Source organism: Schistocerca gregaria, chromosome 10 (assembly GCF_023897955.1).
Source record: "Schistocerca gregaria isolate iqSchGreg1 chromosome 10, iqSchGreg1.2, whole genome shotgun sequence".
Taxonomy (NCBI): Eukaryota; Metazoa; Arthropoda; class Insecta; order Orthoptera; family Acrididae; genus Schistocerca; species Schistocerca gregaria.
In genome coordinates this window covers 184,577,704-184,649,792 of record NC_064929.1, presented here as the reverse complement: position 1 = coordinate 184,649,792, position 72,089 = coordinate 184,577,704, and the positions used below count along the sequence as shown (strand labels likewise).

Below are 72,089 nucleotides of genomic sequence, written 5' to 3'. Positions count from 1 at the left end.
CGACGGTGCTCATACAGGCTTACTCGAGTAACTGTTTTGTTGTTTAACTATTGCGGCTTGGTCAAAGTTCCGTCTTGCGTAGTGGTACTAAGTTGTGTTCGAATTGGAACAATTTTCAGAATTAATATCTTTGTTGTGGGCCTCAGAAGTGGCTAGTAGAACGATTACTTTGCGTGTCGAAAGAAGCTTTCTAGTTGGCAGTTAGACTTGTTATAAACTTCTTATAAGTGACTTGAATCTTTCTTTTTCTGTCCACAGCCAGTGGACGTTGCGGTAGCTATCTGCTGAGTTATAGACCGGTATCACTGACGGCCCTTTGCAGTAGGACTTTTGAATACATTACAGTGTGTTCGAAAATTATAAATTATATCGAAAAGAAATTACTTATTGATACATAGTCATTACAGATTCAGAAAATACACAACTGTCCCTTTATTCACGAGAGGTAGCAAGTGCTGTCGATAGGCGATCCCAAATTTATTCCATCTTTTCCGATTTCCTCGACATTATTCTTCACGGGTGGATTTTAACCAAACTGCGTGCCACTGGAGTATCGCTTCAGTTGTGCGACTAGATTCGTCATTTTCTGTTAGAAAGGTCACATACAGTTCGCAGCAACTGTCGCGAAGCCAACGAGTAAAACAAAAGTAATATCTGCCGTTCGCTAAACAAGTGTTATAAGCCCTCTGTTATTCCTAACGCACGTAATAGATTTAGGAGACAATCTGAGCAGGCCAATCACATTGTTTGGGGATCAGGCTAATAAGATCTTCAAAACCAATTGCAAAATGACATAGGCACGATATCTGTGTGGTGCGAAAAGTGACAGTTGTCACTAAACAAAGAAAAATGTGAAGTCATCCACGTGAGTGCTGAAAGGAAACAGTCAAATTTCGGTTACACGGCAAATCACACAAATTTAAAAGTTCGCAATTCAACTAAATACCGAGGCACTATATGTGCTAGCCACTTAGAATATGCAACATTTTTGTTAAAGAGACGGCCTACACTACCGTTGTCGGTCTTTTGGAAATTGCTGAGCGATATCAGATTGACGGTGGATATCAGAAAAAGTTCGAAGAAGGGCGGCGCCTTTTGCATAACCGCAAAATGGGAGAGGCATTGTTACAAATATGATAAGCGAGTTGAGGTGGCAACCATTAAAACAAAGGCTTTCTTCGTTGCAGCGAGCCCTTCTCACGCAATATTAGTCACCAACATTAGCCTCTGAATGTGAAAACATTTCTCTGACGCCAGTCTGCATAGGGAGAAGCGATCATCGTAATAAAATCAGAGAAATTAGAGTCAGCACGTTCAGATTCAAGTGATGGTTTTTCCTCCGAGCTGTTCAGGAGGGAAACGGTAATGAAAGTGACTCGAAGAACTCTCTAAAAGGCACTTAAGTGTAAATTGCTGAGTGGACATGCAGATGCAAATGCAGATGTGGATGCAGATGAAGATGCAGAGCGTTATGTATAATAACGCTTAATTTCCAGCAATTTCATCTAATGACTGAAAATATCTGTTGTGTTAGATCGGAAACAACTTTATTACGTAAATGGATGGCTTACACTTTTAAAGTAGCTGTCATCTGAAGCAGTGCATTACATGTAACTCGCATTCGATCTCGTATTTATGAAAATACCTGTGAGTTTAATACAATTATCTAACAAGCCTGACACGAACTGTAATATTAGATTACCGCAAAAACTGGATTACCTTATATAGGGAAACAGGTTCGAATTCTCGGCCACTGTAATAGGATAAAAGAACGTCCTTTTCCACATGAAAATTGAAACAGAAATAAACTTTCTTGAACCCGTTTAAAATCTGTACATTTCATGCAAATAAACAAGAGTTTCCCATCTCACAAACTGTTCGTGATCTTCTTCCTCTCTGACAGCGGTTTATTACTTTGGAAAATGATAGAAGATACTACAGGCTAGCATCTGTGCAGTTTTTCTACGTGTAATGCTGCAAGCCGCTTCCTTTCTTCTGGATTCCACTTCCTAAAATGCGTCAAAGCGTCATTCATCTTCTAGGAAGTCTCCGCCGGCTATATCTTCTTTCGTGTTTGTAATTAAGAACATGACGGAAACTAAATACTGCTTTAGGCGTAGGCTTACTAAAGGACCAACAAAGGAGTCCTTCACAGAAACAAGATCTTTGGGACTACAAGAGTCCAACGCAATTACTTCCACGTCACAACACGTCCCCTTTCATCCCTACCGCTTATGCTCCACATTTTCACACTAGTGACGTTTAGTGCACCAAACCTGCACGTTAGTGTCTTCCGAGCCGTTTTCTATACGTTTCGCTAGGGTACACAGTCATCATCAGTTCCTTGAATAATATCAATTTGGGACATGGACTTGTGACAAGAAATGCCCGAATTTATGTAATACATTGTCATATGCCTTTTATTATTTATTTTTCCTTTTTTATCTGGTAACGGTCGGTTATTCATGTTATCCATTAGAAATGGTTGGTGAATGCCTGCTACTGTAAAAGCGACGGGTATACAAAAATAACTTTTTTGTGCTACTAAACACGATATGCAAGAAGCACTTAGGGAAATGACTCCCACTGCCAAATGCGCTTTCCCTGAGCTATGTTGTTTATTCGTGACGTTTTCGATGTGTGAGAACTGCATTGTTCTGTTGCCTAATACTTAAACAATTTAGTAAATAATGATCGATATAAAACTTCCTGAGAGATTAAAACTGTGTGCCGGATCGAGACTCGAACCCGGGAACTTTGCCTTTCACGGGCAAGTGCTCTACCAACTGAGCTACCTAAGGATGACTCACGACCCGTCCTCACAGCTTCAATTCTGCTAGTACCTCGTCTCCTACCTTCCAAACTTCGCAGAAGCTCTTCAGTTGGTAGAACACTCGACCGCGAAAGGCAAAGGTCCCGAGTTCAAGTCTCGGACCGGCACACAGTTTTAATATGTCAGGAAGTTTTATATCAGCGGACACTCCGCTGCAGAGTGAAAATCTAATTAAATGATCGGTATAGTTATGGAATTAAACGAGAGTTTGATACTTCGAGGGCAAACTAACTGAAAAATTCGCAACATCAAAAATGATTAATGTACAGTAATGAAATTTCAGGAATACTTCGTCTAGGTACGATATTTAAAGTGATCAACATTGCAAAATCACAGGTTAATGTAAGAGCGAGATAAGCCATTGCAAATGTGTAACCCTGGTACATTAATAACCAGTGTAAGAGCGAGAATGTTGAATACTTGAATGCATTCTGTTGTACAGGTGCCGGACGTCAGTTTGTGGGATGAAGTTCCGTGCCTGTTGCACTTTGTCGGTCAATACAGCGATGGTTAATGTTACCCGCAAAGGTAGCCGAGAGCGCTAACGCGTTGCTTCCTGGACACGGGTGGTCGCGCCGGCCCCGGATCGAGTCCGCCCGGTGGATTGACGACGAGAGCCGATGTGCCGGCGAGCCTGGTTGTGGTTTTTAGGCAGTTTTCCACATCCCACTAGGTGAATGCCGGGCTGGTCCCCATGTTCCGCCTCAGTTACACGGCTCGCAGACTTCTGAACACATTCGCACTATTCCATGGATTACACTCGACGCAGACAGTTGGTGTACACTAATTCCCTCCCGAGGGGTACGATGTGGCGGCAGGAATGGAATCCGGCCACCCCTTCAACATTTAAATGCCAAATCCGATTACCGATGGCTGACCCTGCGTAACTGCGGGACGAGGCTCAAGCGATAGAACAGCGATGGTTAATGTTGGTTGTGGATGACAATGGAATTGTCGTCCGATGATGTCGCTTATGTGTGGAACGATTTTAAGTGGAATGATCATATAAAATTAATTGTTGGTAAGGCGGGTGCCAGGTTGAGGTTCATTGGGAGAGTCCTTAGAAAATGTTGTCCATCAACAAAGGAGGTGGATTACAGAACACTCGTTCGACCTATACTTGAGTATTGATCATCAGTGTGGGATCCGTACCAGGTCGGGTTGACGGAGGGGATAGAGAAGATCCAAAGAAGAGCGGCGCGTTTCGTCCCTGGGTTATTTGGTAAGCGGGATAGCGTTACGGTGATGTTTAGCAAACTCAAGTGGCAGACTCTGCAAGAGAGGCGCTCTGCATAGCTGTGTAGCTTGCTATCCAGGTTTCGAGAGGGTGCGTTTTTGGATGAGGTATCGAATATATTGCTTCCCCCTACTTATACCTCCCGAGGATATCACGAATGTCAAATTAGAGAGATTCGAGCACGCACAGAGGCTTTCCGGCAGTTGTTCTTCCCGCGAACCATACGCGACTGGAACAGAAAAGGGAGGTAATGACAGTGGCATGTAAAGTGCCCTCTGCCACACACCGTTGGGTGGCTTGCGGAGTACAAATGTAGATGTAGGTGTGCTCGATCGAAGACAGATCTGGTGATCGAGCAGTCCAAGGCAGCATGTCGACACTCTGTAGAGCATGTTGTGTTACAACAGTGGTATATGGGAGAGCGTTATCTTGTTGGAAAACACTCCCTGGAATGCAGCTCATGAATGCCAGTGCAACAGGTTGCATCACCAGGTGACATACGCTTTAGGAGTAAGAGTGCTTGGGAAAACCACGAGAGTGCTCCTCTCGGATACGGAATCGTGCTGCGGACCATAGCTTCTGGTGCAGGCACAGTGTTTCTGAGAGGAAGGCAGGCAGGTTGGTTGCAGTCTCTCAACTGTCCTCCATCTCACCATTACTGGCGCCGGGGCACGACCAGCTTTCATGATATAACCTAACCTGCCCTCCAATGACCTCTCGGTCATCACCACGCACATGGCTTTGGATTGGGGCCAGTGACACGCACACTACAGGGCGAATCTGACCTGCTCTTTAGGTAAACGATTTGTAACAGTTCGTTGTGCCACTGCGGTGCCAACTGCTGCTCAGATTGTTGCTGCAGGTGCAGTACGATGCGAGAGAGCCGTTCGCGGAACACAATTGTCTTCCCTCTTGGTAGTGGCCCATACCCGTCCGAGGACTGGTGTTTTTGCGACCGTATATTCTCGTCACCACCACAGCCAACAGTCATGTACAGTGGCTGCATTTCTGCCAAGTCTTTCTGAAGCATCACAGAAGGAACACCCACCTCATCGAAGCTCTATTACACTACATCTTTGAGACCGACTGAGGTGTTAATATTGGCGGCTTTGTCGCCTTAAAGGCATTCTTGACTCACACTAACTCACCACGTTCAGTCTCAAAGCTAACTAACGCTTATGACCACTACAACGCCCATTTAAAGCAGACCTGATTCGAGTGCTTATAGCAGCGCTACTGGCACCACTGTTCTGCAATTGGCACGAAATCTGAACAGGTACTATCTTTAAGCTGTAGAAACACGCCACCCAACTTCCGTTTATGTCTCACAACTCCTCCTTGCTCTTTTTTTCCGTCATAGTATCATTAAATCAGAAGAAATAATAAAACCTTAACAAAGTATATATATAGTTAAGGCTCGCCGACCATTTGACCATCTTCTTCTGTGCGGATCCACAATCCACAAACAATGGCCGAACTCTTACGAGATTCGGCGAGTAATGAGTAAAATGGGAAGGGGTACTACGAATATAGTGCAGGACAATAAGTTGCGAATGTGGGTCTCACGGGAGGCGTGCCAGAGATAAGTCTCTGCAGTCGCACCATCCTTTGTGTATTCGGTGGCTGAGATGGAGAGAGGGTCTGCCATGTAAGCAGGAGATCCAGGCTTCGAGTTCCGGTCGGGGCACACATTTTCAACTGTCCCCGTTGACTTATATCAACGCCTGTATGCAGCTAAGGGTATTCATTTCAATGTAACTTGACATAAGTACCATTGTAAATACGCTGATCAGCCAGAACATAATGACTACCGACCTGCTATCGATAGAAACCCGTCCAGGTGATAGTAGCATCTCCTGGCGAAACATGACTGCTGGTCAGACTCACGCGTGGTGGTTGTCGTATCAGAAAGCGTACTGTCCGTGTCCAGACTGGGGAAGGCACGCGATCTATCGCAGTTTGAACGAGGGCAGAATGTGATGGCCCGGAGGCTCGGCATGAGCATTTTGGAAACTGCACTACTTGTCGGGTGTTTGAGAAGTCCCGCGGTGTGTTCAACACGTGACGAAACCAACGAGAAACCACATCCAGACTTCGTGGCGTTGGGCAGTCACCCCTCATTACAGATGTCTGATTTCGTAGGCTGTGTATCCTGGTAAAACAGGGCAGGCGGCGAATCGTGGCGAAAGTAACATCAGGCTTTAACGCTGGGCGGAGTACAAGTGTGTCTGATCACACAGTGCACCGAACATTCCCAACGAATGGGCCTCCGCGGCCGACGACCCGTGCATGAGCCAATGTTAACACCACGACAATGGCAACTAAGACTCAAATGGGCACATGAACAACGGAACTGAAGGTCGGCGCAGTGTCACAGCGTTGCATGCTCTGATGCCGACACTTTCTTCATCGTGCAGGTAGCAGGGCGCAAATCCGTTGTCTGCATGGGGAACAGCTACTTGACACTTGTACTGCGGGGCGGAGACAGTCTGGCGGCTGATCCATTATGCCCTGTGGAACATTCACGTGGGCATCCATTGGTCCAGTGGAGCTCGTGCAACGAACCATGATGGCCAATGAGTATCGTACACTGGTTTCAGACCACGTACACGCTTTCATGACATCATGTTTCCCGATGGCAGTGGCATTTTTGCAACAAGGCCAGGAGTGTGATGCAGTGATTCCAAGAACACAGTGACGATTTCCAAATAATGTGCTGGACCAGCAACTCGCCAGATCTGAACGTGAATGAACACGTATGGGAGGTGACTGAAACTGGCGTAATAACAGCCTTGATACGCCTGGGCATAGAGTCAAACAGAGCTTGGATGGCGTGTACAGGTACAGTTGCCCATGTAGCTTCAACACGATACCACAGTTCATCAAGAGTAGTGACTGGCGTATTGTGACGAACCAGTTGCTCGTCCACCATTGACCAGACGTTTTAAGTTGGTGAGAGATCTGGAGAATGTGCTGGCCAGTGCAGCAGTCAAACATTCTCTGTATCCAGAAAGACCCGTATAGGGCCTGCAACACGCGGTCGTGCATTATCCTGCTTAACTGTACAGGACCTGCAAGATGCGGTCGTCCGTTATCCTGCTGAAATGTAGGGTTTCGCAGGGATCAAATGAAGGGTAGAGCGACGGGTCATAACACATCTGAAATGTAACGTCCACTGTTCAAAGTGCTGTCAGTGCGAACGAGAGGTGACCGAGATGTGTAACTAATGGCACCCCATACTATCACGCCGGGTGATACGCCAGTATGGCGATGACAAATACACGCTTCCAATGTGCGGTCACCACGATGTCACCAAACACGGGTGCGACCATCATGATGCTGTAAACAGAACCTAGATTCATTTGGCAGTCTCACTAATGATGAGCTGGAAGAGTATCTGCTCAGGTAGTTTCGGGAACAGCTCGAGTGGTGTTCAGCGGAACTAGCAGTAGGCCTACCTCTGAAGATGTCGAACGCAGCTCCGTCCGAAACGGCAGGAGCGGAAAAGTTCCGCGGACCACGAGCGTAAAGCCAGGAGGACCCACCAGCAACTAAGTGATCTGTTGTTTATTTCTCTCTTTACTAGTCATACAAGGTGTGGGTCTCGAGCTTTTCCCTCGTTAACTAGGTCGCTTGGCCTAGCGGCAGCTCAGATTTCTGTCAGTCGGTTCGCCGGAAGTGAGGCAGCCCCTGCAGCATTAAACAAGAGCAAGCAGGCCCGCGCTCTGTGCCTACCCCTAGCTGCAGCCACCCGCCTATTGCCGCCGCACACGCGGTTCGCGCATTTGCATGTAATTGCGCCCGGAGCCACGCCCCCGCGCACCTAATTGCACTCGCAGCTTTTGTGGCGCGCCTGTGGACACGCCGCCCGCATCGCTCCGGTGTACAGCAGGCAGCCTTCTCTGTGCTGCGAGGGGCCAGAGTACGTTCAGTTATCACGTACCGCTCGAGTCACTTGCATCCGCACCCCCTTAATACTCCGATGAGAAATACACTGCGGTGCAAAATTCATTGGATAGCGGTACGCACTTATACACTGGCTATGGTATCGCGTACACAATGGTATGAGGCTGGCAGTGCATTGGCCGATTTGAGATTTACACTCAGATGCTTCACGTGAAAAGGTGTCCGACATGATCATAGCCGCACGACGGGAATTAACAATTACTAAACGTGGAATGGTAGATGGAGCTAGCCGCATAGGAAATTCCATTTCGTAAATCGTTACGTACTTCAATATTCCGAGATCCACAGTGTCAAGGGCTGCAAGAACACCAAATTTCAGGCATTACTTCTCACCACGGACAACGCAGTGACCGATGGGCTTAACGACCGAGAGCAGCGACGTTCGCATAGACAAGCAACACTGCGTGAAATAACCAGATAAAACAATGTGGGACGTACAACGAACGTAGTGGTTACGACAATGCGCCGAAATTTGTCGTTAATAGAGTATGGCAACAGACGACCCAAAGGAGTGCCTTTGCTAACAGCACGACATCGCCTGCAGCGCCTCTCCTAGGCTCGTTACCATATGACTTTCGACGACTGAAAAAAGCGTCGCCCGCTCAGATGAGTCCCTATTTTACACAACTAGCCATTAAAATTGCTTCACCACGAAGATGACGTGCTACAGACGCAAAATTTAACCGACAGGAAGAAGATGCTGTGAAAAGCAAATGATTAGCTTTTCAGAGCATTCACGTAAGGTTGGCGCCGGTGGCGACACCTACAAATGTGCTGACATGAAAGTTTCCAACCGATTTCTCATACACAAACATCAGTTGACCGGCGTTGCCTGGTGAAACGTTGTTTGATGCCTCATGTAAGTCCGAGAAATGCGTACCATCACGTTTCCGACTTTGATAAAGGTCGGATTGTAGCCTATGGCGATTGCGGTTTATCGTATCGCGACATTGCTGCTCGCGTTTGGTCCAGATCCAATGACTGTTAGCAGAATATGGAATCGGTGGGTTCAGGAGGGTAACACGGAACGCCGTGCTGGATCCCAACGGCCTCAAATCACTACCAGTCGAGATGACAGGGATCTTTTCCGCACGGCTGTATTGTATCGTGCAGCCACGTCTCGATCCCTGAGTCAACAGAGGGGGACGTTTGAAAGGCAAAAACCATCTACACGAACAGTTCGATGACGTTTGCAGCAGCATGGATTATCAGCTCGGAGACCATGGCTGCGGTTACCCTTCACGCTGCATCACAAACAGGATTGCTGCGATGGTGTGCTCAAGGACGAACCTGGGTGCACGAATGGCAAAATGTCATTTTTTCGGATGAATCTAGGTTCTGTTTACAGCATCATGATGGTCGCATCCGTGTTTGGTGACATCGTGGTGAACGCACATTGGATGCGTGTATTTGTCATCGCCATACTGGCGTATCACCCGGCATGATGGTATGGGGTGCCATTGGTTACACGTCTCGGTCACCTCTTGTTCTCATTGACGGCACTTTGAACAGTGAACGTTACATTTCAGATGTGTTACGACCCGTCGCTCTACCCTTCATTCGACTCCTGTGAAACCCTACATTTCAGCCGGATAATGCACGATCGCATGTTGCAGGTCCTGTACGGGCCTTTCTGGATTCAGAAAATGTTCGACTGCTGCCCTGGCCAGCACATTATCCAGATCTCTCACCAATTGAAAACGTCAATGGTGGCCGAGCAACTGGCTCGTCACAATACGCCAGTCACTACTCTTGATGAACTGTGGTATCGTGTTAAAGCTGCATGGGCAGCTGTACCTGTACACGCCATCCAAGCTCTGTTTGACTCAATGCCCATTACGGCCAGAGGTGGTTATTCTCGGTACTGATTTCTCAGAATCTATGCACCCAAATTGAATGAAAATGTAATCAATCATATGTCAGTTCTAGTATAATATACACTCCTGGAAATTGAAATAAGAACACCGTGAATTCATTGTCCCAGGAAGGGGAAACTTTATTGACACATTCCTGGGGTCAGATACATCACATGATCACACTGACAGAACCACAGGCACATAGACACAGGCAACAGAGCATGCACAATGTCGGCACTAGTACAGTGTATATCCACCTTTCGCAGCAATGCAAGCTGCTATTCTCCCATGGAGACGATCGTAGAGATGCTGGATGTAGTCCTGTGGAACGGCTTGCCATGCCATTTCCACCTGGCGCCTCAGTTGGACCAGCGTTCGTGCTGGACGTGCAGACCGCGTGAGACGACGCTTCATCCAGTCCCAAACATGCTCAATGGGGGACAGATCCGGAGATCTTGCTGGCCAGGGTAGTTGACTTACACCTTCTAGAGCACGTTGGGTGGCACGGGATACATGCGGACGTGCATTGTCCTGTTGGAACAGCAAGTTCCCTTGCCGGTCTAGGAATGGTAGAACGATGGGTTCGATGACGGTTTGGATGTACCGTGCACTATTCAGTGTCCCCTCGACGATCACCAGAGGTGTACGGCCAGTGTAGGAGATCGCTCCCCACACCATGATGCCGGGTGTTGGCCCTGTGTGCCTCGATCGTATGCAGTCCTGATTGTGGCGCTCACCTGCACGGCGCCAATCACGCATACGACCATCATTGGCACCAAGGCAGAAGCGACTCTCATCGCTGAACACGACACGTCTCCATTCGTCTCTCCATTCGCGCCTGTCGCGACACCACTGGAGGCGGGCTGCACGATGTTGGGGCGTGAGCGGAAGACGGCCTAACGGTGTGCGGGACCGTAGCCCAGCTACATGGAGACGGTTGCGAATGGTCCTCGCCGATAGCCCAGGAGCAACAGTGTCCCTAATTTGCTGGGAAGTGGCGGTGCGGTCCCCTACGGCACTGCGTAGGATCCTACGGTCTTGGCGTGCATCCGTACGTCGCTGCGGTCCGGTCCCAGGTCGACGGGCACGTGCACCTTCCGCCGACCACTGGCGACAACATCGATGTACTGTGGAGACCTCACGCCCCACGTGTTGAGCAATTCGGCGGTACGTCCACCCGGCCTCCCGCATGCCCACTATACGCCCTCGCTCAAAGTCCGTCAACTGCACATACGGTTCACGTCTACGCTATCGCGGCATGCTACCAGTGTTAAAGACTGCGATGGAGCTCCGTATGCCAAGGCAAACTGGCTGACACTGACGGCGGCGGTGCACAAATGCTGCGCAGCTAGCGCCATTCGACGGCCGACACCGCGGTCCCTGGTGTGTCCGCTGTGCCGTGCGTGTGATCATTGCTTGTACAGCCCTCTCGCAGTGTCCGGAGAAAGTATGGTGGGTCTGACACACCGGTGTCAATGTGTTCTTTTTTCCATTTCCAGGAGTGTATTTGTCCAATGAATACTCGTTTATCATCTGCAATTTGTCTTGGTGTAGTATTTTAAATGGCCAGTAGTGTATATACTAGGACTGTATTGCGCTGTGAGGGACATTAATGTGGACTTCCATGGATCCTATGACAGTAATCGAACTTACCACGGTAGTTGTTACCTACGACTACATTATTTCGTAACACCTCCGTCTTCTCATGCTTGCCTTCTTCAGCGATGGTGACGGTATATTCCAGCAGGATAAATGTCTCTGTCACAAGACCATAATTATGCTCCAGTCGTTTGAGTAGTATGATAGAGGAGTCAAGCTGATGTCTTGCCCACAAAAGTCGCCTGATCTAAAACTGCTGTGACACCTGTTTGGCGCTACTGAGGGCCAGTTTGCTGCCCACAAACCACCAGCTCGTAAGCCAGTGGAACTGCGTGACCTGTGTACAGGCTTCTGGTGCGACATGCCTCCAGAAACCCGCCAATTACTTGAATCCGTGCCACGTAGAATCGCTGCTGTAAAAGACCCAAGATAGACCAACACGCTGTTAACCACATGGTCACAATATTTTGAATCGTCAGTAAACACCATCTAATCAAAGTCATCCAGGCATAGCTACATAGATCGGTATTGTGCACCAGATGTCATGAGGGTCGTGCCAGCCAGTATAAAATCAGTCAGGGAATACTGTGATATCGGGAGAGAAACAGTCCCATTAGAGTGCGCCCTGCTAAGCACAACAGCGCAGGCGCAGCGCACGTCTGCCTCCGCACTATGAGATGGCTCTGCCTTAGAGACGGACCAAATTCTTCTTGATACATGAACGAACGAGGTATTATAACGAATGTACGGACCTCCGATTAGTCATCTGCATTAGTCTGCATTAGTCTGCATTTATCTGCAGCTGCCTGTACCAGAGTGCATTTGTCTGTACAACTCTATATTGTCAAGTTTCAATCTGCGCCTAATAAGATTACCATATTCCTGTACATAGCCATGAAGATAAATGAATAGACACTTTGTCAAGTATCAGAGATATATGAGAATAAGACTAACGTACCAAGACCAAAGGAACTTCAGATTGTCAATTGTAAACAGCATCCAGAATCAAGTTACGTAATGTCTATGCTTTTTCATATTTTAACAAATGTGTGTGAAAATTAATCAAGTTCTGTTGAAAGTTGGTCACAGTCAATCTGCTACTCTAAGCGTGCAAGTGGCATTTCTATCGTCTGACCTAGCGGCAGAAGATAAACAAGCCACTATAAGACCACGAGACATATTGCTGACACTCGCCTACTTCGTTAGAGCGACAAGTCTAATTATCTGATGGTGTGTGTACCGAAGGTCTTACAGTACTCACACCACACTTAGCCACAGCCCTTGCGATATCAGCACACACTCCACTGCAAAGTGAAAATCTCATTCTGGAAACATCCCTCAGACTGTCGCTAAGCCATGTCTCCGCAATATCCTTTCTTTCAGGGGTGCTAGTTCTGCAACGTTCGCAGGAGAGCATCTGCGAAGTTTGGAAAGTAGGAGACGAGGCACTGGCGGAAGTGAAGCTGTGAGGACGGAGCGTGAGTCGTGCTTGGGTAGCTCAGACGGTAGAGCACTTGCCCGCGAAAGGCAAAGGTCCCGAGTTCGAGTCTCGGTCTGACACACAGTTTTAATCTGCCAGGAAGTTTCATAAATAGCGTTCCGCTCCATTACAAGCCTCACGCGTGAAGTGAGCCTTGGTGGGAGTGGGACAAATCTTCCGAGTGATGCTCGATTTTGATTTTTTTTTTCCAAAGCAGTGGCAGCCCTGGGGTGGGGCGGACCGCCGCCGCTGCCTCGTCGGCGCGGCTCCCCGCGGCGACGTATCGGGCGCGCCTCGGCAATCAGCGAGCACAATGGCGCCGCCAGATGAGCGCGTGCCACGGCGCCACATCGACCGGCGCGGGGTCCATTGGCGTCGCGGCGCCCGGCGTCGGCACGGGGGCGGCCGACCTCTACAGGTAGCAGCCGGCGCGGCCTAGCGTAGCCTCCGGCGGTGCAGCGCCTTGCAACACGGTCACACTAACGACACATGGAAACGGCGTGCCAGCCCGGGAGTCGAAGAGACCTAAAACCGTCCTTACCCGGAACACGTTGCTCATCTACACTCCTGGAAATGGAAAAAAGAACACATTGACACCGGTGTGTCAGACCCACCATACTTTCTCCGGACACTGCGAGAGGGCTGTACAAGCAATGATCACACGCACGGCACAGCGGACACACCAGGGACCGCGGTGTTCGCCGTCGAATGGCGCTAGCTGCGCAGCATTTGTGAACCGCCGCCGTCAGTGTCAGCCAGTTTGCCGTGGCATACGGAGCTCCATCGCAGTCTTTAACACTGGTAGCATGCCGCGATAGCGTAGACGTGAACCGTATGTGCAGTTGACGGACTTTGAGCGAGGGCGTATAGTGGGCATGCGGGAGGCCGGGTGGACGTACCGCCGAATTGCTCAACACGTGGGGCGTGAGGTCTCCACAGTACATCGATGTTGTCGCCAGTGGTCGGCGGAAGGTGCACCTGCCCGTCGACCTGGGACCGGACCGCAGCGACGCAGGGATGCACGCCAAGACCGTAGGATCCTACGCAGTGCCGTAGGGGACCGCACCGCCACTTCCCAGCAAATTAGGGACACTGTTGCTCCTGGGGTATCGGCGAGGACCATTCGCAACCGTCTCCATGAAGCTGGGCTACGGTCCCGCACACCGTTAGGCTGTCTTCCGCTCACGCCCCAACATCATGCAGCCCGCCTCCAGTGGTGTCGCGACAGGCGTGAATGGAGGGACGAATGGAGACGTGTCGTCTTCAGTGATGAGAGTCACTTCATCCTTGGTGCCAATGATGGTCGTATGCGTGTTTGGCGCCGTGCAGGTGAGCGCCACAATCAGGACTGCATACGACCGAGGCACACAGGGCCAACACCCGGCATCATGGAGTGGGGAGCGATCTCCTACACTGGCCGTACACCTCTGGTGATCGTCGAGGGGACACTGAATAGTGCACGGTACATCCAAACCGTCATCGAACCCATCGTTCTACCATTCCTAGACCGGCAAGGGAACTTGCTGTTCCAACAGGACAATCGATTCCTCCACAGGAAAACAGGTCTGATATATTGTATACGACACTGGTGACGGCATGTGCGTCACATGACAGGAATATGTTGTCGACCCACTTAACTTGTACACTTGGCGAATGGGTAAAAAGATTTTTATGCCTTGCCCGACTTAGGTTTTGTTGTGGATGTAATAATAACTCCCAAAAAAGTGATGAAAACATAAGAGTTTGTCACATAAACTGCAACAAATGAATGCAACAATTTCACAGTCGCACAGTTTTCCCTGTGCGCTGTGAAAACATATGTTTTTAACGTTTTCAAATTTTTTCGTGTGTAGACTGTCAAATCCTGCATATGTCTAAGCAAATCTGAACATGTCCTGGAATTCTGGAGAGCGAAGTTGATTATGTGTGAGTGCCTGAACTTTGATAATTGTCTGAAAATAAAAAATTAAACTTTTCGCCCGAGGGAAGACATGAACCAAGGACCTCTCCGTCCGCAGCTGCTCACGCTAACCACGGGACCACGGCGTTCCCGAGCTCACGCTGTTCTTTATGTTGCCTATCTTGCACATCGAGCACTCAGTTTGTATATTTTGCTTATTTTTTTCATAGTTCCACACAACTTCTTCCTGTTCAGTTTTTCAAGACCTATCCGCTGTGCCAACTTATAACTAAATCTGAGGGGGGTGCAATAGGGAGGTTCCCTTGTCAGAGCCATTTGAACCATTTGAGTACCTGTATCGGTTCTCCCTCCTATTCCAGTCTCGTATTGTTTGTGGAAAGAAAGATTGTCGGTATACCTCTCTGTGGGCTCTAATTTGTCTGATTTTATACTCATGGTCTCTTCGCGAGATATACGTAGGAGGGAGCAATATACTGCTTGACTCCACGGTGAAGGTATGTTCTAGAAACTTCAACAAAAGCCCGTACCGAGCTACTGAGCGTCTCTCCTGCAAAGTCTTCCACTGGAGTTTATCTCTCGTCTCCGTAACGCTTTCGCGATTACTATATGATCCTGTAACGAAGAATGCTGCTCTCCGTTGGATCTTCTCTATCTCTTCTATCAACCCTAACTGGTACGGATTCCACACTGGCGAGAAATATTCAACAGTGGACGAACAAGTCTACTGTAGCCTACTACCTTTGTTTTCGGACTGCATTTCCTTAGGATTCTTTCAATGAATCTCAGTTTGGCATCTACTTTACCGACGATCAGCTTTATATGACCATTCCATTATAAATCATCCCTAATGCGTACTCTCAGATAATTTATGGAATTAACTACTTCCATTTGCTGGCGACGTGGATGGTCACCCATCCAAATGCCGACCTCGCCCGCCAGCGCGTAACTTCGGTGATCTCACGGGAACAGGTGTATTCACTGTGGCAAGGCCGTTGCCCATTGCTACAACCTCTCGATATACTACAACATCATCCGCAAAAAGCCTCAGTGAACTTCCGATGTTATCCACAAGGTCAAAAAAAAAATGGTTTAAATGGCTCTGAGCACTATGGGGCTCAACTTCTGAGGTCATTAGTCCCCTAGAACCTAGAACTAGTTAAATCTAACTAACCGAAGGACATCACACACATCCATGCCCCAGGCAGGATTCGAACCTGCGACCGTAGTGGTCTCGCGGTTCCAGACTGCAGCGCCTCGAACAGCACGGCCACTTCGGCCGGCCCACAAGGTCATTTATGTATATTGTGAATAGTAACAGTCCTACCACACTCCCCTGCGGCACACCTGAAATCACTCTTACTTCGGAAGACTTCACTCCATTGAGAATGACATGCTGCGTTCTGTTAACTAGGAACTCTTCAATCCAATCACACAATTGGTCTGATGGTCCATATGCTCTTACTTTGTTCATTAAACGACTGTGTGGAACTGTATCGAACGCCTTGCGGAAGTCAAGAAACACGGCATCTACCTAGGAACCCGCGTCTATGGCCCTCTGAGTCTCGTGGACATGTGGTGTCCGTCATGGTTGCTGCACACTCTGAAACGACCACATCCTCAGCTTCCTCCAGCGGCAGTTTTCGGCTGCATCTGGCGCCCAAAACACACATTTGTTTACGAAAATGAACACTCGTAAAATATCTGCGCGATTGTCGAAGAAAGGCAGAAAAAAGCAAATAACATCCTGTACTCTGTTATGTTGCCATTTGTTATATATATATATACAGGGTGAACACCTAACATTACCGCTGGATATATTTCGTAAACCACATCAAATACTGACGAATCGATTCCACAGACCGAACGTGAGGAGAGGGGCTAGTTAATTGGTTAATACAAATCATAAAATAATGCACGGAAGTATGTTTTTTAACACAAACCTACGTTTCTTTAAATGGAACCCCGTTAGTTTTGTTAGCACATCTGAACATATAAACAAATACGTAATCAGTGCCGTTTGTTGCAATGTAAAATGTTATTTACATCCAGAGATATTGTAACCTAAACTTCACGCTTGAGTACCATTCCTACGCTGTTCGATCGTGTGTATCGGAGAGCACCGAATTAGGTAGGGATCCAAAAGGAACGGTGATGGACCTTAGGTTCAGAAGAGACTGGAACAGCAAATTACGTCCACATGCTAACTTATTTTTATTGGTCTTTTTCACTGACGCACTTGTACATTACCATGAGGGGTGAGGTACACGTTCGACGGGCATTTCATAGGACGTGGAGGACGCAAAAATTGTTCCGCATATCTTTCTAAAGAGTTCCACATATAAGTTCGAAGAAATATATGACATGTTACTTGGTCTTAAGTGCGACAAAGTGCAGTGCCACGTCTCTTCACACAGCATTCTTCTATCGCATGTCACTTCATTTCGCTCTGTGGAATTCAAGCGTGTGTATTTCGCAATGGAGGCCATCAACCCTATATTCAAAACAGTGGAAACTAAAATGTCCTGCGGTTGCTTTCCTACTCCCAGCCGGCTGGTTTGACACCCCCACCCCCGTTTAAAAAAACTCACAATTAATACTGAGTGGGATTATTTGCGACTGAGAGAATACGAACTCTTCAGAAAATTTGCATTCTTTATTACCCATTAGCCAATAAATTCCTTTTTTGTGTAACATGTAATTAGATATACAAACATAAAACCAGTAAGGTCAATACATAAGCAAGATAGTATACATTTCTTCAATCTTTGTCCCAGCATTTTTTCCTCTCTAATATTGCTGTAGTCTGCAGCTTGTGGTCTTGCGGTACCGTGCTCGCTTCCCGAGCATGGGGTCCTGGGTTCAATTCCCATCGGAATTTTCACCTGCCCCGAGATGACTAGGTGTTGTTGTATCGCCTTCATCATCATCGTAATCATCATCATTCATCCCCATTGCTGTCGGAGGAAGGCAACGGCAAACCAACTCCATTAGGACCTTGTCTAGTACAGCGGTGCACGTCTCCCGCATCGTTCCCTCACGTTCTGTCCCATAGCATGGTACTTCATTTCCAATATTGCTACAGCTTTACATGGTGTGCTTTTCTTTCTGCGAAAGAATCTATTGCCTGATCAAAGTTCTTCAAACGTGCTGCTACGTGAAAAATCAAAAGTCAAAGTCTAGTACTGAAAAAACTGTTAATACAAATGGTACCCTAGACTGATGTGGTTTCTCGATTTGAATACGTCTATTTTGTAACTGTCTGCTAGATGAAATGAAATGGGCCTTCTAATATTGCAGCAATAGTAACACACGCCAAACAAGTGAGACTGTTGTGGCACAAATGGTCATTTTTATCTGCCTCATTTAGATGAATAACACGACAGAATATAATTCAACAAGTACCAATATCAAATTCTTATTAGGTCTCCTATGTTAGGAAACAGTTCCACATTTCATTCATATGCTCCATTTTCTCAAGCATGAGATGGAAATGTAATAGCAGTGCAAAGTTTTTATATAAATTTGGAATCATAGTATTCTTCCATATAATTTGTGTAATGCCCCCATTCCGATGGGGATTCCTTTGGCAGGGACATAACGTACACTATGCTCGAATTCAAAAATCAACTTGTAATTCGTTCAGAAACCAACTTAGAATGTGTTCAGATGTGTTTAAAAACCAACAGGGATGCGTTTCACATTCATATGAATAATCAATAGACCAACGTATGCTGGATGCTACGTGCTTTGTGAAACAAGGCTTTTTCTTCAAGAATACGAATTTGATTCCCCTGAAATTAACACCCGGATTAGATTAGATTAGATTTACTTTCATTCCAATTGATCCATAGTGAGGAGGTCCTCCAGGATGTATATAACATGTCAGAAAAACAACAATACATGACAAATATTTACAACTAAAACAAATAAGCTAATGTACCATTCCACAGGTCCCAAGTGGAATGATCGTCATTTTCTAATGAACTCTATATGAAAGAGTCATTTTACAAATACTAATGCACTGAATTTAAAATAAAAAAGTTTTATTTATTTATAAGGTAATAAATGTGTAATACAACTACTACAATATTTATTTACAATGAACACATTACTGCACTGAAATTGTGCAGAAGTTATATATATATATATATATATATATATATATTAAAAACAAAGAGTCCATGACTTACCAAGCGGGAAAATGCTGATAGATAGGCACAATAAAAAAAACACACACAAAATTTCGAGCTTTCGCAACCCACAGTTTCTTCGTCAGGAAAGAGGTAAGGAGAGGGAAAGATGAAAGTATGTGGATTTTAAGGGAGAGGGTAAGTAGTCATTCCAATCCCGGGAGCGGAAAGACTTACGTTAGGGGGGAAAAAGTATAGGTATACACTCACGCACACACACACATATCCATCCACACATACAGACACAAGCAGACCTGCTTGTGTCTCCTTCCCTCTTTCCTGACGAAGCAACCGTGGGTTGCGAAAGCTCGAAATTTTGTGTGTGTGTGTTTGTGTGTTTTTTTATTGTGCCTATCTACCAGCGCTTTCCCGCTTCGTAAGTCATGGGATCTTTGTTTTTAATATATTTTTCCCATGTGGAATGTTTCTTTTATATAACAACAAAGATAATGTGACTTACCAAACAAAAGCGCTGGCAGGTCAATAGACACACAAACATACACACAAAATTCAAGCTTTCGCAACCAACAGTTTTTTCTTCAGGAAAGAGGGAAGGAGAGGGAAAGAAGAAAGGATGTGGGTTTTAAGGGAGAGGGTAAGGAGTCATTCACACACAAACAAGCGAGGGATATGTGTGTGTGCGAGTGTACATCTGCCATTTTTCCCCCTTAAGGTAAGTCTTTCCGCTCCCGGGATTGGAATGACTCCTTACCCTCTCCCTTAAAACCTTAAAACCCACATCCTTTCGTCTTTCCCTCTCCTTCCTTCTTTCCTGAAGAAGCAACCGTTGGTTGTGAAAGTTAGAATTTTGTGTGTATGTTTGTGTGTCTATCGACCTGCCAGCACTTTTGATTGGTAAGTCTCATCATCTTTGTTATATAAATGTCTGCAAAACAAGTAACTAAGGTGGGGTATAACCTCAATATTCACATCGTAGGATGTGGGAAGCTGCATAGAATCCACATCCAGCACTATGGCCCACATTACTAATTGAGCAGGTGGATTTGATCAGGGGCTGGCCCGCATCTTCATCCCAGAAGCAACACTTCAACACACATGGGTGACTTCCATGAATTTTAACATCCAGACGGAGGGGAGGAAATGGAATGAAACTCCTCAGGTTGAGAGGGTATCTGATGTGATAAGAATGATTTACAAAACAGAGTTAAATTAACAAAAAAAACTCACCCTATGAGCCCACTTACTATTATAACAGTGCATGTGTGTAATGTGTGGAGAGTATGATGGTCTGGCACATTTAGATAAATAAAAAAATTATAAAACATATAATAATTCAACAAATAAAAATCAATAAATAAAATATATACCGATGTGTGGCATTTAGTATAATAGCTGGAGTCCTCCACTATCATTTAATACCTTGTCTGTCTAGATTGCGTGAAGCATTCAACTATTATTATTCATTTGCTGTTACTACATAACTTCTGTAGTTTTTGTGACATGAAATCAGTGTCTCAAAACAGTGCTGTGATTACTCCAATGTGGGATGTTGAAATTGTGAGTTATTGTTTAACTATAAAGTATTTGTAAGTATTCTAGTCTGTCATACTGTGACAGTGCCCATTCAGTGCCAACACTTCCTGCACATGCTGGTACTCAATCCAGCACGTACCTCTCACTCTTCAGGCTCTGATAAAACTCACTTATGTTCCCCCAACATGCTCACCACAGTTGATGGACCCCTGGCCCCAGTTACCGTGGTGCAGCCAAGCCCAACTCAGCACTGCCGCATTTTGGCAAGCTCACCTCAACCGAACCAGTGTGTAAGATTACCAGCATATGTTTTAAGTTACAATCTGGAGATGTCCCCAGCTCAATATCACTTACACAGTTAACAGAGATTAGTACTAGATGTGGAGGAGCGTTGTCTAGTTGAAAAAGTCACTGTGCTGCTGTCTCATGACACATAACACTTTAGGACCAGGATATCTGTGACATACCTTTGTGCCATTAGAATTGGGTGGTTGATTTGTGGGAGGGGACCAAACAGTGAGATCATTAGAGTCCTCTCAATCACTACCAACTGTGATCCGAAGTCATACCCTATGGCTCCCCACACCATAATCCCAAGAGTGATACCACTGTGCCTCTCCAAATCGTTAGAAGAATGAGGCATCTCCCAATATAACTGCCATTATTACTGATGGTGGGCATCCAGTTTAACACAGAACCACAATTCACTAATAAATTTAATGTAATATGATTCATTAGCATTCCATACTTTTGGGTCAAGACACCACTCCAAAAGCAGCAGTTATGTTGTGGTGCTCATCTTCGGCCAATGATGTGGGATGATACAGAAAGTTGCGGGGAGTCCATTATGTGTGGCAGGTGCAGATGTGAAGGGGTTTCAATGTGCTCAGTGCACAATACAACGATTGTCCCATGTGATGGTCGGACGTGGTCGACTGAAAGCTTGATGTTGAGTATGCTTGCCCTTATGTTTCTATGCAGTCCCGCAACATATCAGTGTCACATACAGATTCCCAAGAGTTCTGAATATTGCATAATTTGACCAGTTATGTATATGAAGACCCTCAATGAGGTCCCTTTCGAACTCTGTCAGGTGCTGATAACACTGTCTCACATGTGTATGTAGCATATCAGTGTCTTTCACAGCAGTTACCCAAGATCTGACACTGTTCATGAACTTTTTATACCCTACGAGGTCTTGTAACAACACCTAACATGAACAACATTAATGCACTCTGGTGGCTGTTCTACCTGTTGCAGAGAACACTGGAACTGTAATTATTTATGTTTCAGCCAATGGTGTGTCATATATGAATTTACATTGACATCTAACTGTGTCTTATGGATGCATCACTCTTTCTTTCAGGCATCCTATTTGCTCTACAGAAAAAGAAGCCATTCCTACAGGTGACAAAAAAAATGAAATGATCGTTGGCATTGTTAGCCAGGAGGCCCCCATCCGGAGAAGTTCGACCACCGAGTGCAAGTCTTATTTCAGTTGATGCCACATTGAGCGACTTGCATGCCAGTGATGAGGATGAAATAATGATGAGGACAACACAACCCCAGTCCACAAACAGAGAAAATCTCCAACCCGGCCGGGAATCGAACCCGGGCCCATTGCGTCAGAGGCGACTACATTAGTACTCAGCTAAGTAGGTGGACACAGGTGACAAATAGAGGAAGTAAATGATGATCTTTGAGTGCGTCTAATTTTAATGCCTAGATATGTGTGAGAAATACCACACAATCAGCTTAGTGGGTCAAGCACCCAAGTTGCTGTCTAAAATAACATGCAGAAGAATGAAAAAGAAGACTGAAGATCTCTTTGAGGATGATTAGTTTGTCATTTGGAAAGGTAAAGCCACAAGCCACAATAGAGGCAGATCTGACATTGTGACTGATAATAGAAATAAAACTTCAGAAAAATCAAGACATATTTATAGGGTTTGTCCACCTAGAAAAAGCATTCGAGAATGTAAAAAGCTGCAAGATACTAGAAATTCTGAGAAAGGAGTAAGCAACATATACAAGAACAAAGAGGAAACAATGTGATTGCAAGACCAAATAAGAAGCGCTCAGGTTAAATAGGGTGTAAGACAAGGATGTTGTCTTTTGACCCTATTGTTCAGTCTATGCAATGATGAAGCAGTGACTGAAATAAAAGAAATGGTCAAGGACAGTGAAAGGATAACAATAAGAGTCACTGATGACTTTATTATCATTAGCATAAATTAAGAAGAATTGCAGGATATGTTGAATGGAATGAAATCTAATGAGCACACACTATGAATCGAGAGAAAACATAAGGAAGATGAAAGTAATGAGGAGTAGCAGAAAAAAGATTATTGTTAAAATTTAGGATCATAAAGTAGATGATGAAATTCTGCTACCTTGGAAGAAAAGTAATATATGATGGACAAAGCAAGGAAGATGTAAAAAGCATGCAAAACACAGGTGAAGACAGCAGTTTCAGAAACTGTCTGCAGTTGAATTTTATGTGTCTGCATACACAGACTCAATTTTCAGGAAAAATAAACACAATATCCACAATAATCATACCAAACCACATACCGCTTTGAAGATTTAGCATAAGACCTCTTTCACTTTTGCATGGGAGTCCATGCATAGAATTCCATTCCAAATATCACAAAACTATCATTACAGCCTTCCTCCTCAAAAATTTGGTTTTTATCTTTATTTTTCATGAGGACAGTTAAAATCAAGAGTATATGTATAGCCAAAATTGCCTCATTCGATGATGCTTTTGGATGTGTTCAGCAGGGCAGAGCCAAGAATGTGACTGCATTTTCCCACTGAGCAATTGTTAAGGAGTGCACTGTGCAGTAACTGTATGTTTCACTCCAATTGAGTCAGCAAACCTATGTAGATCTTTATTATTGAACTCCTCATCAACATCTGTAAGTAATACTTACACAGTAATTTCAACCTGAGTCATCATCATTCTAATAAACACAAGTAACTTTTCTTTAATTTCATTTTTGTGTTGCAAAAGGTATATTACCCTGAAACTGGAAAAATCATCCTTAAAAACAGCAGTATATTGAAGACCCTTTCTTCCATTGGTCTGCAAAGATCTGCCTAAACTTAATGTCTAGGTTTAGTGAAACTCGGTACTGCTGATGATGCTTACCTCTCACAACAGCTATTACTGATCATCTCTATACCACAATTGTTCAAGAACAAGTGCACACGGTTTTTATTTTGATGAACCATTTTTTTCATGCCATCTGTGTAAAGTACCATCAGTTTTAGCAACAATACAACCTTTCGTGACTAACACCCTTCATAGCCAAACAGTAGAGCTCATTTCCACCACTGGATGCAGCAACAGTAATTGTAATATCCAAGACTTGCCATCATTTTGACTATTTGATATGTTCTTTTTTGTGCATCTTTCACAACAGAAAATTAGTTAAAAGATACCACTGCAAAAAGAAAAACAAATATCATCAAATATCTCAGTTCATTTCTGTCCATTGAATACTTGTACATCAATTTGACCTGTACCAAATGCTTTAATTTTTACACCGTTTTTGGCTGTACCCACCTTTCTTGGAATTTCAAATGACTCTACATGGTGTATCAATTACATTGATTTGTTATAAGATGTGTTGCACCATTGTCAATGTACTATTCATCGCATTACAGTTTGTTTATACCTACAGCAAAATGTTGCAATTTCACCTTTAAAACTTTCTCAGTTTCTGAAGTTTCTATGTAGCTAAAATTTATTGAATTTCCCACTGACGTTACACAAACAGACAACATAACACATTCCTTTCTTTTGTCTTTACTAGTACATTCACTTGATTGATGGTGCTTTTTCTCCCGTCTAAAATAAATTGAACCTTGTTACATTGTTTTGATAAGTGACCCATTTTGCCATATGAAAAACATTTATCTTCATTCCTTTCATAATATCTGCTTCAGATGCAGCTTGATTGTCCCTTCAATGCTATTTGTTAACCTTATTATTCAACATCATGGATGTAGCAACACTTTCATCATCACGCTGCATTATTCTCAACCCATAATTAAAACACAGTCTTTATAACTTATTCCATGGTTTCCCCTCAGCAGATAATTCATTCCATTTAATACAAATATAATTGAACTGTTTGTGCAGAATTTGAAAAAAATCATGCACAAAGACCTCCAATGTCAAGCGGCTTTGTAACAAAGAAAGTTGAGTTTTTATTTCATAAAATTGGGCTACATGGCTTTATTACCAACAAATGCTTCCTACATGACATTAGGAAATTTGTATCCAGGCAGATCAATGTTTCTGGCTGCATGAATATCATAAATCTTACCCAATTTACCCCAAATCTCTTTGGAAGTCTCACATTCTCTGACAGAAAAGAAGAACTTGGTTTCAAGCAATGTAATTAGACATTTCATTGCCTTTCCATTGGCCTTGGTTCATTTAGAAAAATCAGTTATATAATTTTGAGCAATTTCTTCTGGTTTAATCCGTTTACCATTAATGACATCAAAAACATCACACACCTACTAAATGTCCAAAGCAAAAATAAGCACAACTAGCTAGGAGTTCCTATAATGCCAAGTTAAAAATGTATATATGTATATAATGACATTAACAACACAAATACTTTCACACAAACTCTGCTGCTTGCCATGTAGATAAGAGAAATTTTAAATCCCCAAGTCTGGATATTTAGATAATTTGAAGAAAGATTTGCTAATGAGTTCTGTCTTTAATTTTCTTTTGAATTGATGGGGGTTTCCTAATTGCTTGCTGTGTGTTAGATGGGAGCTTGTTGAATATATTTCCATTAAACTACATAACTCCATATCCAACAGAACAGACATCACTCAAATATATACATTTCTAATATAGTGGAGATTCTGAGTCACAATAGGCACAAAAAAAAAAGATTCACACAATTATCAATTTAGTTGCCTGGGACTGCAGATGTGTGTGTGTGTGTGTGTGTGTGTGTGTGTGTGTGTGTGTGTGTGTGTGTGTGTGTGTGTGTGTGTTTTTGACAAATGTCTTAATGGCTGAAAGCTATAATTGTGTGAATCTTTTTGTTGTGCCTATCATGACTCAGTATCTCCCCTATTTGGTGAGTAGCAACTTTCCTTCTCTAATATTGTTACATTCCATCCTGGATTTTCCATTGTTTGATACATACATTTATGTAAGAGTGGGATGGCTTACTGATGTTGGTTTCAGTGTGGATGCTCTAATACTGCCCAGACTCCTATGGGAATCAGTACTTAGTGAGTATGGAGTTAATGAATGAGGGACACTGCATTGCAACATGTGATAAGTTAGAAATTTGAGTCAATCAGGGAGTGTTGCAGCAACTGCTCCTGACAAGCAGTAAATCTGGTTTGAGTCCTGATAAAGCGCAAATTTTCCATTTTTGTCGTTGTGGTAATGTAATGCCCAACGCAGCTGGAAGTCACAAATTCCCAACCATCCCTTCCCTTTCTTTCCCCATTCTCTGTTTCACGAAAATCTAATCAAAATTATTTTTGTGTTTTGTGTTGTGACTGTGTATATCACAGTCCAGCTGAATTTTTTTTATTATCAGCAGCATAAATGATGAAGGAGTAAATGTATTGGGAAGTGAATGTAAGAATGCCAACATCCTTAACAAGGCTTCTGCAAGATGTATGATTATCTACTTTAAACAGTATTCTTCCTACTTACTTCTGCTGAAGGGACACTTTATTTACTTTAGGTGCACTGTCCCAGAAGGCAATTCCATTGAACAGCAGGGAGTTAAAATATCCAAAAATTGGCAAACAATCTTTACTTTAGGTGAACAGAATAAGAAATTCTGCTAAGGGTATAACAGGCTAAACTGAGTTTTTCAGTTAGTACATCTGCATTTTGACACCATTTAACTTATCATCTAGTTGGACCTATGATCTGCCCAGATAGCCAGGGGAATTAACACACTGCTTCCAGGATTCAGAGAGGTGCACTGGGACCAGCATATTAGTGAAGAGGGCTGATGTTCTGGCTAGCCCAGGTGTCATTCTTATGCAGTCTGATTAGAGTAGGCTGGTACCCAGTTCCCACCTCAGTTAGACAATTTGCAAACATTATGAAAATGTTCTCACACTTTCACCCGGATAATGCTTGATGCAGCCAGCTGAAGTAACATTGGCTCTTTGCAGGTAACGTTGGCTCAGAGGAAAAGCCAGGTTCTGTGCCATGCAGCTCATACATATGTCAGTGAATATCCATGTTCCTTGTTTTAACAATAAGCAGCAGAAATAGTTATATGGCTTCTGCACTGTTTCTGAGGTTCTCAAATCTGCTGCTGCAACAACATTTTTTATGTGAAAAGTCTGTTAGTTGAGGCATAACAGTGGTGTTCCAACTTTCACTTGTTTGTCTGTTACGGAAGTTGTTTTAATGCTGGTAAGCAGTTTTTGTTATTGCTTCATTCTTGTAGATTCAGTATTCTTCATTTTGGTATGAAATGTTTTGGGGGCACTTTGGCCTGACAATTTTAGGCTGAATTTTTTGTTTATTTCACTAACTAGTAGTGTGTATTTTCAAAATGTCTTACACTCTTAAACAGAATTCTTTCACAGCAGTCTGACAAGTGTTTCCTCTAATTCTAAATGAAATTCTGAAGAGCCTACAAGGGAGCAAATCTCCTAGTCTGAAAAGTGTGGAAATGTCTCACTAACCAGGCAAAAGCTGGTTCAGTGCTTGCCAATGAATAAAACTGAATTTGATGTGGTAGGAGAGACAAACTTATAACAGCTAGAGTAAAAAAGAAGTGACTATTTAACATCTTCAAATGATGCTAAGAAGATGGGTTACTGGGAAGGTGTTAAGGAAAAAAAACCTGCTATTTTCTGTTCCTAACCTTCTGTTCCAAACCTGAACAGCTTAGTGTAATTAGCTATACTAACATTTATACATTATGTTGTTTTTTGAAATGACTGATCTAAAGAAAATAAATTAGTATTTTCCTTGTTCATTTTATCTCTTTAAATTTTTGTTATTTTACCCACTTTTTGGGAATCTATGTACTGAAATTTATTCCTGAAATTCACCTTAACTGTAATAGGTATAGATGTATTACCTAAAGTAACTCATGAAAATTTGTGCCAGTCCAGGACTTGAACCCAAATTTCTTGCTTATCACAAGTAGTTGCCTTAACCATCTCAGCCATCGGACCACACTTTTCAGAACCAACCCAAACTTCTATACATCAACACCTATCTATTTCTTCTCATACATTATTAATTTATTTACTCACACTCATACATCTCATGATTCCCATGCAAGTTTTTTAGAATCAAGACAACAAGAAGTCATAGACTATTTTTTTGCCATTTTTATCACAAGCACTTCTTAACTTCATGTAAATTTATATCTGATAACAAACTACAGTTTCAAATACTGTAATATATTCCTGAAATTTAACTTAACTGTAATAGGTATAGATGTACTTACTAAAGTGACATATGAAAATTTGTGCCAGACTGGAACTGAAACTGATTTCCCACTTATTGTGACCAGTCACCTCGGCACTAAACCAAAGATACATATGTCATAGATATAAATATGTGCAAAGTATAAGGCAAAGATGGGCCTGTGACAAAATTGTTAATGGCTCTTCAGGTAGTTTCTACTGGGATGAGTGAGCCTTGGATTACCTGTATACCCATCTTTCATCACCTGTTATTATCTCCTTTAGAAATTCTGGATCATTTCGACTTAATTCTGCAGTTCCTGAGTGACATCTACACGACATTTTGTGTCAAAATTCCACAATTTTGGAACAAACTTTGCTGCTACACGTCTTATGCCCAAAACATCCCAAAAAATGCTTGGCATGAACCAAAGAATATGTCAACATTGGTATTTGATGTTGATTCGGGGATTTACCAGAATAATTTTCTCTACTTCTTCCACATTGTCATTATTGATGTTTTAGCATATCAGGAGTGGTTGTCTTCAGCATCTTCTCAGCCCTCTCTGAAATGTTTATCTTACTCATAGTAGATTGGCTAAAAGCCTCACTCAACAGTCTGAATGAGGTACTGCAGCTTATTCCATTTTCCAGAAAAATATAATGCAAATTCTTTGATCCATCTTTTTTTAATTCTAGAAATGTGTCAGGAACCCAAAACACATATAACCATTTCAACTGTCAACAATAAACTAAATATTGAATGCAGCTGAAAGTGCATCGGAAACATGTGTAACAACAAAATAAATTTTTTTCTTAAAAACTGGATGTATAAAGCCCATGAAATTAAAAAGTAAAATTCCATTATTTTTTGATCACACCTCATATGTATCCCCATTTCTGAGATTATTTTGGTGCTTTCTGTTATGAAGGTATGTTTCCATCCATGCAACATGAAGGCCATTAATGCCATAAAATTTTAGTTTGCTTGAATAAAATTTGTGGTCCACACAGTAAAAGGCTCAGGCAAGATCACAAAATATACCAACAATGCAATTTTTGTGTAGTTCTGTTAATGCTTCATTTGTGAGATCTGTTATTGCTTTCTTTGTGGAAAATACTTTACAGAACCCCTCCCGAGAGGAGGGTAACAAGTTCTATTCGTTTAAATGAGTAAGCATTCTGCCATAGGCCACTTCCTTAAACACTTCTCAAAAGATTGGATGAAGTGGTGTCTGTAATCACAGGTGGTATGCTTCTCTCCAGTTTTAAGATGGACATTACTAGTACAGTAACTTTAAGTCTGTCAAGAATAAGCCCCACATTCTTGATTAATCTTCTTACAATGTAGCCTTCATTCCCAGAACCCCCTTACCTAAACCTTCATTAGTCCATTCTATTCCCTTCTTTGCTCCCAATCCACTACTACACACATCACCTAACCTGCCATTGCACTTACAAGTCCTTTTCCCTTCTCTCCTCTTTCCTCCCTGCTTTGCCTTCTGCCCTGCCCCCCACCCCCATCCCCCCACATTTCATCCCCACCACCACCACCACCACCACCACCACCTCCACTGCCCCCTCCCAAAATCTTTAATATTTGATCAGTCTTTCTCATAGTGCCTGTCTGAAACTCAACACCTGCTCTATATGGTGAGAAGCAATCTATCCTTTCATTATTGTTGTTATTTCATCCTGGACTTTCTGTCATATGATTAACTACAAATATATTTTTACTGGTAGTCCTATAGAGTCTGTACAAGATTTGAACAGTTTGGTAGAAACAAGATCATAGCCAGCAGAATTACTACTTTCTACTGACCTTTCCCTCAACTAGTTCCACATACCCTGAAGGTTCTACTTCTTGGTGAGATCTGTGGAACATGAGGAATTAATTAAAGGCAGTGAAAGTAAGTAAAATTCTCTAGCACTCTATTTCCCAAATCACTAAGTAATGACATAATAAATATACAGGCTTTTGCCATAACTTTAATCTATTTAATAGCCAGTCCATGAAAATTCTCTTTTCTTGATAACTGTTTTCATATTACAGGATTGCTGGCTATCTTACAACTCCTGCAATAACTGTTACATATATGACAGTAGTCAGAACTCTTTGAAGAGAAAAAGTGGATCACACATGTGTAAACTGAATTTAGTTACTTGTGAACAAGTGAAGACTTTATCATGTTAACTCTTTAAATAGCTCTTTATACTTACTAGCTTTGGTTTTTTTGGATGCCACAACAGTTCTGCTTCTGAATTCATCTCCAACAAGCTCTCCTCAAACTGCTTTTAACAAGACAAACTAACTGCATGCAACATGTGAGACTTCGGATGATTCAGAACTCTTTCTTCTTCTCTGGCCCTCTAAATACTGCTAATGACTCACTCAGCCACTGCTGAACAATTAAAGAGCTTGTGTAGTTACATGTATATATCATAAAGTGCCAGAACCAGTTCACAAAGAACAGGCTGCAACAGTCACTTCTGTTGCTGGGCAACATTCAGTGTAGATCTGCGTAGTGCTGCATAATGTCCTCCTCAACATCTGACATATCTGTAAGTTTTTCAAAAAGCATTATTCAGTTCAGGATTATTTTCTCATGATTCAGATCAACTTTAACAATACCATTACCATCTAGCATCACTAATTTTTTTCTCATAACAGTGCTCTGTTTCAACAGATGTTAAAATTTAGTTTCAATTCTTGCTTTTTCATCTGACCCTGTTGCTAAATTTATTCATTGCTCACAGCATAGCTTTATCCCAATACATCTTAAGTCCTCTCAAAGCATTTGGAAAAATTATATGTAAATAGGATAGATGATTATCCTCCTAAGCAATAGTGTTCTGAAATATGATATGTATAATGTATGTTGTAGTCTGTGTAAAGAACAAAATACCATCATGTCTTAGAACTCCACTCAAAGAATTTGGATAACAAGAGATGAGTATAGGGTGTTTGTTTTAGCTTGAGACAACTGAATATCCTGAAAATGACACATCATATGAAAGGTGAGGAATTAATATTAGTAAAGGAGACACCTGTCAGTGCTGTAACTGGCCCCCTCCTGACCACCTCTCCTGCATTAGCAGGATGAGCTTTGTAATTTCAAATGGGACACCTAGTTTTATTCCATATTTGGATTCTATGCCAGAAAATGTGTATGCTTTACTCAAATCATTGTGTCATTCATCAGAGATCATTCTACTTGACAACTATCATGTGCTCCTGTTTTTGCTATTAAGAACTGACACATTGGTTTTTACATTTTATTTACAATGTTGTAATGGTTGACATTTATGTTTGAAATTTACTTTTAGTGTTGCAAATTTGATTGTACAGTTAAATATGGTTAGCTTTCTCAGTGTCTGGTTAAAAAATATTCTTAGTGTGATCCATGAATGACAATGTGGATGTAACAATTTTCTGTCCCCATCAACAAGCTTGATTTCTGTGAGTTCCATTTCCTCCCACCATTGGGGCACTTGATTTCAGTGAGTCCCTTCTCTTTCACAATTGAAGATCTTGATTTCAATGAGTCATCTTCCATTCACCATTGGGGTGCTTGATTTTAGTGGCTCCCCTTGCCTCCCACCATAGTATGCTTGATTTTGGTGAGTCCCATTGCCTCTAACCATTGAGGCACTTGAGTTCAGTGAGCCTGGTTGCCTCAAACCATTGGGATGCTTAATTTTGATGAGTGTCTATGACAGTGTCACTGTTACTTCATGGGTATTTTACCTTGTTAAATTTGTTGTGGTTTTTATTCTGCTAGTAGGTGCATAGCAGCCAGTGAGAGAGTTGTGGCAGTTGGATAAAAACACACATCAAAAGCAGTGACCCTGATGGAGGGGTTCGATGGTGGCCATCCAAATCAAACTTTCTGAGAGTTTGGGGACTCACCACACTCAACCCCATAAGGAACAGAAAACTATGTTACCACACAAGTAGCTTATCTGCCAGAAATGTAGATGACAAACCATATTATTTGTGCCATACAGTCACATTTGCAACATTAAAGTAACGTTTTAATATCAATATCAACTGTCATAACACAAAGCTTTACTTTTACATCATAAATGAAATGTCTTAACTGGAGAAATATTCATACATGATAACTGTTAATTACAGTGCTATGTACCACAAATGGGAAACAAATGTTTGAGTAAACCATACATATTTTTGGTGTGGAACCCAAATATGCAATAAAAATAGGAGTTTGGAAATACAAAGTTGACTCTGTCCATGCCAGAGTGATTACGAGGTGGTCTGTTGTAGCACAGATGGATGTTCCCTTTACTGATGTTAACTTTTCACCTAGAATATTATTTTTGTATGCTTTGTTGTTTTAGAGATATCTAGGTATCCCAAGTTAAATCAGATAGCCTGTACTGTATAGATGATTATCCTCATAAGCACAGAAATGCTCTTATGTGTCACATAAGATCACAGGTTGTGTAATCTGTTTTGCGCTCTTTACTACTTGTTAGGTAAGGTAAAGCTGTGCTTGGCCTAATGGTTTGTTTGAGCCAAGTGCAGCTCTAGTGTTCAGTTTGTGGGAGGAGGGGATGGAGTCACACTTACTTACTGCTGTCCCCCTTAACCATCCCCCCCCCCTTTCCTCCCCAAACTATAACTTGTCATCATCACCATCATTTTCACAAGTGGTAGTCAGAAGCAATGATGTCTGGTGAACATGCAGGATGGGGATGGGGTAAGACATAAAGTTCCTTCAAAGTTTCCTTAATTTGGTTTGCAACATGCAGTTTGGCATTGCCATGAAGAAGAATGATTTTGTCATGTGTCAAAGCACACTGCTGGCATTTGTCTGTACGTACATGGTTCAGATTGAGTAATTGCACTTTGTAATGTCAGGATTCACCATATGTCCTGGTTGCAGCAGCTCATGGTACAACACATTGAGCATGACACTTTTCTTCACTCATCTTAAAATTGTTGTTTTTAAATAATCAAAAGCAATATCTGTGCATTTATTCTGGAAGAACAGGTTCTCTTTGCGCTCCCACTGGCAAATGATGACTTTCTGCAGCAGAAATCTCATGCTGAGAGCAGAAAAGTAAAACTTCTCTGTTTTCTGTGTGCCATTTGACCATTTTATTGTTTATTTAAGTACAACCCAGGTTTTGGCCTTTTGTGCATTTACAAGTATTTGAATTCATATCTTTAACATATATTGCAGGACACTCAACATTTCCTGCAATATATGTTAAAGATATACAATCAAGTACTTGAAAACAGCATGAGGTGAGGAGGAGGTAGCAGGATAGTGTGGGGCAGATCTATCGACAGATGACTCAGTGGGTCCACAACAAGATGAAAGACATAACAGGTAGTGAATATACATGATCTAGTGACATTAATGTAAACATCACTTACGTTCAACATCAGCATGCAGTAAGCTCTCACAGATGTCAGGTGACAGCACCAGAACTGGAGGGTATTTAAAGTGTAATAGAACTGGAGGGTATTTAAAGCATGATGGGAGGACAAATGAGACAATTCAGTCGTCATCATAATGTGGAAAAGGGATGATTTATAAGATGTCCAAAAAAAGCATGATCTTTGCCTTTTCAGTCAACGGTGGAAGAATTTCCAAAATGGGTATGTTTGTTAACTGTTTGCATGCTGCTGCTGTAGTTAAAGTGTATTGTGCATGGCAAAATGGTGCTAAGCAAATAATATGGCTAGATATGGATATTGCTGGCAAATAAACTACTTATGTGGGAAAACAGTTTTCTGGTCTCTGTAGGGTTGACTCGAGACCCCGAACCCTCAGAAGGCTTGATTTGGATGGCCACTCCCGAACCCCTCCCTCAGGGCCACTGGTTTTGGTGTCTGTTTTTATCCAACTGCCCCAACTCTCAACCCTGGCTGCTAATCACCTACTAGCAGAATACAAACCACAACCATGTAATAAGGTTGCCGAGGCAACTGCGGTGCACCATATGCCATAGATGACAGGGGTGAATGATGGTGTCCCACAGGGTTCAGTCTTTGGTCCCTTGTTGACCTCAATATATATTAATAACTTGGCACTTTATAATCATGAAGATGCAATACCAGTTCATTTTTCTGATGATCCAAATATAGTAATCAGACCAAAAAAACAGGAATTAGCTGAGGAAACTGTAAACAATATCTTTCAGGAAATTACACTACTGGACATTAAAATTGCTACACCATGAATATGATGTGCTACAGATGCAAAATTTAACCAACAGGAAGAAGATGCTCTGATTTGCAAATGATTAACTTTTCGGAGCATTCATACAAGGTTGGCGGCAGTGGCAACACATACAACGTGTTGGCCGTGATCCAATGACTGTTAGCAGAATATGGAATCGGTGGTTTCAGGAGGGTAACATGGAACGCCGTGCTGGATTCCAACAGCCTCGTATCACTAGCAGTCGAGATGACAGGCATCTTATCCAAATGGCTGTAACGGATCGTGCTGCCACATCTCAATCCCTGAGTCAACAGATGGGGATGTTTGCAAGACAACAACCATCTGTACAAACAGTTTGACAACGATTGCAGCAGCATGGACTATCAGCTCGGAGACCGTGGCTGCAGTTACCCTCAACGCTGCATCACAGACAGGAGTGCCTGCGATGGTGTACTCAACGACGAACCTGTGTGCACAAATGGCAAAACGTCATTTTTTCAGATGAATTTAGGTTCTGTTTGCAGCATCATGATGGTCACATATCTGCTTGGTGACATAGCTCTGAACACACATTGGAAGTGTGTATTCTTCATTGCCATACTGGCACATCACCTGACGTTATAGTATGGGGTGGCATTGGTTACACGTCTCAGTCACCTCTTGTTCGCATTGAAGGCACTTTGAACAGTGGATATTACATTTCAGATGTGTTAGGTAATTCATCATTAAGAGAAAAAGTATTCATTTCATAAAAGCTTGTAATCAGAAAATGGCTGGAATCCAACCGAGATTGCTTTGCAGACGTTCATATAAGGAACTGCATTCACAGTACCTTAACAATTCATATATTCACTTATGAAATTCGTTATTAATAATCCATCCCAACCCAAAAATAATAGCAAAGTGCATAACTACAACACAAGAACGAAGGATGCTCTTCACTATTCTGGCTTTTTTGGCATAGAAAGGGATGAACTATGCTGCATAAAAGTGTTTAGTCATTTGCCAAATACCATTAAAAATATGACAGATAGCCTACCAACAAAAGAATTTCTGAATGACAACTCCTTCTACTCGATAGATGCATTTTTAAGTATGAAGTAGTAGCTGTAAAAAAAATTATATCATGTAAAGAAACCTTAGATCAAACTGACACTTTCCACTTCATTATGAAATGTTGTATTTGTGATCTATAGAACAAGTATTAAATGAGCTATCCATCTAGTGACAAGGGAACTACAGTCTAACATAGGTTCCAAACCACAGTGGAGACTGTCATATAGCACATATATAAATCATTGACAGAAGAGCAACAAGCAATAAGTGAAAAAAATTTTCAGATGGACTAAGAGCTGAACCTCACCTATTTGAGTCTTGCACTTAACAGACAACACAGTCTCTGAATCTTAATAAAAAGTATATTATGTTCTCAACAAAGCTTCTAATGTTAGAAGACCATACAAAACTGTTACTTGTCACAGTCAGAACCCATTTATATAAAGTAAGCCTTTTAAGTACACAGGGCAGTTTACGGTTAGCTGAACAAAATTACAATTTCCAGCAGACAACAAGAAACTCAAAGTTCCCCCAATATATAAAATGTTCAAGCAACTTAGTAGAATTTTTTAAAAAAGAAAGGTATCTAAGATTTTCATTTGACATAGGTTGCATGAATGTGTTGTAAGCAATCTTGTTTTTTGCAGCTTGACTGCATTTTTAAAGTATCCTACCAATTAACTGAATTCTGCCACTTCTCTCACCTGACTGAGCCTGTGTGATCATTCAACTTTGTTCTCCACCCAGCTATCTGTAAGAGTTGACTTAATCTAACTGTGTTATCACTAATAATGAAACTGAAACTTCCTGGCAGTTTAAAACTGTGTGCCGCACCAAGGCTTAAACTCAGGATCTTTGTCTTTTGTAGGCAAGTGCTCTACCAACTGAGCTACCAAAGCATGACTCATGTCCTATCCTCACAGCTTCACTTCAATCAGTATCTTGTCTCCTACATTCCAAACTTCACAGAAACTCTTCTGTGAACCTTGCAGAACTAGCACTCCTAGAAGAAACAATATTGTGGAGATAAGAAACAAGACACTGGTGGAAGTTAAGCTGTGAGGACAGGTGTGAGTCATGCTTGGGTAGCTCAGTCGGTGCAGCACTTGTCTGTGAAAGACAATGGTCCTGAGTTAGTCTCAGTCCAGTACGCAGATTTAATCAACGAGGAAGTTTTGTATCGGCACACACTCCTCAGCACAGTGAAAATTTCATCCTGCCATCTTCAAATTTCCTGTCAGATTAAAACAGTGCTGGATGGGGACTCAAAGCCAGGACCTTTGCCCATAGTTTTAATCTGTCAGGGAGTGCCATATCAGTGCCTTCTTCACTCCCAAGTGAAAATTTCATCCAGGAAACAATTCCCAGGCTGTGCTTAACCCATGTCTCCACAATACTGTGAATTTTCAAAGGTAGGAAAGGAGATACCACTTGTGAAGATGGATCACAGGTAATGCTCGCTTAGCTCATTCAGTAGAGCACTTGCTCACAAAAGGCAAAGACTCCCGGTTTGAGTCCAGTCTGGGACATAGTTTAGGTCCACCAGGAGGTTTCATATCGGTGCATGCTCCACTGCAGCATCAAAATTTCTTTCAGAAAACAGAATATTTTTTATTTTGTTAAGTACAAAGTTTTACATTTTTGACCATTTGAAGAAAGTTGCTAATCTCTGGGCCACTTTGAAACCTTAAAATTGTGCATGTTTCACTTCAGAACCCAGAGGAGGGATCAAGTAGCAACAGCACTGTAGAAGACACAGTAAACAACATCCAGCCAGAGGATGGCTGCGACACAAAGGACCCTGAGAAAAAGACCAAGAAGAACGTTAACCGCTGCGCAGTCTGTAACAGGAAGGTTGGTCTCACAGGTAATCTCCAGAAAATATCAACTCTGGTTTGTCACTTTTCCAAGTATATTCAGCCAAAAGTGAAGATAACCTATAAAGGTTTGTAACTTGAACTATTGCACAGCAGTGCAACCTCAAACAACAATAACTCAGTGGGAACTGCTTAATCGAAATGGGTAGCCTGAGATGTCACATCTTTGTATAACTGAAAGTGGCAGCAGAAGAAAGTATTAACCCCCAGTTTAATGAGGATCAATCTGTCTGTTGTACTTATGAGTAAACAATTCTATAACTAGAAAGAGCTGTTTATCATGTAATTTGTTTTGTGTTGTTGTATTTATGTTCTTGTCTTTGAAATTAACCAACCATATAACATGCAGCAATCCAAAATACACTTTTGTAGATTAGTGCTTTTTTCTGCAGACCTCTTCACTTGAGATTTCAATGGAATCACTCAGCCTCAACAGACACTTAATGTCCTCAAACAGAAAGCTGTGCCCATAATTAGAAGAAAGAGTAGTTCACACCCATCTACAAGAAAGGCAGTAGAAGTGATCCACAAAATTAGTGTCCAATATTCTTAACGTAGATTTGCTGTAGAATCACAGAACACATTCTGAGCTCAAACATAATGAGGTACCTCAAAACAAATGACCTCCCTCATGGCTACCAGCATGAACTCCGAAAACACCCATCATGTGAAACCCGACTCGTACTTTCCATACAGGACCTATTGAAAGCTTTGTATCAAGTCAGTGAGGTATATGCAGTATTTCTTGATTTCTAAACATGATTTCACTCAGTAATACATCTACGCTTATCATCAAAATTACTGGATTGAGGATTTTTTGGTAGGGAAGATGCAGCAAGTTATCATGAATGGACAGCCACTGAAAGATCTAGAAGCAGTTTCAGGTGTGCCCCGATGCCCTTGCTGTTCATTTTGTATATTAATGATCTTGCAGACAATATTTATAGTACCATGAGACTTTTTTGCAGATGATGCAGTTACCTATAATAAACTACTGTCTGAAAGAAACTTTATAAATATTCAGTCAGATCTCAATAAGATTTCAAAGTGGTGCAGAAACTGGCAACTTGCTTTAAATGTTAAGAAAAACAAAACTGTGCCCTTCATAAAAGGGAAAAGATGTAATATTCTGTGATTATAGTATTGAAGCATCACAGTTGGAATAAGTGACTCATACAAATTTGTACACTTTGTATGTGGAATGATCACGTAGGCTCAGTTGGTAGAATGCTGGGGAAATACAACCTGTCTAGAAAGGACTAGCAGGACTAACAAGGGATGTTAACTGCATGCAGAGATGGGTTGCACAAATGGTCACAGGCAGTGCATTGCTCTAATAGGGATCATGTGGGCAAGATTAAATTAATTACAACACACACAAAGGCATTTAATAATCATTTTCTTGCACTCCATACATGAATCGAAAAAGCCCTTTAGTGACTGGTACAGTGTGGCATAACCCTCTGCTATTCACTTCACAGTGCTTTGCAGAGTGCAGATGTAGATGTAGATCCTGGTGTAATGTTATTCCCTAAGAGATTATTTCTAAATCTACATCTACATCTTAATCCATACTCTGCAAGCCACTGTGAACTGCATGGTAGAGGGTATTCAGCATGGTATCACATGTTAGGATTTCTTCCTGGTCCATTTGCATATGGAGCATGAGAGGAAGGATTGTTTAATTGCCTGTATGTCTACTAAATTAGTCCAATTTTGTCTTTACATTCCCTGAAGAATCAATATATATGACATTTTTGTATACTGATAGATTTCTCACTTAATACCAGTTCTTGAAATTTTGTGGGATAAACTCGGTCTATCTTCAAGAGCCTGTCAAATCAGGTTTTTCAGTATTTAAATGATGCACTCTCAAGAGTCAATCAAATCTATAATCATTCATCATGTGCCTCTCTTTATATGTTTAATATCCCCTGTCAGCAATGTTTGGTACAAGTCCTATACACTTGAGCAATATTATACAATGGGTTACACAAATTATTTGTAAGCAATCTCCATTGCACACTTATGATTAACTCCATTTTAAAATGTTCTTTACAAACAAAAACCCAGGAGAACTGCCCCACTTTGGTCCACGTCCCACTGAAAAGATGAATGGAATAAGTGTTTTCACTAGAGCTGTTGAGAAACAGCTGTGATTATTAAAATAGAACAAAACTGCAGGCTCTGATGGAATTCCTGTCAATCTATACTGAATTTTTGGCTGAATTAGTCCCTCTTTTCACTATAATCTATTGGAGATCCCTCAAATAAAAAACTGTGCCCAGTTCTTAAAAGAAAGCACAGGCACACTCATCCACAAGAAGGGCAATAGAAGTGATCCAGAAAACTGCAGTCCAATATCCTTGACATCAATTTGTTGTAGAATCTATGAATATATTCTAAGTTCAAACATAATGAAGTATCTTGAACAGAATGACCTCCTCAATGCCAATCAGCATGGCTTTCAAAAACATCGATCAGGTGAAACCCAACATACACTTTTCTTACATCACATACTGATAGCTTTGGATCAAGTTAACAAGGTAGATGTAGTGTTCCTTGATTTCTGAAAGGCATTTAACTCAGTACTTCACCTGCATTTATTATCAAAAGTAAGGTCATATGGGCTGTCAAAGTGAAATTGAGGACTTTTTCAGCTGGAGGACACAGCATGTTACTTATGAAGGAGAGTCATAGTCAGATGTAGAAGTAACTTCAGTTGTGCCCCAGAGAAGTGTCTTGGGACCCTTGCTGTTCATGTTGTATTTTAATGACCTTGCAGACAATAGTAATGTCAGGCTTTTGCAGATGAAGAAGTTGTCTATAATGAAGTACTATACAACAGAAACTGCATAAATATTCAGTCAGATCTTGATAAGATTTCAATTTGGTTCAGAGATTGACACTTGCCCTAAATGTTCAGAAATGTAAAACTTTGCACTTCACAAAATGAAAAAACATAGTATTCTATGACTATAATATCAATGAGTCACTGCTGGAATTGGCCAACACATACAAAACAAATTTCTTTGTATTAAACTTTGCAGGAACATGAAATGATCACATAGGTTCAGTCATAGGTAAAGCATGTGGTAGATTTTGGTTTATTGGTAGAGTACTTGGGAAGTGCAATCAGTCTGCAAGAGAGACTGCCTACAAATCACTAGTGCAACCAGTTATAGAATATTGCAGAAGTGTGTGGGACCCACACCATATAGGACTAACAGGGGATATTGAACGTATACAGAGAAGGACAGCACAAATTATCACAGATTTGTTCAATCCATGTGAGTGTGTCACAAAGATACTGAAGGAACTGAAATGAGAGACTTAAACTATACCAAGAAAGTTGATTTACAAAGTTTCAAGAACCAGCTTTAAATGATTACTCTAGGTATATACTACAACCCCCCATGCATTGCCCACACAGGTACCAAGAGAATAAGATTAGAATAATTACTGCATGCCCAGAGGCATTCAAACAATCATTCTCCCCATGCCCTATTCATCAATGCAACAGGAAAAAACCTAATAACTAATATAATGGGACATATCCTCTGCCATGCACCTCATAGTGGTTTGCAGAGTATAGATGTAGATGTAGATTGCATTTCCCTAGTATTCTTTTTATAAACTGAAGTCTGCTACTGGCTTTACCCATGACTGAGTCTATGTGATCATTCTATTTCATACCCCTACAAAGTGGTACACCCAAGTATTCCTAAGAGTTGATAATACCAACTGTGCTCAATGATATTATAGTCACAGGATATCATGGTTATTTTTAGTGAAGTGCATAGTTTTACATTTGTCAGGGATTTTCTCCATCCGGTTACTGGGTGTTTGTGTTGTGTTCACCATCTCATCATCATTCAGGAAGTTGTGAGACTGGAACTGGAGACTGAGAACTTATACAGGTGCTGATGACCATGATGTTGAGTGCCCCACAAACCAACATCATCATCATTATCATCATCATCACTTTCTGTAACTTCAGAGCACAGTTATTGATTTGAGTGATCTGCAGTATATTATGATTAAAAGAGGGGCTAACTTAGCCACAAATATTGTATAAAATATGATAGGATTTCCACTGGGCCGTAGAGCTTTGGTCATATTTTCCAGTATTAATTGTTACTCTTAGATCACTCAACTTTACTGTGGTGTCAGAATTAAAGTGCTTCAGTGAAGTGCACTTCTGAATTTGCTTTCCTGCTTTCAGCTTTGGTTCTTGTTTATACATGAATTTGTCAGAACTAGCTTTGGTACCACTAACAGCCTTTTCATAAACTGGTATTGTGAAATGTGTTTTTATAACATTCTTCTATGGCAATCATTGAAAGCCACACATATAATCCTTCTAATGACCAACATGTTTCATACAGCTTCTATCTGTATATACTACAGAGTTTGTTTGAGACGTATTGTTCAGTAGTTGATGTTTCCTTGTATACAATGGAGGGTTCCTCCCATTATGAAATGTTCCATTAGATTCATCTATCCAGTGCTTGTATCCTACTAAACTTGAGTCACAATCTGTGCCTCTATCCAAAGCTAAATATTTCAAGTTCCTCACGGAGATATGACACTACTGCCACTTTATTTATTTTCTCCTTGTTTTAGTTGCCCTTTGTTCATTGCTAATCATTGTTGCCACAAATAGTTCATGGTCACTGATACCATTTTCAGTGTGGACATCTTCATAGAGGTCTAGTCTATATCTAATTTATTTCCATCATGAGTGGGCTTCTGATCATTCTGTTGTGTGTAGTTCTCAGATAAGATGTTTAGGAATATTTTGCAGCACTTCTTGTCACATCCACTACTTAAATCTGTTACTTTCCCAGTTGATTATTGGACTATTAAAGTCTCCTTTAATGATACAGGATGACTGGAGAATTTATGTACTAGCAAACTGAGATTTCCTTCAAGTTTAGTGTTACATTTGGGGGAGTCTGGTGGTCGATAGAATGAGCCAATTATATATTTATGCCCAACTTCAATACTAATTCTTGCCAAACTATCCTGCATGGTGGTTCAGTTTCTGTTGTGGTGTATGTGACTTTTGGATCTACTGTGACAGATATATCACTTCCATTTCCCATTTGCTTCTTCTTTTGATATACACTACAAAACTCTAATTGTCATCAATTGTGGTTTTTAGCCGCCTTTTGGTACCTAGTATTAAGTGAGCTCCATTGAATTTTAGGAGGATGTTATACTTTGTGACTTTGTAGTGAATGCTCTGGCAGTTGATCACTAGAGTATTTGACAGATTATTGCCTGGTGAACATTTGTCTCAGATGAAGGTAAAATTTTGAAAAATAGTGGTAATCAGAGATACACTAAAATTAATTAATAATTAACATACAGTGTGGGGATGACTACCACAGTCTATTCCATAGACAAATATTTAATTAAACACAGTGAAGGAGAAAAATATGTTTGCTTTGTCATTAAAAGTGTATGGCACCTGCTGCATGAGTAATGACAAATATTAAAGTATTTACTATTGTTCAGTTTAAGCTGCTGCACTATTTAATATTATATGTGAAGTTTCTAGGCATCTGGATGGACAATGAACTGAGGTGGCATGGCGAAACATTAACCAAATAATCAATTCTGCCTGCTCTGCAATATTCAGATGAGAATGCTAACATAGTTTCACTCATCTGTGTCATGTGGCTTAATCTTCTGAGGCAAGGTAGCAAATGTCAAAAAGTAAACTAAAAAAGTGTGCAATAAGGATATTGCATAAAGCCAGTAACTGAACACCTTGCAGAGTCTATCAAGAGGCCCAATGATTCTTATACTTACATGAGTCAGGAACAGAGGCTTACTGTCTCACATCATAAAAGTTAACTCATTGATTTATTATACAGGAGACTTGTCAAACATAATACTGTATTAAATTACAGTTTTATGGTGTTTTGGTGTTCCACAATCTAACTGTAATACATAATTTAATTTCAAATAATGGGCAGTATGTGTTGGAATATCAGAAATAGATTGCTAATCACCATACAGATGACATGTTGAGAGTTGCCGACAGTCACAATGAAAATGCTGTTGCACACTGAGCTTTCAGCAAAATCCATCTTCCGAAAATAAAAGAAAACGCACATACCCACACAATCACCATCTTGTTGAAAGTAAAACCTGTCACTCCCTTACAATTCATGAATGTTAGGTAAAACAGATGTATCTAGTTCTCTAGGTACACCTCACCAGTAACTGTGCTGTCAAACAACAGCAGCCCAATCAAATCCCAATAAGATTGTCCACAATGAACATTCACTCCTCATAAATTCACAATTTTATCCACAATGGCATACAGATTTGCAGCAGTGCAGAAAATGCATTTAGGTGGTTCAATGTATCACTCAGTTTAAATTGCACCTCATCTGACCACACAATCATCTCTGCAAACATTTCACTGTTGCACACCATGCCATAAACCACCTGCTATGCTCAATTCTACAATCTGCATCATCCTCATTCATTACATCTAGCAATCTTTGTACACTACTGGTCATTAAAATTACTACATCAAGAAGAAATGCGGATGATAAACAGGTATTAAATGGACAAATATATTATACTAGAACTGACAAGTGATTGCATTTTCACACAATCTGGGTGCATAGATCCTGAGAAATCAGTACCCAGAACAACCACCTCTGGCTGTAATAATGGCCTTGATGCTCCAGTTCATTGAGTCAGAGCTTGGATGGCGTGTACAGGTACAGCTGCCCATGCAGCTTCAACACGATACCACAGTTCATCAAGAGGTGATTGGCATATTGTGACAAGCCAGTTGCTCAGCCACCATTTTCAATTGGTGAGAGATCTGGAGAATGTGCTGGCCAGGGCAGCAGTTGAACATTTTCTGTATCCAGCTGAAATGTAGGGTTTTGCAGGGATCGAATGAAGGGTGGAGCCATGGGTCATAACACATCTGAAATGTAACGTCCACTGTTCAAAGTGCCATCAATACGAACAAGAGGTGGCCGAGACGTGTAACCAATGGCACCCCATACCATCAAGCCAGGTCATACGCCAGTATGGCGATTACTAATACACGCTTCCAATGTGCGTTCACCGCGATGTTGCCAAATGAGTGTGACCATCATGATACTGCAAACAGAAGGTGGATTCATCCAAAAAAATAACATTTTGTCATTCGTGCACCCAGGTTCGTAGTTGAGTACACCATCGCAGGTGCTCCTGTCTGTGATGCAGCGTCAAGGGTAACCGCAACACAAAACTTAAGTCACCTTTCGCTCTCAGATAACTGTGCCTCTCTTGTGGAGCTGATAGTCCATGCTGCTGCAAACGTCATCGAACTCTTTGTGCAGATGGTTTTTGTATTGCAAACGTCCCCATCTGTTGACTCAGGAATCAAGACGTGGCTGCACGATCTGTTATGGCATGTGGATAAGATGCCTGTCATCTCAACTGCTAGTGATACGAGGCCGTTTGGATCCAGCATGGCATTCCGTATTACTCTCCTGAACCCACCCATTCCATATTCTGCTAACAGTCATTGGATCTCGACCAACGCAAGCACGAATGTTGTGATACGATAAACCGCAATCGCTATAGGCTACAATCCAGCCTTTATCAAAGTCGGAAACATGATGGTACGCATTTTTCCTCCTTACACGAGGCATCACAACAACGTTTCACCAGGCAACACTGGTCAACTGCTGTTTGTGTATGAGAAATCGGTTGGAAACTATCCTCATGTCAGCACGTTGTAGGTGTCGCCACTGGAACCAACCTTGTGTGAATGCACTGAAAAGCTAATCATTTGCATATCACAACATCTTCCTCCTTTCAGTTAAATTTCGCATCTGTAGAACGTCATCTTCATGGTATAGCAATTTTAATGGCCAGTAGTGTATGTAGCACTTGTCTCAAATGCATACAATTGTTACATATGTCAGAGGCTCTGTCTGAAACTCATTTTGCCATTGGCCTTGACCCTCATCAGTGTTTTCATACTTCATGTACCACTTCAAAACAGGCTTTCTGTCATCACACATCAGCCATGTTTACTTCAATAACCATATCACATAACAAAACATGATGCCGACTATGTTGTGGCTACCAGAACAATAAATCATTAAACTACAAAAAATGAGACATTTCAAATAACTAATTTGAAAGTTATGGGAAATTAAGCAGTGAATACATTGTTTTGGGCTACTGAACATAAATAAAGTATAAGAATACCTCTCCTCCAATTTATAAAAATTTTTGGACTTGGGGATGTAAATTCTGGCTAACTGAAATGTTTCTTTTAAACAGATTTTCAGTTTTCCAGCTTACACACAGCTGATAGTGGTCTGTGAAAGTTATGCAGATGTTTTATTTGAAGTATTTGTTGTAAACAAGTAGGAATAATTAGCTGTTTTTCTTTCAATATACACATTTAAATTCCTCTAGAAGTAGACGCCATGACTGTCCAGTGAATAGCTTAGCTAATAGTTGTGCTTTGTTAGTTTATTTTGCAGAAGTTATTGTAAAATTCTGTTATTGTATAACCTCAGCTACTTGCACATGATCACTCTGCAGTTCACAAATAAGTGTTTGGCAGGGTTTCATAGAACCACTTTCATACTATTTCTTGACTGTTTGACTAATAAATAGCACATGAGAAAAATGAATGCCTAAATCTTTCAATAAAGACTCTGATTTCTCTTGCTTTTTATGGTGGTCATTTCTCCTTATGTGTGTGTGAGACAACAAAATACTCTCACATTCAGAGCAGAAAGTTAATGACTGCAATTTCATGAAAAGATATTGTCACAATGAAAAATGCCTTTGTTTTCATGATTGACAGCCTGAATTCATTGTATCATGACTCTCTGCCCTATTTTGCAATGATGCCAAATGAGCTGCTCTTCTTTGGACTCTTTTGGTGTCCTTCATCATTTATGGTCAGCATCCCATACCATGGCAGCAATATTGTAGAAGAGGATGGACAAGCTCAGTATTGGCAGTTTCTTTAGAATATTTGGTGCATCTTCTATGTATTCTGCCAATAAAATGCAGTCTTCAGTATGCCTTCCTCACAATATTTCCTGTGTGATGGTTCCGATGTAAATTGATCATAATTGTAATCCCTGGATATTTAACTGAACTGACAACATTTACATTTGTGTAATTTATTGCGTAATTGAAATTTTATACTTTTTAGCGCTCTTGTGGAGCACCAAATATTTTATTATTTGGGGTCAGTTGCCACTTTTCACACCATGCAGATATAGATATCTTGTCTAAATCATTTTACAGTTCATTTTGATCTCCTGATGACCTTACTAGATAGGAAGCAACGGTATCCTGTAAAAAAAATCTAAGGGGATTGCTCAGATGGTCTCATAAATCATTGATACAGATGAAATGATCTTGCTGCATTATTGGCTGGGAGACACTGTCTCGGTTAGTTCAGCCACCTAGTTCAAGTATTTCTATTTGATGCCACTTTGATGACACAGACACCCTGTACCCAAGCAGAGAGAATTTCCAACCTGGCCAGGAATCGAACGTGGGGCCCCAGGATCCAGAGGCAGTCATGCTAACCACTAGACCACAAGCTGTCAACTACTTACGTAGGGTGATTCAGCTGTCCCTACTGCTGTTGTTTTATGCAACACACAATGTTATAACTCATCTTCATAAACCATGCATGAAATATTCTACATCTACATCTGTACCCTGGAAACCACTGTGAGGTGCATGGCAGGGGGTACATCCCATTGCACCAGTTATTAGACTATCTTCCTCCTCCATCCACATATGGAGCACAGGAAGAATGATGGTTTCAGTGCCTCTGCAGATGCAGTAATTGTTTGAATCTTGTCCTCACAATCCCTATGTGCGTGATACCTGGGGAACTATAGCATATCCCTAGAGTAAACATTTAAAGCAAGTTCTTGAGATTTTGTTAATAGACTTTCTTGGGATAGTTTACTTCTGTCTTAAAATATTCTGCTAGTTAGTTCCTTAAGTATCTATGTGATATACTCCAATGGATTAAACAAACCTGTGATCATTTGTGCTGTCCTTCTCTGTATACGTTCAATATCCCCTGTTAGTCCTATCTGGTGTGGGGTCCCACATACTTCTGCAATATTCTATAACTGGTTGCACTAGTGATTTGTGAGCAGTCTCTTTTGCAGAATGATTGCACTTCCCCAGTACTCTACCAATAAACCAAAGTCTACCACGTGCTTTACCTATGACTGAACATGTGTAATCTTTCCATTTCATATCCCTACAAAGTGTTACACAAAGATATTTGTTTTGTACGAGTTGGCCAGTTCCAGCAGTGAGTCATTGATATTATAGAATACTAGATTTTTTCATTTTGTGAAGTGCAAAATTTCACATTTCTGAACATTTAGAGCAAGCTGCCAAGCTCTGCATCATGTTGAAATCTTATCAAGATCTGACTGAATATTATGCAGCTTCTCTCAGACAGTACTTCTTTATATATAGTACTTCATTTGCAAAAAGCCTAATTTTGCTGTTAATATTGTCTACAAGGTCATTAACATACAACATGAACAGCAAGGGCAGCAACACACTTTCCTGGGACACATTTGAAGTTACTTCTACATCTGATGATGGCTCCACATTCACGATAACATGCTATGTCCTCCCTACCAGAAAGTCTTCAATCCAGTCACAAATTTCACTTCATACTCCTTATGATCATACTTTTGACATTAAATGTAGATGAGGTAATGATTGAAATGCTTTTCAGAAATCAAGAAATACAGCACCTACCTGAATGCTTTGTCCAAAGCTTTCAGTACGACATGTGAGAAAGGTGCAAATTGGGTTTCGCGTGGTCGATGTTTTCAAAAAATATCCTGGTTGGCATTAAGGAGGTCATTCTGTTCTAGATACCTCATTGCATTTGAGCTCAGAATACATTCTAAGATTCTACAATAAATTGATGTCAAGGATATTTGATGGTACTTTTGTGGATCACTTATACTACCCTTCTTGTAGACAGGTGCAACGTATGCCTTTGTTAGAAGGCTCTATGACAGATAATAGTTATAACAAAAGCTAACTTGGCCACAAATTTGGTATAGCATCTCATAGGGATTCCATCAGGCCCTGGAGCTCTGTTCAGTTTTAACAGCTTCAGCTGTTTCTCAACACCACTGACATTAATACTTATTTCATTCATGTTTTCACTGCAATAAATACAGTGGTCTCATTGCATTTGGACTTATCTATAAATATATTATCTATCAGACTTTTACTGTTAACAGTAACCCTAGATTTCCCAACTAAGGTTACTGTTAACAGTAAAAGTCTGATAGATTAATACATTTATAGAGAAGTCTAAATCCAATGAGACCATTGTACATCCAATCCTTGACCTTTCTGATCAAGGTGGTCACTTGTTTAAGTTCAATTACATCACTCTATGCAACAGTTCCGTGCGTTCTTGGAAATCTTTTAGGATAATAAATGAACAGGGCCTTAAAAAATTCAATGACAGCCTAAAAGAGATAGATTGGAGCCCAGTTTATGGGGAAACAGATGTAAACAAAAAGTACAATTCATTTTTAAATGAATTCATGTCTGTATTTGAGTCCATCTTCCCCAATAAAGTAGTTAGAAATAGTCATATAGGCAATGCCAAGAAGTCTTGGATCACTATAGGGATAATAACATCTTGTAGAACAAAGAGGATGTTATACAGTTCTCTCAGGACTTGTAATAATCCAAAGAAATGACGACACTATAAACTTTATTGTAGCATTCTGAAGAAGGTTATAAATAAATCTAAAAGTATGTGCATAAAATCAGAAATTGAAAGCTCAGAAAATAAAATAAAAACTATATGGAATGTAATAAAGAGGGAAACTGGCAGGACAACAGGGAACATGTCTCAGGTAGAGAGTAAAACAGGGGACAGTATCATAAAGAAACCTGAGTTGGTTGCAGAAATATTTAATAACCACTTTTTGAGAGCAGCAGAGAAGACAGGCTATAATGGTTCTATGGAAGAATCATTGTCCCTCCTACAGAAAGCTACTAGCAACAGAATCTCACAGTTACTGTAAGTGAAGTCATTAGGGTAATTAGATCATTAAAAAATAAAAATTCTGCTAGTGTGGACAATATTTCTAGTAAAATACTGAAACACTGTTATAAATTTGTTAGTCCTGTGTTATGCAACATATACAATACATCCCTACAAGAGGGGTTTGTTCCTGACAGACTAAAATTGACTGTAGTGATTCCTCTCTTTAAATAAGGTGAAAATTCTTGAAAAACTCATGCACAGGAAGATTGTAGACCATCTCAACTTCCACAGTATCTTAAGCAAAAATCAGTTTGGTTTTTGTGCCGGTCTTTGTACTGAATAGGCAATATTCTCTTTCAGCAACCAAGTTTTGAAAGCCATTAACAAAAAAAATGTCTCCAGTGGGTATTTTTTGTGATCTTATTAAACCCTTTGACTGTGTAAACCACCAAATTCTTTTGAAAAAGGCAGAATACTATGGTTTAGGTGGTACTGTTGACTTGAGGGTACAATCATATCTACAGGATCAGAAGCAGACTGTAATGCTAAATGGCTCTTCTGGAGAACCTGCCTCATCTGAATGGGGCACAATAACGTGTGGTGTGCCTCAAGGCTCCATTTTGAGCCCACTGCTTTTCCTCAACTTTATTAATTATCTTCCTCTTTGTTCTGAGACAAACAGCAAATTTACCCTGTTTGCTGATGATACCACAATTCTAATTGATGATTTGATACATCATGATCTTGAACAAACTACAAATACTGTTTTTAATGACATCTTAAATTAGTTATCCTCAAATGGTCTCTCGTTCAATGCAGATAAAACTCATTACATGAGGCTCCATACATCACAAAGTAATCTCGATGAAATTAACATAAAATGTAGAGATCAACCAATACAGAAAGTTGAAGATACAAAATTCCTGGGTGGTTACATAGACAGCAAATGTAATTGGTCAGTTCACATTCTTCATCTATGTAAAAAACTTAGCTCGGCAACATTTGCATTACGGGTTAATTTCTTCAGTGGCTGAAGTTGACACCATTAAGGTTGCCTACTTTGGCTACTTCCACTCATTGATGTCATATGCTATCATATAACCACTTGCAAAAAAAGTTTTCACCATCCAAAAAAAAGCAATCAGAATAATGTATGGGGTCCATCAAAGACACCCTTGCAGGCACTTGTTTCGGAAGATAGGTTTCCTAATAACTGCCTCACAGTATATTTTTTCCTTGGTGACCTTTGTGTGCAAAAATTATTCTATCTACCAAGACAACAGTAAATTCCATGGCTATAACACCAGAAGCAAAAACAATCTACATTTTGAAATGAAACGTCTCACTCTGGTCCAAATGTGTTTACTACTCCAGCATTAACCTGTTCAATGCTCTACCACTACATATCAAATGTGTTCATACAGAACTGCCAAAATTTAAACAAGTTCTCAAAGATTACCTGACAGAAATCTTTTTATACTGGGGATGAATATCTGAAAGAAAATGTATAACATCGCTAAACTTACTGTGTCTAGAAGTAGTTCAATTGATTTTATTGTGCATTTGAGCATTAGCACACTTTTTGTAACAACAAATTGGCTGTACCTGTATTTACTCTTGTAGGCCTAATATCTGATTTAACTTTGTGCTCTTATCTTTTACCTTTATTTGAAAATCCTTTTTCTGTTAAATGGATGTTATGTTATCTAGCTGACATTGTATCTATTACTGTATTTACAGTATGTCTTACTTAAACTATGTACAATTTGGCATTGAATTGCCCTTGTATTTTTTGTAAGTTTAAATTGAAACCTGTACAATTTGACATGTTCCATATCCTTGTGATTGGCTCACTAACTGGATCTACAGAACATGAAATAAATAAATAAATAAATTTCAGTGGTATGAGGATTAAATTGGGCCAATTCTCCTGGGTTTTCCTTTGAAAGGGAACATTTGAAAATGGAGTTAAGCATTTCAGCTTTTGTTTTGCTCCCCTCAATTTCAGATCCTGTCTCAATCACTAGGGACTGAACACTAACTTTGGTGCCGCTAACAGTCTTTTCATATGACCAGAATTTATTTGGGTTCTGCAAAAATCACTTGACAATATTCTGCTGTTGCAGCCAGTGAAGGCATCACACATTTCTCTCTTAACAGCCAAATGTGTTTCATTCAGCATCTCTCTGTCTGTAGACCTATGCTCTGTTTTACACTTATTATGCAGTAATCTCTGTTTCTTTAGAAGTTTCATTAAAGTGACTGTATATCATGAAGGTTCCCTCCCATTATGAACTGCTCTACATATCTATCCAGTCCATCTTCAACTATTGTTTTAAACTTGAGCCAGAGTTTCTCTACATGGAGAATGTAAAATCAAATAACTTTCAGCCGTCTAATTTCCAAACTGTTATTTTATTTGGCTTCCAGTCTCAGTGATTTACTGCTGCTTCTTCAGGCCCCTTGACCAACATGTAGGAAGATTCCAACCTCAGTTCTGGTTAAAATAGGGGCCAGACTACAGATCTACAGATAATGTACTCACAACCACCTGCCCTTGTAGGGGCTTCTGTGGGAACAACCACTATGATATACATCACTGACATCACTTAGTACAATATCTGTGGCTTGACCAGAGACTTCAGTTCATTCTTAGTGTTCATGGTGAACAGTCATGTGTATATATTCACCCAATAAAATGTACATTTACCATAACAAGTCATACCTCCTTTGTATGGTACCTGCATTGTACCTGACTTCCACAAATATAACTGTCAAAACAACTTTTTTCAACGCACTGATTTTTCTGTTAATTTTACTATGTTAGATAGTGCTAGTAGTAGTAGTAGTAGTAGTAGTAGTAGAGAGGAGTGGAGTTGGTGACTGTGGAAGTGGTACATACAAATGCATGTGAGCAATTGTGCTGTGGCCAGCACTTTCGTGAGATATGACTAGGCTGTTTCTCAAATTGATTCTGCACAAATCAAAGTGACATGTCATGCTGTGGCTGGCAGTTTCGCAAGGCACAACTCAGTTGTTCGTTGAATTGATTCTGTACAGATTCATGTGACCAGCCTTGACATAGCTAGAGCTTTTGTGAGATATGACTGGACCATTTATTGAAGTTATGAGTGTTTAACTGGTGACATCACTGTAACTGATGCGGTAAACATCCAATGTATCCTCACGAGATGCCAATGGTATGTCTGATAAAGTGGGGTTGAGGTGTTGGTGGTGAGGATGTTGGCATGTGGAGACTCTGATGTGATCAAAGTGATGGAATATGTCGAAAGAGTGGTGTGACTAATGTGATCTGCTAATTTATTAGCTGGTGAGAAGTTCAGTGGATGTAGCATTTGAGGTGGCCATCCAGGTGGACTGGAGGCTGTGCAGAGGCAGGGATGCCAAACACTGACCTGTTTCAGGTTGTGGCTGAAGCTGGTGTAGACATAGATGCTACCATAGAGTCCAGCACTGTTTTTGTGAGCTTGGGTTGGCAAGGGATGCCCGAGTTGTCCATGATGGATGGAGGCAAATTGTAAAATTGAATATGGTCAAAATGTAATGTGATTGTTCATTTGTGATACCAATCATTACAAATGACTCATCAACAATTGTGGACCAGGCTTGAGGTTGACCCAGGTGAAACTGAGTGCATTCCAGGTCTGACCCTGGTGTGGCATGAATGTTTGAAATACAAGCAGTTGGCAGCAACAAAGGTGGGTCAGATGAATTGATCTGTGACATGAAAGACACACTGTCTGCGGCAAATGAATGTGAATTTGAGCTATCAGAATATTGCAGTTAGGTGGTTTTGTACTATTTCTGCAGGGCTGGAACAGCAATAAAATCCCACAGTAGATCATCTGTTGCAGTCCAGCAGTAACATCATAAGTCAAAGCGTGACATTGAAGCATTTCACTTGCATTATTAATCACTGTAGGCTGTTGCAGAGTTGGGTAAGAAGCATTGCATGGTCCAGAATGAAAAATGTCACAATAGCATACAAATTTCAGCATACAATAGTTACACGTCGATCACATTATCATAGTGTAGAAACAGTTTCAACGTCAAAATTAACTCATGTGCGGTCATCATGAATTTTTGGGGTCACCAGCATGGAAGTCAGGTACAGTGTGGGTATGATATAAATGAGAAATGACACGGTACAGTAAACTTACACTTTATTGGATGAATATATGCACAGGTAAAAGTCACAAGGCTGTTCATCATGTATGCTAACTGAAGTCTCTGGTCAAGTCACAGTTATTGGACTCCCAGCATATCAGCAATGTATATCAAAGTGGAAGTACCTGTATATTAAATATCTAGTTTTATCTCTAGATGCTAGTTTGATATCTAATTGACCATAGTGATATCTATAATAGAACAGTAGTTATTAGTTTCTCCATATTATATATGTATTATATCACTAAATACTTGCTTGCAGTGAGCATTGTTATTTTCCATGCAGTTAACAAGAATTACAAGAATTGACAATCCTCGATTAGCTAATTATATAATAATTCATAAAAGGAGTAGTCAAAAAAAAAATATTTTTCCTTTTTTTAACTGAAATGGTTTCACAGTTGTTTAGAATTTCTCAATTAGAGCTTGTTGAATACTTTAACTTCAGAACAATGACACCTTGTGATATATACATCACCACCATCAGCAACAGTAGTCTTTCTATTTAGTGTTACAGAAGATTTGGTTGTTTTACTTTAACTTCCTACTACATAATCTGACATTCAACATCACTGAAAGCTCTCTTTTTTATGGAGAGGTTTATGAAAAACAATGTGTTAATAAATAGTACTGCTTGCATAGATCAACACACAGTGCTATGGAAAGGACAGATTGCTACTCAACGCACAGAAGAGTTGCTGAGTCATAGACAGACACAATGAAAACGGACTGCTAAAATATTAAAACTTTTGGATAAAGTCGTTCTGTGGTAGAAAAGATACACATACATTCACACAAGTACAACTGACAACACACACAGCCACTGTCACAGGGCCCTAGAGCCCAAGGATTATTGTGTCTGAAAGAGCAGCCATCAGAGAATTCTGCGCCACAGTTTCGAGTACCTGTCATTGTTCCCTGAAGTGGGGAATATTCTTCCACTATCCTCCCAGTCTGCCCCACCACGGTTTTCCACTGCCTACCAAATCCGCTCTGAATCATTGTCCTTACTCTATCCCTGCTCCTAACCCCTTGCCTCATGGCTCTTATCCCTGTAATAGACCTAGATGCAAGACTTGTCTCAACATCCTTCTGCTGTCAGCCACTCCAGTCCTGCCATAGATGTATACTACCCCATCAAAGGCCACCTGTGAAAGCAGTCATGTGATCTACCATCTAAGCTGATACTACTGCCCTGCTTTCTATATGGGTGTGACACCAACCATCTATCTGTCTGCAGTAAAGGCCACTAACAAACGGTGGCCGAGAGACAGTTAGCCCTCTGTGTAGCGGGACTTTGAATTTTGCCGTGCTACACTCGTTCCCTCAGATATAAATTATACTGTCGTGGTGGTGTGAGCGCTCAAAGGCAGAGAAAATACTAAAATTGTAACATTTTTTGTTTTCTATCCGTTTCTTTTGTCTCTCGAGAGAGGAAGCTTAAGGCAGATGTAAAACACTTATTAGCTAGTCTTGATCTGATTTTAATGTGTAGACGTATTGTGGAAGTTGTTATGAAATTCGGAGGAGGGAAGTAGCAAAGTAAATTAAATTGCATTCAGTATCAAGATGATTTTAATTTGTATAAATTAGTGATTCCTGGACGATTGTAAGATTTCGGAGCAGATTTTTCACACAGAAATGAAGTAGGAGATTTTTGAAGATGTGGACGCCTCACGAAAAAAGACATGTTAACATGGTAAAGGATGAACTCTTATGTACACCATTTCCCCCTGTCAGTTACATTTAGTTATTCTCTGTTCCCTTTCAATAATTTTTGTAGTGGAAATTGGTTTGACTTTTGCTCAGAAACGCCACAAAGACCACCCCAACAATAGCTTTTCCGAATCACAAAGTCCAATAACTTTTCTGTAATACAAAGTCCGATTTGCATTTCATTCTTTCCCCTTTTCACAGTCATTAACGATTTTAAAACCCTCTTTTCATTCACCATTTCTTCCCACATTTTTAACCTTTTCTTTTCTTCACTTTTCCTTTTTTTTATTAACCACTACAACTGGCAACCATGACGGGATGCTGTTCCGTTGTTCTAATTTTGTAGACTTGGGATGTGAATGCAAAAGAACAAGGTCATCAACGTGATAGGTTTGTGTATTTGTAACATGTTTGTCATACTTCTCTTTCCTGATCTTGGCTTTATTGCACAACGTAGTGTATGACTGTCTTACTTTCTCTTCCAAAGATGTGTGTGTTGTGGATGCGGTTAGCTTTGGAATGGGCATAGCCCACTGGTTCTGTTCAGGTTTGTTTAATAATAATTCCTGTGGAGGGTATCCTGTTGCATGAGGCAAATTGTTTACAATCTGCTCAAAGGGTGCTAAAAATTTGATCCACTTTGTGTGTTTGCGAGGTGAATGTATTCTCATGAATTGACCAAACTCTCTAAAATTCCTTTCTACAGGGTTCCCTTCCCCTGCCATAGATGTATCCTACCCCATTTAAGGCCACCTGTGAAAGCAGCCATGTGTTCTACAATTTAAGTTGCAACTACTGTTCTGCTTTCTATATGGGTGTGACACCAACCATCTATCTGTCTGCAGTAATGGCCACTAACAAACAGTGACTGAGAGACAGCTAGCCCTCTCAGTTGCTACACATGCCATCCAATGTGATGTGGTCCACTTCAATGACTGCTTCACAGTCAGTGCCATCTGGAACCTTCATATCAACACAAGCTTCTCTGAACTGTGGAGATGGGATCTCTCCCTACAGCATATCCTTCATTCCCATAACCACCTTCTCCCACCTACCCATCTATTTCCACATCCCCATACTGGTACTACAGGTGTATATCCCACCAACCCACCTACAAGTCCTTTCTCCTTCTCTCCTATCCCTCCCCTCCCCACCCCTCCTCCAATACAGCTCCCCGACACTACACCTGACAGCCTTACCACCTCACCTTGTGCCCCCTCCTTACTCCTACCACCCACCCTTTACTACTGCTCTGTCAGATGCAGTCACAGTCAGGCTCCAGCATCCTGAAACAGTGGCTGTGACTGTGAGAGTTATGCTTGTGTGAATGTGTGTGTGTGTGTTTCCTAATACAGAAGAAAGAGTCTGTCCAAAATCTTTAATATTTTGGCAGTTTTGGCAGTCTTTTTCACTATGCCTGTCTACAACTCAGTGCCTCTCCTGCTTGGTGAGTAGCAATCTGTCTGTTCCATATCATTGTTATTCCTGTTGTTTGGTTTTAAAAGACAGTGCTCAAGATTGTGACTCAGTAAGATAAGCCACAACCAGATCAAACATGTACAACATGTAAATGACCCTCAGTCTGGTACACCAACTAGCTTGAGTGTGGTTTTCAGGCAATTTTCCACACTTGTTTAGGCAAATGCCAGGCTCGTCCCCCATTCCTGACTTCAGAAAATGCAATATACAAAGTGAATGGATACATACACAGAACAAAGTTCACATGATTCGCAGACAGGCAGTGCCCACAGTTTCCCTCCCTTAGGTCAGTTCGTGATTGTGGCAACAGAATGGACAACTGGTATTGGTCCACAAAATTAAAAGAAAAAAATGTCAAACCATTAAAAATAGAGGACCCTATGCAACAGGATAAATGCAAGGTAAGGGAGAAATCCATACAAATTATGAAAAGACAACAGTCACCATGGGGGTAAGAACCTCCTATCTATAACAGTTCAGGAGATATGACATCATAAACAATGACATGCATGAAAAATTGGTGCATCATGCATGATATTTGCATTTATTACCCTTTTGTTACTAACTGTATTTGGAACATATTTCACAAGCAGCACTGACATATGCTGCTGAATGTACCTGCACAAATATATCATTTCATGACACACAGTTCAATAAATATGTCATAAACACTGAGGTGGGTGAAAAAATGCTGCATTATGCATGAATTTTTAATATATTTAGTGTTTACTACTAAGACACTCCTGCAGGCAAGTTATAGAAATTCCTTACACCTGGTAGCACTTTCGATGGCTTTCAGTGACAAAGCAGAAATGATTGTAAGTGAAAACAATGGGCGATTATAGAGTTATGAAAAAGGTGTTGCTGTAGAAACATTTACAAAATTGCATTGTAGACACACAAAGCAGTTATGCCCAGTATACAGAAACTGTCTAGGATCATCTCACATTAAGTCTACTGAATGATTTCAAAGACGTTTTCTGAATACATGTAAATGGAATTTTTTTAATATTATACTACAAACACTATTCATTTTTTGTTTTTGTTTCTAATAGAAAATTGAAAAAATAAATATCCGGGCAATCCCAGGTTTGTCAGCTAAAGTGTCTGAATGAACAACTGAATGTTTTCTGACATGACATAAAATTTTACTGTCATGCAGCTGGGCAGTTTATATGAATGTTACATTTAGTCTACAAGGTAAACAGCAGTTACAGCTCAGTTTTCAGCCACAATGCTGTGTGAATTCATGTATTCTGTCCAGACTGAAGCATATTTTTCCCAGGTTTCCTGTGCCGGTGCGGAGGCCTGTTCTGTGCCGTCCACCGCTACAGCGACAAGCACCAGTGCACGTTCGACTACCGCGAGATGGGCGCCGAAGAGATACGCCGAAACAACCCCGTCGTCGTCGGAGAGAAGGTCAAGAAGATCTGAGCTGCCACCCTGTCTTGGACCCTGGCTAGTTGAGAAATTATGTCACTCCTTTCAACTGCTGCAGATTGCAGCTCATAACAGCTTCAAAGAAAAAACTGGCTAAGAAAATCATATAACATTAACTTTCTGATAAGCATGCAACAGGCATTTTATACAAAACCCTTAAAATTTTAGTTCAAATAAAATTTTTGAAAGACTACCCACAATTTACTTATGTTTAATTATCGCTGTGAATATGAATATACATTAGGTTTTATTTGATTTAAGTTATTTATTGATCCTTTTCATATTTTATGTATATGGATGGATACAATAAGAGTGGACTAAATCAATTTGTCATGAGTGTAATATAATGAGAATATGTTCCACACACACACACACACACACACACGCGCGCGCGAACTCTCTCTCTCTCTCTCTCTCTCTCTCTCTCTCTCTCTCTCTCTCTCTCTCTCTCTTTATGCCAGTAAGTACTCATTCACAATTCACACTATAGTACATTCCATTTAAGAGATATGTGTTAAGAGATACTATAAAATGATGTACAAAAATACATTGGCAAAATCACAAAAAGTACCAACACCCGATATTTTATCATTTAAGGCTTTTACTACTTGATGAATGAACGTATAATTAGCATTCTGCCCAGCAACTCTTCTGGAATTCAAGCTGTGATGGCCAAATAAATTGTTTCGACTTAAGTGTGAAACTACTTTTGGGTACATAACTTTTTTTTAAATATTTTGGAAAAAGATGCTTAAATCTGTCTTGCTACCTCTCTTATGAAGTGGTTTAACAATTACATATTTTGGCATGTCTGGAAAAATTCCCTGGGCCTGTGATGCACTTCATATATCACGAAGGACATTATTTATTAAGCTGGAACAACGTTTCACAATTCTGTTTGAAATTCCATCAATAATAACTCACCACCTTTGATTTCTAGAATTTTTTAAATTTCAGTGAAGGGTGTTTGTACCACTTCTAGTTGTTTAAATTTTTGTGAAATGACATTATATTCTCTTGATTCTTCAAAAGAACCATTTAATCTTGTTTTTGCTACTACACTTAGAAAGTGATTGTTAAAATCCTAGGTGTGTTCTGAGTGCACTGAAAACCACCCACACTACATTCCTGGAATTCGGTGACACTATCAACAAGGCTGAGATATAGCAAAGCTTTTGAACATCCAAGAAAAAGGAATGTAAATAGTCCTACAGGTTCAAGTCAGGGAATGTGGGACACCATAGTATTGGAGAGCCACCTGAGCCACTACCGATGTGCTTTTTGTTGAAGATTTTTGGCATATATTTCCAAACAGCTACACGAAAGGGTGACAGTGCACCATCATCCATGTGGCATGCACACATAATTTCACCATAAAGAACATCATACAAACAGAGACTTAGACATTAACAGTGTTGTAACACTGGCATGGCCGCACTTGTGCATATGCTTTATCAGGCAGACCTGATGGACCTATGTTTACTGGGACTGATTGCATGTTTCATTTCCCTCTGCTTACCTCTTTTGTTTGTACCTGTAACAGTCAAACAGACTGTATAATAAGAAGTGTGACTGCTGCCACCACCACAGTTGGGTGTCTTTGTGTCATTGTTTGTGTCAAATATCTGCTTATACCAGAGAAAGTGTAATTACTTAAGGGGGGGGGGGGGGGGGGGGTAGGACATCAAACAGGCCGTCTTGGAGCAGGAGAAACACCACAAGACATTTTAATTTCCACTGTCTATGCTTTTACAGATAAATTCATAAAACTTTGTCTGCACGATTAGGAAGGATTCAGGATTCACAATCATAGTAGTGGAAGTTCAAAAACATAACAAAATAATTTTTTTTACATGTGAAAGTTAATCACTTTTTCACTTCTTTTGGCTGTGTTTGTTGTTATAGGTACACGTTTCTTCATAAGTAAGAGAGATTCTTTGATGAATTTTGCACAGCATACAAACCGTACTTACAGGTGTGTGAAACTCTAGAAATTATTTAATTTATGAAAAAATGAATATGCTGTTATATTTTAAACTTCATGTTTAGAAAAAACTCAAATTTCATAGTTAGTTATCTCAATTTTTACCACAGTTTTTAATAGATTTGGAAAATTCTAGAGTTTTATACACCTGTAAGTATGGTTTGTATGCTGTGCAAAATTCATCGAAGAATCTCCCTTACTTACGAAGAAAAGGGTATCTATAGCAACAAATGCAGCCAATGGTAAGTGAAAAAAAGGTGAAATACAATTGTCAAAAAAATAAATTATTTTCTTATATTTTTGAACATCCACCACCATAAGTGTAGATCCTGAATCCTTTCTGGTCATTCTGACAAAGGTTTATGAATTTATTTTTAAAAGTATAGACAGTGGAAATGAAAATGTCCTGTGGTGTCTCTCCTGCTCTAAGTCATCCCGTTTGACATCCTATCCCCCTTAAATGTGATAAAAATACATTATATTTAAGTTTTGAGAATTAATCCCTGTGTTGGTTAACATAATATTTCTGTTTCATAACAGAAAGAAACTTTGACAGGCTGTGTTGTGGGAATAAAACTAACCTCAGAATGGAAGAATGGGATGTGTAGGGTTCTAGAAGGACCAGCACTGGGGCTAACTTTGTTCTTAATCTATATAAATAATCTGCCAGTGACCTTTAAAGGTGGACCAGGAACAGTAATGCTTGCTCATGACACAAACATACGAATGGATGGCAAGGCTTGACCACACAAAAAATGCAATTTTGTCTTGTAAAGGATTCAGGGTAATATCCCACATCAGTTCTGTTTGGCATGGAGTTCACAAACTAGAGTAGTTTTCTATTCAATGGCTGCACAACTGTTTTGCAAGCAATCTCTTACTTTGCTTTACATATGGCAAGGGCATTATTGAACACATGCCTGTTCTATGAGCCTCTTCCATTTGTTTCAGTGAAATGCACTGTTCATCCATTTGGTTCATCCTAGGGGTGTCCTCCTGCATTTCCTCTCATTCCGGGACTTCCTCTCATAACATCTACTGTCCTACAAAATGCTATCCCAGACAGTCTATTCTGTCATTTTTGCTGTATGACCTGCCCAGTTCAATCTTCTTTTCTTTAGCACTTCGACAATGTTACGATGTTTATACGGCTTTTGTAATTCATTTTTTTCTTATCTTCCATTCCCTGTTATTTTCATCATGCACTGTTCCATAAATTTTTCTTAGTATTTTTTTTGTACATGCTGACAGTTTTATATCATCTTACTTTTTAAATATTAAAGCTTCAGATCCATATAATGCTATCAACATTGTATCCAGTGATCTGTTCTTTAAAATTTTGATACAGCTAAAAAAGTATTTTATTCACTGTTGCTAAATGGGCATCTATTTGATATCTGTTCTACTGTCATTTGTAAAACATCATCTCAAGTACTTGAAGTGGTCACCTATCTTGAAAATGAATCCATACACAGCCAAAGGTGCATCACTTTGAATTTCTTACTTATGACCAGGTACACTGTATTTTCTTCATTAACATATAATATTCTTTTCTCAGCAATTTTGTAAAATTTTGCATTGTTCTGATCAGTTCTATTTTTGAACTACTTATTTATGCTACATCATCTGTGTGGGCAACTAATATTCACCACCTGCACTTGGATACCACGTGGATTAGTTCTACTAAATTCTCTATCAATCTTCTCCAAGATGAAGCTAAATTGGCTGATTGGTTGATTTGGGGGAAGGGGACCAAACACCAAGGTCATCAGTCCCACTGGATTAGGGAAGGACTGGAAAGGAAGTAAGCCATGCCCTTTGAAAGGAACCATCCCGGCATTTGCCTGAAGTGATTTAGGGAAATCGTAGAAAACCTAAATAAGGATGGCTAGATGTGAGTTTGAATCATCATCCTTCCAAACACTGCACCACCTTTCTCGGTGAAGCTAAATAAAATAGGTGAAATGGCAACCGTTTGTCTCAGTCCAGTGTACACCTTAAAATTTTCTGCTTCATCTGTACACATTTTAACTAATCTGTTTCACTTTGAGGGTATTTCAAATTCCATCATTATATTTAGGAGCCTCTGTTGGTATATGCTATCACATACAACAGCATATACTGACAGGACATCTAAACTGAATTCCCACCCCTTCTCAGTTATTTGTCTTAAGGCGAAAAAATTCTCTAATGTGGATACATTTCTGTGGAAATCACATTGGTAGTCCCCAGTTAGTTCTTTAATTACTTTTTGGGGTCAATCTGTTTAATAGGGATACTGATAGGATTTTATAAGTGACATCCAGCGAAGCAAGTCCTCTGTAGTTCTTACTCCCAAGGGGATCATTCTTCTTAAATATGGGGTATATAATTGTGGTTTCCCACTCTTCAGGTATGATTTCTGTCTTCCAAATTGTTTCTATTAAAGACACAACTTCTAATTCCAGCTGTGTCCCAGCTGTGTCCCATCTTTAAAAGCTTGGCATATATCTGATCTTCACACATCACATTCCATCAGCCCAACACGAAGCAAGTCTTCAGACATGTGGAATGTGTCAAATTATACTTTAACAGGAAGAAGAAGCCACTGCTGGCAACTTCTGTAAATAATACTAACAACAAATTACGACCAATGCAAATCTACTGAAACTGATAAGTATGGTAATTATTTTCAGACTACTTTTGTTAGGAGAAAAACAGCTACTCCAAAAAGAAAAAAGCCACTACACCTCTGTATATACAACTCAGATGCTGTTATACAAACTTAAAAGAAAGCATTTTAAGTTTATGTGACCAGTATTAGCTGTGTTGGCATCAGGACATTACCCCAGAACTGCAGAGGACTCAGCCATTCCTAGGTCAGGAACAGTGCCATTTTCTCACCGGGATGTGTGTTGTGGAGGTTGTGGTGACTGAAACAGAGATGGGATCAAAGGAGGTGGGCTATCATTAACCCTCAATGACATCGATGACTGCCGGCGCACTGAGCACCACAGTCAGGAACTGACAGCTCTGGAGCCAGCGCAGCACGTGCTGGGAGTGACGGGTAGTGGCATCAAAAGCTGTGCCTGAAGTGTGTCAGACACAGTTTGTCTCAGTTGTGGTCACCACATACCACACCTGGATAGACAGTGTTCAAACTGTACCATCCAGCATTGCCAAAGCTGTAGGTGTATGCCCACACTGGGTGGAAGGTTTCACGAACCAGTGTACAGCAACAAGGGATGGACCATCACAGCCAGTGCTCGAATGTGTGTCTCACTAGAGTGTTGGTCACCACTAGCAGGTAGTCCACCCAGAGGGAGACCTGGCTGTGTGAAGGCACCAAGTGGTATGCATACAGTATCCAGCTCAGGTAGTTGCCTGCTGCTACCGGAGGTAGGTGACTGGATACCTCATGTTGTACTGCAGTGATCTCCACCTCAAACTAGACAGCTGACAGAGCAGTGTTCGACATTATGTACATAGACACTTGTGTATGTGCGGATGGATGTGTGTGTGTGTGTGTGTGTGTGTGTGTGTGTGTGTGTGTGTGTGTGTGTGTGTGTGTGTGTGGGCGCGCGTGCGCTCGCGCCCTTAAAACTCACATCCTTTCGTCTTTTCCTCTCCTTCCCTCTTTTCTGAAGAAGCAACCGTTGGTTGCGAAAGCTTGAATTTTGCGTGTTTGTTTGTGTTTGTTTGTGTGTCTATTGATCTGCCAGCGCTCTTGTTTGGTAAGTCACATCATCTTTGTTTTTAGATATAAGTTATGTACACATGTACATTGTATTCCACAAACCACCTAATGGTGGCAAAGGGTATTTGTGGTACCACTTCCTGATCTCCCCTTCACTGTTCCACTCAAGAATGACTGTTTGTAAGCCTCTGTAATAGTTCTAATTTCTCAAATTTTCTCATCAGTCATTTCACAGGATGAATGTGGGAGGAAGCAGAATGTTGTCTGACTCTTTCTAGTAAGTTCTTTCTCAAAATCTCAATAGTAAACATCTCTGTGAAGCACAACACACCTCTGGTAGTGTCTGCCACTGAAGTTTGTTAGCATATCTGTAATGATCTTGCGCTGCACATACTGTGATGAAATGTGCAACTCTTAGTTGAGTCTTTTCTATTTCTTCTTTAATTTCTACCTGGTACAGCTCCAAATTCATGAGCAATACTTTGAAATCAGTCAATCAAGGGCCTCATATGTCATTTCCTCCATGGATAAGTTACATTTCCTTAAAATTTTTCCTATGAATCTATCTGGCATCTGCTTTCCCGGTTATTGATTTTATGTGGTCATTTCACTTAAGTCCATTGCAGATGCAGTCATATGAAACAAGTTTACTGTTACCAGTCAGTCCACAACACATTTCAAAGGTTTAAACCTTCATCATCAGGTGGATTTACATGTGTTAGTTTGACGTATGTATGTGTGTTGTGTTATGATTTGGGGGTAACCCGTGGCACTGTCTCCAGTGGTCACAGGCTCCTTTCTCTATTGTAACATATCGCATGTAAACATGATGTGTTATAACTTTTTCATTAATAATAGCATATTTTGTAAAAGCTAAATTGGTATGGTATTGTACACATAGCATATCCCATAATTTCAAAAATTATGTTTCAAGCACAGGAAAATCCAAGATGGAATTTAACACATTATGAAAAGTATAGTTGCTACTCACCATATAGTAGAGATGCTGAGTTGCAGACAGGCACAACAAAAAGACTGTCAGACAATGAGCTTTTGACCAACAAGGCCTTTGTCAAAAACAGACAAAGAACACACACACATACCCGCAGATGCATGCAAACGCAACTGACACATAAGTGACCACAGTCCCTGACTGCTGATATTTTGTGTAAGCATTAAAATATGCAGTTTTGTTTAATTTCTTCATCTACATAAAAAGTGAAGTTAATGTAATGATTTAAAAATTCTGATAGAGATTTTGTTGGGTTTTGGAACTTTGTTCAGTTTTAGCTACTTTATCTATTAATCAACACCACTGAGACTAATGTCCATGTCACTCATCTTCATAGTGGTATCAGAACAAAACCAGAGCAGAACTATATCTTCTTTAATGAAAGTACATTTGGAGAATTCAGAACTTGTACTTTTGCATTCCTACCCTCAGTTCCAGTTTCTGTGTATCCATGAGTGTATGGTCGCTAACTCTTTTGCTGTGATAGTCACCACATGACCAGTGTTTCTTTGGATTTGGTGAGAGGTCTGTTGATAAGATTTTGCTATGGTAGTCATTGAAGGCTCCACACATTGCTCTTTTGACACCCAAACATATCTCATTAGTTTTGCACCTTTTATGTTGTTAAGACACTAAGATATTACAGACATTGGCTGTGAATGGGCATTCATTGAAATCAATGGGGAAAATTGAAGATCTGTGCTGAACCAAGATTCAAATTCAGGTTTCCTCTGTACTAGGCAGATGCACAGACCACTGCACTGTCGAGTACAGTAGTTGTCACAATTGCACACTTTCATAAATACCCCCCTCCTCCAAATCAGACCCTCATTCATAGATGCTGACTGATGTTCATGTATAATAGTATTGAGATATTGTGATTTGTATGTAATTTCTGGAGGTGTGTGTTTGTTTGAGGTTTACGGGTGCTAAACAGCGTGGTCATCAGCGCCCAACTAATTTCTGGAGTACCAGGGAAGGGTGACATGATGATTACTGTTTGCAATGTATATAATTAATCTAGCGGAAAGCATCAGAGTCTCTTGGTGACTGTTCGCATATGATGTGGTTGTCTGTAAGGAAGTAGCAATTTCAGAAGATAGTATCAGTTTGTAGAATGACCTGCAGAGAATTAAAAAGTAGTGCAGGCTCTGGCAGTTGACTCTGAACATAAATAAATGTACCATATTGCACACATTTTAGGTTAGGTTTTACTATAACTTTTATTGATATCAAATGAAACAACAAGTTTGCTGTTACCAGTCACTATTTATTTATATAAACAACACATTTTGGAGGTTTAAACCTCCATCATCACATGACTTTACACATGTTAGTATGATGTGTGTGCTGTGTTACAATTCTGGGCTAACTTGTCACACTTTCTCCAGTGGACACAGGCACCTTTCTCTACTGTAACACAGCACACATTTTTGAACTATAACTGTATTTTCTGTTTTGTGTGTGTGTGTGTGTGTGTGTGTGTGTGTGTGTGTGTGTGTGTGTGTGTGTGTGTGTGTGTGTGTAGCTGTTTTTTCGTTGTGCTTAGTTGCAGCTCATGTCATCTTTACGGTCAGTACCAATCTATATTTTCCTTATACAGTTATGTTCGAGGAAGGAAGACCACCATTCCCATCACATGCACAAAAACTAGAAGATTCTTCACACTGGAGAGGTATCAACAATGGGGTTCCACAAGGTTCAATCTTGGGTCCCTTATTGTTCTTAATTTATATTAATGACTTGCCACTCTATATTTACAAAGATGCTAAGCTAGTTCCTGTTGCTGATGATACAAGTACAGTAATCATAGCCAACAAACATGAAAGAGTTAGGAAAATTTTAAGTAATGTCTTCCATAAAATTATATAGTGGTTCTCTACAAATAGACTCTCATTAAATTTTGATAAAACACAGTATATACAGTTCCATATAGTAAATGACACAACACCATTAATAAATATAGAATGTGTATAGAAGTCTGTGGCTGCGGCAGAATATTCCAAATTTTTTGTTTGTGCATTGATGAATGATTTAATTGAAAGAAACATGTTGATGATCTGCCAGGATATCTGAGCTCAACTGTTTATTCTATTAGGGTTATTGAATTTTGGCAGTAAGTATATATTAGCTCACAATGCCTATTTTCATTCATTTATTTCATATTCTATGGTAATTTATTGTTAAGTAAAAAAGTATTTGTTGCATAACAGTGTGTAATTAGAATAATAGCTGGAGTTCAGCCAAGATCATCTTGCAAACATTTCTTTAAGGAACTAGGGATCTTCACTGTAGCTTTACAATATATGTATCTGCTTATGATTAATAACCCATCCCATTTCAAAACAATAGCAATGTGCATAGCTACAACACTAGGAGAAAAGCTTATCTCCAGTACTCTGGGTTAAATTTAACTTTTAAATGGAAAGCGCTGAATTATACTGTCACAAAAATCTGTGGTATCTTATCAAATAACATCAAAAGCCTGACAGATAATAAACCAACATTTCAAAACAAATTAAAAGATTTTTCCAAATGACAACTCCTTCTACTCAATAGGTGAATTTCTAGACTCTTCTAGAGAAATTAGTAATCTATGCCGTGTAAAGAAGTCTTTTGTTCACCTCACATATTCCACATCATTACTGAGTGTCAAATTCATCTTCTACGGAACAGATATTAACGTAACCTAACCTTACATCCCATCTAATCTAACAACAAGGCCACTGTGGATTGTTAAATTGAAGAATAATGCTTTTGTTTCAGAATTTGTAACAGTCATAACTGCAATATCATCTAATGATTATATATGAATTAATATTAAAAGAATCTTATCAGATCCCACTGGAGCTGAAATACACATAAGCAGAAATATAAGCATAGTAGAAGTTTCATTTAGTCCCATGTACTCCTGATTTTTCTGTCAAGGATTGCTATTCCACTGATGTAGATCTCAGTACATTCAAACATGTATTGCAGAAATAAAACAAAAGATAACTGGTATGGAGAGTTAGTTACAATGAGACAATGCTGAAGGTGTGAGAGAGGAGTTATTCATTAAGATCCACTCTGAATTTTTGTATGCCTTATCTCTAAGTCTACGCTCTGAAAACCACTAGAAAGTGCATTGTACCATTTCCCACTTTGCATCACATATTTCAGTATTTCATGACATTACAGATAACACTGTCTGTACACTTTGCATGCAAGGAAGGACAGTATGGACGTGTAGGGAATAGTGTTTGAAGTAAGCAGAGCTTCATTGTCGCCAAATTAGTTTGTTTGGAATTCATATAAAATTTAATATTTTTAATAAATAATGAAGTATTTTATAAATAATGAAATATTTTATTTAATGACAATGAATAACATATAGTACAAATAATTAGTTGCCTTATTTATTTCTATGAACCCTGTGATACAATGTGTCAATTTATCTTTTGCAATCAGTCTTGTCCCATGTGACACTGGTTACACTGTAGGATGCAATGGTCTGAAAGATCTGAAAATGAAGACCTCATATTCTCCATAGTAGTATTCAAAATTTCATCAAAAGAAGTCAGTAACAACCTACTGCACTTGAAAGCCTTAGAAATAAATGAAAGTGCTTAAACCGGACTTTGTCCCCTGAAATGGACCACTCACTCTTGACGCTGCAGCCTCCTGAACTTTAGTGGAACCAAGTGTAAGCAGTTGTTTAGGCTTTTACCACTCTGAATAAGGATGTACAAGTAGCCCAATCCACTTGTTACTCATATGTTTGCCTTTATACGTCTTGACAGTGGAAAAAGTTTTTACAGTGTGCTGCATTTTTTGTTATTTCTCCTACATTTTGGCAGGTAAGCTATTCAGCATTCTTGAATAGAAAAGCTTAAGAATTTATTTGGTTAACAAAATGAAGGTTGCAGCTGTGTAAATTGAGCCCCCTTCAATTGCTTAAACTGGACCCATTATTTTTCTATGTTTAAAGTCTGCCTTTATTAGTACACACTCTTATCCTCTTGAAACTCTGTTGCAGATATGAAGAGGACAATGGAGAAGATTAATTAAAATCAATACCATAGAGTACTTCTAAAATGAATAAAGCCACTGACAAGATTTGGAAAAAAAAAGATTGGTTGGAAGACTCTCAGTAAACAGTTTAATATTCTAAGAAGAACATTCATGAGGCTGTCCAACATGAAGTACACACTGGAGGAAGCACCAATAAACAAAATAGGTGGACATACAATTTTGGGCAAATATCTTGAAGAACAGCTGCTCAGTTATTGTGTTGCTATACAAGTTTCCGTCTTCAGGCTTAGTCACAATGACTCAAGAAAAATGACAGTACAATTGGCAGAGGGAAATAATACTGAACACCCTTTCAAGGTCATAACTACTGGTAAAAAGCAGGTTATTCCACTTCTTAAACATCACAAAACCAAACTGTCAGAAAGAAAGGCTACAGGAACATCCTATAGCAGGACTCTTGGGTTTGGCAAAGGAACCACAGAGAATTCTATCTTCACCTACAACTACATCAGTATTCTGCAATCCAATGTACAGTGCATGGTGAAGGGTACCCCACACCACTTCTAGTCATTTCCTTTCTAGTTCCACTCACAAATAGAACAAAGGAAGAATGACTGTCTACATGCCTCCATATAAGCCTTCATGTATCTTATCTTCATGGTCCTTGCACACAATGTATGTTGGAAGCAGCAGATTATTGGGCAGTTGGCTTCAGATGCCAGTTCTCTAAATTTTCTCAATAGTGTTCCTAAAAAAGAATGTTGCCTTCCTTCCAGGGAGTCCCATTTGAATTCCCGAAGCATCTCTGTCACACTTGCATGTTGTTCGAACCTACCAGTAACAAATCTAGCAGCCCGCCTCTGAACTGCTTCTATGTCTTCTTTTAGTCTGACCTGGTATGGATCCCAAACACTCAAGCAGTACTCAAGAATAGGTCACACTATCATTTCATATGCAATCACTTTTGCAGATGAACCACACTTTCCTAGAATTCTCCCAATAAATCAAAATTGACCATTCACTTTCTTACCACAATCCTCACACACCCATTTCATTTCACATGACTTTGTAATGTTACACCCAGCTATTTAAATGGTATGGCTGTGTCAAACAGAACATTACTAATGCTGCATCCAAACATTATGGATTTGTTTTTCCTACTCATCCACATTAACTTAAATTTTTCTACATACAGACCTAGCTGCCATTCATCACACCAACAAGAAATTTCATCTGTGTCACTTTGTGGGCTCCTACAGTCACTCAACTTTAACACCTCACTTACACAACAACTTCATCATCAACAAACAACTGCAGATTGCTGCCCTCCCCGTCTGACAGATCATTTATCCATACAGAGAACGATGACAGTCCTATCACACTTCCCTATAGCATCCCTGACAATACACTTGTCTCTGATGAACACTCACCTTTGAGGATTTTATAACTTAAAAAGTCTTTGAGCCATTCACGTATCTGTGAACCTATTCCATATGCTCTTACCTTCTTTAATGGCCTACAATGGTGCACCATGTCAAGTCTAGAAATATGGCATCTGCCTGTTGCCTTTCATCCATAGTTCACATCATATGAGAAAATGGCAAGATGAGTTTCCCATGAGTGATGCTTTCTAAAATCATGCTGAATCAGTCTCAAGAAATTTCATGGGCCCATTCTTTTGCCCTTCTTGTAAACAGGAGTGAGTTGTTCCCCATGCCAGGGATGATAATTACTATGACATCCATAAGGGAGTCTGTTCGATGGTCAAATGACAGTTTGTTTTTATGCTTTTCTTGAGTGAATGTTTTTTGACCATCAAATTTAAAACTTCAGCTTTCATTTTGCTATCTTCAGCTGCTGCATAAGACTGGTCAACAACTGATTTCATGGAAGCCTTAGATCCACTTCACAATTTTACATAGGACCAGAATTTTCTTGGATTCTGTGCCAGATCTTCTGCTAAGGTATGATGATGGTAGTAGTTGTATGCTTCACACATAGATCTTTTCATGGGCACATGAATCTCTACTAACGTTTACTTGTCATCTTTTTTGCATTCTCTTTTAAACCAAGAGTACAAAAGCCTCTGCTTCCTAATCATTTTCTGAATCTCATTATTAAACCATGGTGGATCTTTTCCATCCTTAATCCACTGACTAGGAACATAACCCTCCAGACCATGATTTACAATCTGCTTAAACATTGCCTATAATTCCTCTACATCCATCTTAGTGGAATTATCTTAACTGATTTAACTTTCATAACCATAGTTGCTGCAATGACATCATGATCGCTAATCCCCGTTTCTGTACTGACATTGTCAATAAGGTCTGCTCTATTTGTAGCTACATGGTCAAAGATATTTTCACAGCATGTGGGCTGCCAGACTAGCTGCTCTAGAAAGTTTTCAGAAAAACTTTTCATGACTGTGTGTCTGTACTCCCTCCAATGAATCTATAGATATCACTGTCTGTACTCTGTAGGCTAAAGTTGCCTCCAACTAATAATACACAGTCTGGGTATTCACACACTTCTGACCACAGACATTCTTTGAATGACTCTAGAACTGTTACTGCAGAGTCAAGTAGCTGCTAAAAACATCCAACAATTAACTTAGTTTCACACAGATGTTTTCACTGTCACATTCAACTTCGGCTTCAGTAGAGACTATTTTTGCCAAATGCAATGAACACTCCCCCTCCTATGGCATCTAATCTGTCTTTCCAGTATTCATTCCATGACTCACTAAACATCTCAGAGCTTTCCACTTTGAGTTTCACACAGCTCTTGGTCCTGAGAATAATTTGAGTGTGAGAACTTTCCTGGAGGGCAGTAAATTTGGGAACTTTGATGTGATTACTTTGACAATTTACTGATAAAATTTTCACAGTCGAAGTGTCTTGACTCTGAACACAAGCTGCCTTCCCTTGCTGCACATTGATTCATGAGTGTTTATCAGAGTACCTCAAACTTCTGCCAAGCCTAAAATTATGTCATGTGCACTCCATAAGTACTATGCTACCCAAGTAACTCCTTCCTTTGTGTAGTGTATCCCTAACCTATCATGAGGAGTCCTAAAAATCTACAACTGATAATGCAGTTCTAGAAATCTGCAGCCAATACCATTGCAGAGTTGATGAATCCTTTGGTTGAGACCCCCACTCAGCTCCGAACCAAAGGAACCCTGATCAATTCTGGGAACTATGATGAAAATTGTGAGCACTGCTTGCACACTATAAAAAGTGCATGCTTATGGTCTATCCAATGACATATGAGGTTGGTTAGAAAGTTTTCTAACAGACAGGGAGCAGTATGTCACCCTGAAAGGGGTAACTTCAACAGAAACAAGAGTAACTTCAGGTGTGCCCCAGGGCAGCGT

The 72,089-nt window shown here is 40.4% G+C and overlaps 1 protein-coding gene across 1 annotated transcript; it reads left to right on the top strand.

Annotated features, from left to right (window-relative positions):
* The first annotated feature begins 30,522 nt into the window (after positions 1 to 30,522).
* On the top strand, positions 30,523 to 58,221 carry LOC126293622 (AN1-type zinc finger protein 6-like). Its single transcript, XM_049986903.1, has 3 exons — positions 30,523 to 30,575; positions 36,977 to 37,130; positions 57,870 to 58,221. The coding sequence occupies exons 1-3, from the start codon at positions 30,549 to 30,551 to the stop codon at positions 58,016 to 58,018; spliced, it is 330 nt and encodes a 109-aa protein (XP_049842860.1). The 5' UTR covers positions 30,523 to 30,548; the 3' UTR covers positions 58,019 to 58,221.
* The last annotated feature ends 13,868 nt before the right edge of the window (positions 58,222 to 72,089 follow it).

What these genes read in the sequence shown, in the direction of transcription:
- LOC126293622 (XM_049986903.1), top strand. Translation starts at nt 30,549, where the DNA reads ATGTCCTCCTCAACATCTGACATATCT. An exon ending in CCTCAACATCTGACATATCT is followed by an intron (nt 30,576 to 36,976) that starts GTAAGTTTTTCA and finishes GTTTCACTTCAG; the next exon opens with AACCCAGAGGAGGGATCAAG. An exon ending in CAGGAAGGTTGGTCTCACAG is followed by an intron (nt 37,131 to 57,869) that starts GTAATCTCCAGA and finishes TATTTTTCCCAG; the next exon opens with GTTTCCTGTGCCGGTGCGGA.